The sequence below is a fragment of the Trachemys scripta genome, chromosome 5, assembly GCF_013100865.1.
Source record: "Trachemys scripta elegans isolate TJP31775 chromosome 5, CAS_Tse_1.0, whole genome shotgun sequence".
Classification (NCBI taxonomy): domain Eukaryota; kingdom Metazoa; phylum Chordata; order Testudines; family Emydidae; genus Trachemys; species Trachemys scripta.
In genome coordinates, this window is record NC_048302.1 from 57912253 (window position 1) to 57984341 (window position 72089).

At 39.6% G+C, this 72089-nt stretch overlaps 2 protein-coding genes and 1 non-coding gene across 6 annotated transcripts in view; all 3 read right to left on the bottom strand.

The window, feature by feature from the left end:
* Positions 1–24656: 24656 nt before the first annotated feature.
* Positions 24657–48546, bottom strand: TMEM154 (transmembrane protein 154). 3 transcript variants are annotated; one of them, XM_034771535.1, is made up of 6 exons: positions 48436–48546; positions 36184–36510; positions 33316–33343; positions 31616–31701; positions 29955–30015; positions 24657–24738 (listed from the first exon to the last, which is right to left on the bottom strand). In XM_034771535.1, exons 1-6 carry the CDS (start codon positions 48479–48481, stop codon positions 24723–24725), a joined length of 564 nt encoding a protein of 187 aa, XP_034627426.1. In that variant the 5' UTR covers positions 48482–48546; the 3' UTR covers positions 24657–24722. The 3 variants fall into 3 exon arrangements, 2 of the variants coding, with proteins under 2 accessions (XP_034627426.1, XP_034627425.1); XM_034771534.1 differs by lacking the exon at positions 48436–48546 and adding an exon at positions 43605–43803; XR_004645844.1 differs by lacking the exons at positions 24657–24738; positions 48436–48546 and adding an exon at positions 43605–43809 and having other exon boundaries at positions 30634–31701.
* LOC117878630 lies at positions 46203–46310 on the bottom strand. Its single transcript, XR_004646033.1, has one exon. It is a non-coding gene; the product is annotated as a U6 spliceosomal RNA (small nuclear RNA).
* A 16459-nt stretch (positions 48547–65005) lies between the features above and the next one.
* TIGD4 (tigger transposable element derived 4) overlaps positions 65006–72089 on the bottom strand; it is a 7869-nt gene continuing 785 nt past the window's right edge. For both annotated transcript variants that reach the window (XM_034771000.1, XM_034771001.1), the window contains exon 2: positions 65006–72089. This exon is cut by the window's right edge and continues 77 nt beyond it. In XM_034771000.1, coding sequence (XP_034626891.1) covers positions 69979–71520 — 1542 coding nt within the window. In that variant the 5' untranslated portion in view covers positions 71521–72089 and the 3' untranslated portion in view covers positions 65006–69978.

A 72089-nucleotide genomic window follows, 5' to 3' on the forward strand; every position in this document is an offset into this window, starting at 1 on the left:
ACTAAGACTCATCCAAGTATGAAAACGACATGAAAACAGGGGCATTCAGATGTTGTTAAAATTAAAGTTGTTGGGTTGTTTGTTTTTGTTTTTAATTGGAAGTGTGGCATACAACAGAGAAAACAACCGTGAGACACAGATAACAAGAAGAAAACAAGAATGTCGGGCAACAAATGTTCTGCCTGCTATCTTTTCAGTGCTTTGGAGCAAAGGGTAGGCTTAGAATTTGAAGTAGTGTGAGGAATGGTATAATATTCAATGTTGCTATTTTAAAATGTATTGAATTACTTTTCTGAACGCTTTCTGTTGCTCTTAAATTGTCAGAAAACCAGTCAATATCAGGGAATGTTAGGTCAAAGCTTTTGAAAAGTGACCATTTGTTTTTGGGTGTCCAATTTCAGACATTTTTGTATTTGATTTTTAAAGGTATCAGGCACCCACAACTCCCATGGATTTCACTTGGAGATGCAGCTGCCCTGCACTCCTGAAATACATAATGTGTCAGACGTGTCAAGGTGTCTCAGGTTGGACAACCCTAATCAGTGATCACTCTCAATTTTTTGGTGCCTTTGTTAATTCCATGCAAATTAATAGATAGTTGTAGTAAAATATTTGCTGCAATACTAAACAATGTAGGTAAAGGTCTTTAATAAATGTGTACCTTAAAAATATTTACAAATTCATTAAAGAGATGACTTAAAGTCTGACTTCAATGTAGCTACATTGATTTGCACCAGCTGAGTATCCGGTGTCTGCTCTTTAGCATCATCTTCTTGTCAGCTTGTCCATCTTCTCATGTGACTTTACTGTTCTTAGACTACCGACTCATGCACATTAGTAGGTGTCATGGTAACAGAGAAATAGCTGCATGTAACAGGTTAGAAAAAAACCCAGAACTCCTGAATGTTAGGCAATAGCCAGAAGGAATATTTCACTGAAGTAAAAAATAAAGGAGATGTTTTTAAGTGATTTGTGTGTAAGAAAAATTAAACAGAAAATAAACTGACAACTACCTTCAAAGCTGGAATGTATAACTCAGCATTACAGTTAGAAACCCTTGTTGTGGAACAGTAACACTCACTACAAATTAGCTTGGGACCAAATTCAGGCAGTCAGGCAGATTCTTCTGTGTATGGAGAGGAGTCCTGAGGCTGTTTCTAACTTACCTCAGCTTCAGTCACCTGCAGTGCCAGCCAGGATCTGGCAGAGCACCATATGCCTCATTCCCCCAATGTGCTGCCTACACAAAGTGCATGTGTGTGGTGGGACACAGGTGGGAGAGAAATGGGTGGTATAGAGCCAACTACATTGGCTTTGCACCATCCAAGTACTCCTGTGCCAGGAGGATCCTTCTGCTGCCCCTTAAGGGTGGTACAAAGCAGTGAGAACAGGGGCCAAGGATTGAGGCCCATATTTATGGGGTGATTGGATTCTTTTATATAAATGCAGCTTAGAGACCATAGAAGGGGGGAGTAAAATTAGTATTATTATGAATTTTTAGCAGATTAGAAGCTTGTTGCTGGAGGGATGAGTGAGGAAAGCGGGGTTTTGAAGAGAGATCTAGAAGAGGAAAGGGATGGTGTATGTTGTACAGGATCAGGGAGGACACCTGATGACTGTGTGTGCAGGGCAGGAGCACCATTGGAGAAGGCACAGGGGCATGTGTGACATGTGAGAGAGGGAACAAACCAGGAAGTAAATTGGTAGAGTATGAGGTGAAACAGAAGTATTGTAGGATGGGTAACCAGAGATGTAGGCGTGAGCAGAAATGGGCAGAACCTTGAAAGTGAGGATAAGGTGTATGAAACTTATGCGGAGTGCATACAGGTAGAGACTTGGAGAAAGTGGGTAATATGATGAAAGAGGTTGGTGAGGAAAATGAGGTTGGCGACAGTATTTTGGATAGACTGGAGGGAAGCAAAATTGAAAAGCCAGAGAGACAGTGGTTACAGTAGTCAAGTCACAAATTACTGTGGTCCAGTTTATTAATGGAAAGTGGGGGAAATACTTTTTTTTTTAAAAGAAGACCGTACACCTCCAACCAATATCTGATCTTTGTGGGCAAAGTCCTGGCCCCTTGGATGCAGATGGCTCTAAAATTGTGGAACAGACTTGGTTTCACTATGCTGGTGGATGCATCAAGCTGTGGAGAGGCTGCACAGGAAGACTTCGCTTGCCCTGCTGAGTGTTTCTCTCTGCAGTAATAGGGAGGGAGGTTTAGGGACAGAATGAATAGAGGTGTGAATCCATCACTGCAGGGAGTCACTGATTAAAACCTGTTGAGGAAGAGTGCAGGCACCCTTCTGCAGCTCTGAAACTGTAAGAGTAGGCACGGAATGGCTCTATTTGTGGCCTGGATGAGAGGAGTAGAGGAAACTACATTCCCCCATGAAGGTCAGCTGGGCAAAGCATGGCGCTATTACTCTTTGTACAGGGTAGATGACTTGGCTTCAGAATAGGAACAGCATCTGTCATACCTTTCAGATGTTCCTAATTTCAAGAAATGTCCTCCTTTTTCATCCCTACACTTCACACAGATATGATGTCCCTAACTTTTACTATTTATTAATTACATGAGAAATAAAGAATGAAACTGAGGTTATAGGGAAAGTTATTTACACAAGAGGACTCAGTCCCACCTCATTTTATGTTTCCTACACAAATATTTTTTGTGCCCTTCATTTGGGTCTTTGTCACACATTGTGCCCCAAATTGGGATCTTTTCAGGTTGAGAAAAATGGCTCTTGTAAACCTGCATCATTTAAAGACAATCAAGGGCTTAATGGAACTCCCACAGACTTCAGTGCAGAGATACCCACAGAGTTAAATGGAACTTTGATTGGATCCAAAAGCATCACTTTCCTCTTTCTAATATGTGAGTACACAGAAATGATCAGTAGATGCTTCAGATTACAGTGGCCTATTCAAGGTTGTGGGCTATTATATGGTGTACTGATTATAGCTATTCATTTATTAAATTAAAGAACTAGGTAGAGTCTCAAGCCAAGACACTTGAATCTGTGTCCAAACTTGCCCAGAATCTGAGGGAGAAGTACAGAGCTCCTGTACTGTTCTGGACACATTTCTATTAAATATTAACTTAAGTCTTAAGTGACTGATCTTGCTCTTCATGAAGTACAAAATTAATCTTTGTAAAGCAGAACTGTACAGAAAGAGACTTAATTTCTCCTACAAATGGGCCTGAGCTGCAAGTTTTGGATAAATACCTGAACTTTCCCAACATTCAGGGTGTATTCAGATAGAGTATTTTGGTTCATCGTAATATTTGCCTTTGCATTTGGCAATTTGGCTTTACATCAGAAAACACAGGAATCAGTCATTTCTAGACTGGTATCTTTCACAAACTGTCTATTTTTTCTAGCTACTACTGTAATATGTTTTGGAATCTCCCTGTAAAACTATTCATGTTACTGTAGAAATTGGGAAGAAATAGCAATGGCTATATGAAGTGTAACACTGTGTTTAATGTACGTCTGATTTACTATAGTTAACAAGTCTTTCATTTGTGTTTGAGTGTCTTCTAAAATAAACATTTCTTATGAACAATAGTTAAATATATTTATCTTTAATGAAACAATATAAAACCTCAGTTTTATGGCCATATTCTCTTAATTTTATTCCCAGCCAATTATTTTCCCTTAGCTATTCCCTTTATCTGTGTTAATTACACTGGTCTACAATTTTTGAGAAGTCGTCTGCTTCAGAGATAAAATGTGCTAGTTATTATGTATTTTGATGTGCTGAATTCAAATATGACAATTAAAACAACTGATTGGCTACTGTTTCTAAGATATTTAAATTTTTACATTTTATGTCTATGTATATTGTGTAGCTAGTAGAGTTTTAATCATAAATTGTAAACCTAGGTCTTTTCATGTGTTTATGGTTGCTTTACATGATAATATTTCACCTGTCCTGTTTATGTAACACTTTAAAAATCAGCAAAAGGGTTACATAAATAACATTTATTATGAAACAAAAGGCAAAAAACTATTCTGTACATAGTTTAGTCCTATTCAGTGTCTACTCGGCGCTTCTTGGCTTGTCTCTTGTATTCATTAAATGGAGCATCTCTTGTCACTGTCCAGCAATAGTCTGCAAGCATTGATGGGCTCCATTTGCCCTGATAGCGTTTCTCCATTGTTGCAATGTCCTGGTGAAATCGTTCGCTGTGCTCGTCGCTCACTGCTCTGCAGTTTGGTGGAAAAAAATCTAGATGAGAGTGCAAAAAATGTATCTTTAGTGACATGTTGCAACCAAGGCTTTTGTATGCCTTGAGGATGTTTTCCACCAACAACCTGTAGTTGTCTGCCTTGTTGTTTCCGAGAAAATTTATTGCCACTAACTGGAAGGCTTTCCATGCCGTCTTTTCCTTGCCACGCAGTGCATGGTCAAATGTATCATCTCGAAGACGTTCACGAATCTGAGGACCAACAAAGACACCTTCCTTTATCTTAGCTTCACTTAACCTTGGAAATTTTCCATGGAGGTACTTGAAAGCTGCTTGTATTTTGTCAATGGCCTTGACAAAGTTCTTCATCAGACCCAGCTTGATGTGTAAGGGTGGTAACAAAATCTTCCTTGATTCAACAAGTGGTGGATGCTGAACACTTTTCCTCCCAGGCTCCAGTGACTATTGGAGTGGCCAATCTTTCTTGATGTAGTGGGACTCTCTTGCACGACTATCCCATTCGCAGAGAAAACAGCAGTACTTTGTGTATCCAGTCTGCAGACCAAGCAAAAGAGCAACAACCTTCAAATCGCCTCAAAGCTGCCACTGATGTTGGTCATAGTTTATGTACCTCAAAAGTTGTTTCATGTTGTCATAGGTTTCCTTCATATGGACTGCATGACCAACTGGAATTGATGGCAAAACATTGCCATTATGCAGTAAAACAGCTTTAAGACTCGTCTTCGATGAATCAATGAACAGTCTCCACTCATCTGGATCGTGAACGACGTTGAGGGCTGCCATCACACCATCGATGTTGTTGCAGGCTACAAGATCACCTTCCATGAAGAAGAATGGGACAAGATCCTTTTGACGGTCACGGAACATGGAAACCCTAACATCACCTGCCAGGAGATTCCACTGCTGTAGTCTGGAGTCCAACAGCTCTGCCTTACTCTTGGGTAGTTCCAAATCCCTGACAAGGTCATTCAGTTCACCTTGTGTTATGAGATGTGGTTCAGAGGAGGAGGATGGGAGAAAATGTGGGTCCTGTGACATTGATGGTTCAGGACCAGAAGTTTCATCCTCTTCCTCTTCCTCGTCTGACTCAAGTGAGAATGATTCTGGTGCATCAGGAACCGGCAGTCCTTCTCCGTAGGGTACTGGGCGTATAGCTGATGGAATGTTTGCATAATGCACAGTCCACTTTTTCTTCTTTGACACACCTTTCCCAACTGGAGGCACCATGGAGAAGTAACAATTGCTGGTATGATCTGTTGGCTCTCTCCAAATCATTGGCACTGCAAAAGGCATAGATTTCCTTTTCCTGTTCAACCACTGGCAAAGATTTGTTGCACAAGTGTCGCAGCATATGTGAGGGGCCCACCTCTTGTCCTGATCTCCAATTTTGCAGCCAAAATAAAGGTGATAGGCTTTCTTAACCATAGTGGTTATACTGCGCTTTTGTGATGCAAAAGTCACTTCACCACAAACATAGCTGAAGTTATCTGCACTGTTCACACAAGTACGAGGCATCTCTGCTCACTTTGGCTAAACAGAAATGTGTCCCTTTGCAAAATCAAATCCTGACAAATAAGAGAGCACGACACTGTATGATTTCTAGAGCTGATATAGGGCAATTTGTTCAGCAGAGTGATGTAAACTTTGTTACAATTGCATCATCCATGACTTCTAGGAATAACATGATGCAATTCATATCATGTATGATGCAATGCCAGCTTCAGATTGCATCATTCATTGTTTTGCCTAAAAAGCAAGTACTGTCCAAACCCAGTCATAGATTTATTCATAGATCCAGTCAAAGATGTATTTTAGTCATTTCTGGTTTAAATTGAGATCCCTTCCCTTTATAACTCACTTGTCCTCCACCATTCCCAAGTCAAGGGTCGTATATACTGACCCAATAGCATATCTTGAAAACCAGAGCCAATCAACAATTTTAAGCATCATTTTCGTTCTCAGTGACCCTGAATTAGTAAAGTTTGACTACATTTATTTCAGAAGCATTTTGGCTGTAGAGCAGTGTTATTTGTATACTGTGACAGTCACAGTTCCACAGAGACAGCAATGCCTGCTGCACATTTCCTTATAGTATTGTCACTCAAACACTGCTTGTTACTTCTGCAAAATGATTTGCAGTTTAATGTCTCTCTTTTCCTTATATGCAGTGTGAAGAGAATATATTTAGCTCTTCGGATAGTCCCGGCTATGTTTGTTTATACTCAGAAGCCTGATTCTGTTATACAGCACCTGTGCTTCTCAAATTAATCCACTCACAAACGTGTCTCCCAATTTTTCTGTATGTATGGTGAAGTGCATAAAAACCACACTTCCTTACAAATGTTAACTATATTTTTTCTAATCAAAACAGCCATAGCTGTTATTAAAAAAAATCTCATAGCAATTCTGTAGATTTGGTTTTCCCATTCTTAAATAGTTTAAGACTTTCGCACAAAAATCCTTTATTTATTTTAATCATATTGTGTTAATTTTGTGAAACAATTCCACATACTAATAATTGCTTTGATCATTCAGGGACAAATCCTGCAGTCCTTACTCTGCCAACGCTCCCATTTACTTCAGTGGGTGTTTTACTGGACTGTAGGTTCATGAGGTTTTCTTTTTGTTTGTTTGTTTTTTCTTCAGTGCATAATAAAACAAAATCTGCAGGGATTTTATGTAAGAATCTATACAACAAGTTCTAGTTTGGACTGAAAACATATAAGGAGATGCACTCTCAGTGGTGGCTGGAACTCATGAAAATCACACAACCCTCTGGTTTGGTGAGAGTCAGAGCATCTTGTCTTTCTGTGTGAAAAAAATATTAAGTCAGAAAAGGCCCCTCCCTCTTTTTCTTGCTGAACATTTTCCTCAAACTATGACACTTAACAACAGTTTCATCCCTGTCTACTGTTCCCTTATGATTAGTGCTGCCATTAGAGATATGGTCCCCACAGCACGATGAGTCATCTCAGATTTTGACAACTGTAATAATTCCAGATGGTGAGAGTGTCACTGGCCCTAATTATCCTTCTAACCAGCATTCTGAACACATTGTCCCCTGATCCATTAGGAATAGACCAGCTTGTAGCCATCCAGATCTGGTTACATTTTGTTGTAAGGTTTGTTTTCTGTGGACAGAATATAAATTGTAAAAAAAACCCAACCACCTCCCCAAAAAAACCAAAGAAATCACAGAGCTGGTAGTTATTATAGCGAGAGAACAAATGTAACCATATCATAGGATTGTATTACACTGTTAAAAACATTTGCAGAAATACACAATGGAAAACTCAGTTTATGAAGGGAAAACATCTGTGATGCCTAATTTTTTGTTTTTGTTTTTGTTTTGAGGTTTTATGAATGGGAGACTTATACAGAATAAGGTATTTCAATAAAAAGCTTAAAGCTGCTTAAAACCGAATGGCTTCGCCAACTGAAAATAGATAACACTTTTTAAAGTGGCATTCCTCTTGACATTTCTAAACAGCTCTGAATATAGTTCACTGATTTGAAAGTATGCATCATAAAAATAGTGTTGGGAGAAGTACTATAATCATAATGGCCATCTAGAATGCTCATTTCACAAGATGCCTGTTTAAATCAACTGAGCACTCACTAAAAATATGATGCAGTGGCTTAATTCCATGTTATGACTGAATTTAGCTGTTAAATTAATATATGTTTGGGAAAGCCAGGTAAGGGGTCTTTTTGATAATATTCATTTTTATCTATGGCTCATTTTTTTTGTAGGTTTCTCCTTAGGACCATCCCATTTTTCCTGCAGTATTACACAGAGCATGCTGTATTCTGAAATAGAAGCTTTAAACAAAGCAAAAGTGAAGAAGATACCTAACTGTTTTAACCTGAGTAGTATGTATGCATCTTCCTTACAGAAAGAAAGAGAGTGAAAAGGGAACAAAAAATCAGTGTCATAAAGTTTATTAAAATTATCTGAACAGCTCTATGTAAACAGAAGTTGGTCCAGTAAAAATATTCTCTCACCCACCTAGTCTCTCAAATAATCTGAGGCACATAAATTATTTTCAGCAGCACATGTGCTGCCTAGCATACATTTGTTACACAAACACCACTCAACAGTGCTCAGGGGGACCAGAAAAGCCTCACAATAGTTCCATAAACTATCCAGATACATATTTATAATCAAGGAGATGTAATGCACTTTATTTTTAAAAATTTATATAGCAAAATAACACAGTGAAAACTAATGTACAAAATCAAAATGATTCCCAATAGAATTCTTCCTGCATAGAGAATAAACTAAATGGCTCTTGCTATGAGGAACCAGAGCTAGTTTTAATGCCATGCTTTCTGGATACTGATGACAGCAGCAAAAATATTCTCTTTGCTCCTCACATCAGATGGCATGGAACAAAAATGACGTATTTTTATAAGTGAGGCCCAGTGTATTCCATATTCATGGAAGCTTCCATTTATCACAGGATTTTAAGGCAGATCCTAAGCTGTCTCTCTCTCTCTCTCTCTCTCTATATATATATATATACACACACACACCATTATGTGTAGTATAAACCACATGCATGAGTCTGCAGACAGCTTGAAATGACAGTCCTGAGACATGTGCAATGTTCTACTCTTCTTAATTGCATGTTAACTCTGAAAGTGAATGATGACAGTTTAAATGCCACCTTTGCCTATTTCTGTGCTGATATCTTTAGCAGAAATAACCAGCTAATATGCTTAACTATAGAGCTGGGCAGGAACCAGATTTTCTGTTTCACAGGAAATATCATGATTTTCAAATGTTTTCCATTCTGAAATAGAATTTCTCACAAAATGAGTTTTAGAAAAAAAAGTTGATATGGGGTCAATTGAAATTTTTTTTCTTGATTAAAATCAAAATATTTTGCTCTGATTTTGACCTTTTTTAAAATTATATAAAAATGAATTTAATTTTGATATGAAAAATCAAAATTTTCAATCTGAAAATGTCAAAACAAGATGTTTAAACATTATCAAAACACTGTTTTGTGTTTTTCTAAATTAAATTTTGTTAAAATCTAGCTTTTTAAAAACATTTCAATTGACAGAAATGGCCTTTTTGTTTCATTGAAAAACCAGTTTGTCAAAGAATTTCCAACCAGCTGTACTTATCCATATTTATTGTGTGCTGGGGGTAATTGGTTGTTGCCAAGGGCTGGTGTAACAGGGTACAAGAGCACCCCCTAGCCCACACCCAAATGTAGCAGCCAATTAACCCTGACCTATTAGAGGGAGTAGGGAGTCAGGGCAATACAGAGGGCTGCTGGGAGGGGGACAGCTGGATGTGAACTGGGGCCTTGCCTTCAGGTCTGTACGTTGAGACTGTTGGTTGTAATTGCAGTCTTCGCTCGTTTTGTTTTGTTTGGACTCCTTATAAGTTCTCATAAAAGTGGCTCTGGGAAGATGGGACCACATTGACTGAAGCTCACCTGACTTTTATTCTGTAGGGTGTGAAATCAGTGCACTAGCCCACAAATGGCTAGGATAAAGAACTAGAAATTTAAGTCACCTCCCCCTAACCCTCTTCCCAAATGTCATGTTACATCCAATCCTGTCAACAGGTGGAGGGAAAGAGGTATTTCATTTCCATTGCCAAAATGCTATTGGGGCCTGAGACCTCAAGCTGCCATCTGGGTGCCCAAAGCCCCAACTACCCCGTGCCCACCTGCCAAAATATTCCCCTGCCCTCCTGACAGTTTCCAAAATACAGTTATGCATTGTCAGTACAAAAAATATGCACGGCATTGAAAATTTGGGAGCAGTGTAGAATAAGTGATATAATATCAAAATAAATGTCACAGGGTAGTATAGTGTTGTGTATTATTCATGTTCTTATGTCCTAAAATCCTCAATTTCTGAATTTACCTAAATCTGCTATAAAAATTCTAATTCATCCATCCTAGTGTATTCAAGAAACTAGGAGGCTTTGATGCAGAGGTTGAGTGCAGTTTGCCACACAGGATAAGGCCATGTTGATGTGGCCTCAGATCCTTTAATCTCCTAAGCAGTACATTTCAGATTAACTCTTAAACTTCATTGCCAGGGGAAGATGACTTCCTAAAGAGAGGATTACATATGTAATATTAATATAATATAGGATTTTATGTTAATAGAGTTAAAGTTTCTTGGTGGTATGTTGTCCCCTTGCAAGATGTTGGGTTGAGCAAAATTCAGACTTCTGAAAACCAGGAAATGCAGATTTAAGGTTACCCAGATTATATTTAGAACCAACAGTGAAGGAGATAGACATAAGGGAAGCTGATAGCTGTGTTTCTATCTTTTGTGGTGATTTTATTGTTCTGGCAACAAACAGGAACAAACAAAAGTGAGTCTCTGCCCAAACATTTAAAGGGACAGAACATCACATTTCTCCACCCAGCTTTAAACTACTTTCCAAATACATTATCATTTACAGGGCTAACATAAAGGCAAACTAAAAGTTGTGGGTGGACTAGCACAGACTCTCAAATTGCAAGGGATTATTCTGCCCTGGAATAGAAACTCATTAGCTAAACAAATTATAAATTCATATGCACATCTGGATTTGACATTCTTTTTGGATAATGCGGTGGTGTGACATTGTCCTGTACAACAGAAACAGTTGGTACCAGAGTTCCTTCCAACAAGTTATCAAAAGTAACTGAAATAAATAGGATGAAATTCAATAAGGACAAATGCAAAGTACTGCACTTAGGTAGAAACTATCAATTGCACACATACAAAATAGGAAATGACTGCCTAGGAAGGAGTACTGCAGAAAGGGATTTGGGGGTCATAGTGGATCACAAGCTAAATATGAGTCAACAGTGTAACACTGTTGCAAAAAAAGCAAACATCACTCTGGGATGTATTAGCAGGAGTATTGTAAGCAAGACACGAGAAGTAATTCTTCCGCTCTACTTCACACTGATTAGGCCGCAACTGGAGTATTGTGTCCAGTTCTGGGTGCCGTATTTCAGGAAAGATGTGGACAAATTAGAGAAAGTCCAGAGAAGAGCAACAAAAATGATTAAAGGTCTAGAAAACATGACCTGTGAGGGAAGATTGAAAAAATTGAGTTTGTTTAGTCTGGAGAAGAGAAGCCTGAGAAGGGGACATGATAACAGTTTTCAAGTACATAAAAGCTTGTTACAAGGAGGAGGGAGATAAATTGTTCTTCTTACCCTCTGAGGACAGGACAAGAAGCAATGGTCTTAAATTGCAGCAAGGGCAGTTTAAGTTGGACATTAGGAAAAACTTCCTAACAGTCAGAGTGGTTAAGCACTGAATAAATTGCCTAGGAAGGTTGTGGAATCTCCATCATTGGGGATTTTTAAGAGCAGGTTGGACAAACATCTGACAGGGATGGTCTAGATAATACTTAGTCCTGCCTTAAGTGCAGGGGACTGGACTAGATGACCTCTCAAGGTCCCTTCCAGTTCTATGATTCTATAAAATTAGGAGTTGTAACAGGAGGCAGCTTGATTGGAAAAACAGAAAATCTTACTGGAATAGCCCTAGACTCTGGTACTTGTTGAGGCTGCAACCTTTCCATATGTCTTTTCAATAAACTACCATCGGAGAGTTTCACCACAAACAAAACTGGTCCTGTGCATTTTACAACTCCAGGTACCCATTTCATTCCACATCTGTAGTTGTGAGTCCATGCTAAGTCTCCTGCTCGGAAAGAACAATGACAAGTTTCACTTTGCATAGCTTGGGATTTGGCGACACATGGGGCAACATTAGGACATAGCAGGTCCAAACAGATATGCAAAGATTGCTTCAAACAAAGACTTGCATGTGACTCCTGAGTACGTGGTGTGTTCCTATAGACAAGCAAGAAGTTGTCTGATTTCTGCTGGTGACTCAAAATAGAATAGTTTGTTCTTAAGGCATGCTTACATGTCTGTACAAAGTGTTCTGCTAGTCCATTTGTGGCAGGATGCTATGGAGCAGAACGAATGTGCTGAATTGTATTTCTAACTAAGAACCTCTGAAACTCTTCTGAACAGAATTGAAGTCTATTGTCACTCACCAACCCTAATGGTAGACCAGACTGGCTAAACAAGGTATGAAGATGTCCAATGATCTTGGTAGCTATAGTCGAAGTCATTCTGCAAACTTCTGGCCATTTTAAATGGTGTCAATGATGACCAAAAACATATAACCTTCTAATGGTTCAGCAAAGGCCACAGGGATATGTATCTGTGATCCAGGAAGCCCGTCAATGCCAATTTAAAGAGCACACACCATAACATAACTCTCATCAGTCCTGACACACTGATTGGCCCAATTTACTGTTGTCATAGTCTGTATCTAAAAGGTATTGTGCAGGTGTCATATGCAAACTGGTATCACTCTGGTCATCAATATTATTGCGTCATGTATGCACGAGTTGTGTATAAAGAATTATAGATGTGTGATGGAAATGTGTTTGTTTGGCAGACAGTGCCTAAGCCCGCCTGTCCAAGATAAAGGAATCTTGTTTCTGTGAGGGTCCAGTGAGAGGGACTGGACACTACAGGCAGCATAGTTTTGGGGAGACTTGGGACTAGATGGGCTGTTGGTGTCACCCTGCAAGGAATAAACAGGCTGATGGAGGCCAGCCTGAGGTCATTGTGCAGTGAGCATGCTGCCGGTGTCAGGGTTCTGGGTCAAAGCATCACAGCACAGAAGCATTCAAGGTTACAGAGCAGGCAGTGGCACAACCCTTTATTGGTCTGGGTGAAACCTCAAAGCATCAGTGTGCAAGGAATCTGTGGTCATGACCAAGAGTATAGATGAGCGGGGCCAGGATCATGCTGAATTTGTTGACACTTAGTACAGCACTTCACCTTCCTCTCCATGTCTTTATTCATTCCTGGCCAACAGACATGACTCGGGGCTATGGCCTTCATTTGTATAATACTAAAATGATGTTCATGAAGAGCTACCAGACTGTGAGAATCGAGTGATTTTGTTTTTGAATGATCACTTGTATTCTCCATTAGATACACTCCTGATTCACAGATAATTCAGGTTGATCTGACACAAATGTTGTAAACTGGGGATTCTTATGCTCCAACACTGTACTTGGTAATACCATTCTTTTCACAAGAGAAAGCACATCATCCTTAGTGGTTTCTTTGTTAATATCTGTGCTAGTGATGGGTAATCTATCAATCAAATTGACATAAAACACTGTGTCCAAAGTTTCTTTGTGCTGATGGAAGATTGGACATAGCAGACATAACAGTCCATCAGCATTGCCATGAAGAGTCTCTTTACAGAACTGAATAGTATAGGAATGAATTGAAAGTAGCAATGCCCATCACTGCATATGAGCAGCAGCCAATGATGGAATTCTATGTTTTGGTCCAAAAATTGAAATTCATGGGCAGTGATCCATCTGCAGAGTAAAATGTCTACTATACAGATAGGTGTTGAACTTCAGAATTCTGAAGATAATACTAAGCATCTCCCTTGATTTCTGCGTAGTTCTTCTCAGGGATTGTGAGTGTTTGTGAAGCAAAGGCAATTAGTTTCTCCATGCCCTCAGGAAAAATGTGGTAAAAAACTGTACCCATTCCATATCCTAGCATCACAAGCCAATTGCAATGGTAGTGAGGCATCCAAGTGCATAAGAACTCTGGGTGATGTCAATGGTTTCTCTACTACTCTAAATACTCAATCATGTTCTTTAGTCCGTTTTTTTTTCTTGTAGCAGTTCATGTAAAGGTTCCAATACTGTCATCAGATTAGGCAGAAATTTACCATAGCAGGTAAGCCGTCCTAAGAATGAGCATTACTGTGACATGTTCTTTGGTGGTGGTGCTTGAAGAATCACCTTTTCTTTCCCTGATAATTTCTTTAAGTCAGTGGTATTAATTATGTGTCCAAGATATTCAGCTGAAAATTTGAAAAACCCACACTTGTCTCAATGCACTCTCAGTCCATGGTCTTCCAAACATTGTAAAACCACATCCAAATTCCAAAGATTATCATCTTGATTATTTCCTGTAACAAGGATGTTATCCAAGTAGCACTGAACTCCATTCAGTCCCTTCAGGATCTCATCCATGGCTTTCTGGAACAGGGGAGATGCTGGTATAATTCTAAAAGGCAACCTTTTGTATCAAAATAAGCCTTTCTGCACATTGATTGTAAGATTTGTGAGATGCCGAATCAATCTCCATTTGCAGGTATTCATTGAGCAAATTCAATTTACTGAAACACTGTCCTCCACAAAGAGTAACAAGCAAATCTTCAGTGTAAGGTAGTGGATACTGGTCTGCACCTAAAGTTGGACTCAGTATCAATTTGAAATCTCTACAAATTTGCATGGAGCCATTCTTCTTGATCACTGGTATGATGGGTGTAGCTCACTCACTGTGTGAAACTGGTGACAAGACTCCAGTGTTCACTAAACAGTCCAAATCAGCTTCCACCAGGGGCTTCAGAGCATAAGGCATAACTCCGGGCTTACAGTATTTTGGCTGACTGTCAGATTTAACAGTGAGCTTCACTGACACGCTCCTCATCTGTCCAAGTTCTTTTTCAAAAATGTTGAAGTGTCTGTCCAGTATTTCTTGAAGGTTTCAAGGTGTTTTCAAGATTATTCTTGATCTTGGTCCACTGTACCATGAGCATTTCAAGTCAAGTGCTGCCAAATAATGATGGATAATTTCCTTCAGTGACATGAAAAGATAAAACAACCATCCATCTAGTTGAACTTTCATCTGGAGTATCCCTTTTTGGATTAACTTTTCTCTGGTATGTCTTCAAAATTATGGAAGTTTCTTCCAGAGGAACTTGTGACAAAGTCTAATGAGAGCTAGATGCAGTAATCAGTGAGATGGCAGCTCCAGTTCCAAGCTCCCTCAATCAAGAGTGTGACCCAGATGCCATCTCTTACTCCTGCTTTCGATAACACATGCTATGCTTGATCTTGATCAGTGCTCTTGTCTTTTTTTACATTTTGAATTCCCAATTTCCATCTTTTCTTAGGTTCAGTCTCCATAGATGTCTTCTAGGATGGATGGTTACTGTGTGTTGCTGGTTGTTGAACTGTGCAACAGGTTACAGCAATGTGTCCTTTCTCCTGGCACTTCCAGGAAATGACCTGGCATGCCCAACAGTCCTCCTCAGCATGCATAGTGTGTGCACAATGGCCACATGGAAATTCCTTACATTCCCATGACCCTCTGGTTTTGCTGATTCAGGTGGTGTATTCCTCAGTTCAGATTAAATTCCAGAGCCTTCTCTGCAGTTTCCATGGGAATAGCTACCTCAACAGTTTTATTGAATGTAAGCGCTGATTCAGTAACTTTTTCCACATCTGGTCATTGTGTAATCCAGAGACAAATCGTTCATGCAGAGCATCACTTAATGTTTTTTGGAACTGACAATGCTCTGTCTGACAAGTGACCTTAGAGCAACAACAAACTGTGCTACCAACTCACCTCTTCCCTGATGTTGCTGATAGAACCAATATTGTTCTGCTATCATTAATGGGGTAGGAGAGAAATGAAATAGTATCCTGTGAGTAAAGCCACATCTACATTTCAGCTGTGCTTCCCAGCTCGTGTAGATGTATCCATGCTCTTCTTCTTGAACTACCATGCTCAAAATAGCAGCACAGCCAGGGTAGCAAAGGGGTGGCTTGGATGAGCTGTCCTAGTATAAACCTACCTGGCCACCCCTGGGTAGGTACCCTGGGAACTAGTCCAAACCGCCATCACCCATGATACCCTGGCTACACTGATATTTTTAGTGTGCTAGCTTGAACAGAGCTAGCGCAGGTACATCTGTGTGATCCAGAAGTCACGTCTCCCAGTTCAAATGTAGACATAATCTTAGGGCAGTGGTTTTCAAACTTGGGTACACAAGCTCTCATCAGGGGTACAAGAGAAAAATCCTGTACTGGCAAACAACGCATTTTATTTAGTGGGACTTGGCAATCTAATCATAGATATATTATGACCCTGTATCAGACAGGAGTATGAAATAGGCTACATTATTTGGAAAGGGGTATGCGGCCTAAAAAGTTTGAAAAACACTGCCTTATGGTTAGGGAATTGAGAAAGGCCATAAAGTGGTTCTTAAATTGTGATATTCTGTCTGAGGAGTTGGTTCAAGTGTGGGACTATAAGCCCAGATCTGGAAACGTCTGACTTTTTTAGTGCATACTTCGCCGGCCCTTGGCACTATGTGCATACAGACAGATTGCTCCAAGAAGATGGAGGGAAGGTGGCATGGGCTATTTTTTTTTTTTTTTTTTGTCCTTTAATAGTGTTAACTGGAATCCTGTGGGGGAGAGTGAATGGCTTGTAAAAGGAGGTGAAGAGCTTGTACACTTCAGCAACTGTGGGGTTGACAGAGTAAGGATATGTGTGTTACCAGGGCTTATTGGGGCATTACTGAAAGAGGGCAGAGTTAAGGTTACATGGGCAAAGTTAACTTTGCATTTCCTGGTTTTCAGAAATGTGCATTTTGCTCAACTGAGTATTCTGTAAGGGGATACCATACCACCAAGCAACCTTAAATCTGCATTATTTGGGATGTGGGGCGGGGGCGGGTTGCAGTTGTTTCCTAGATTTTTTAACAGGAAAAGAGATGTTGGTAGGAGTTAGTAGTCATTTCGGTAGTTGTACCTATAATTAGCAAATCGAACCAGTTGCACTCTCCTTCCACCCCACTCATATATCAGCTGTGCCCCACCAGCCCTGTTTCAGCACATTTCTCCAGTAATGCCCCTAGCCCATTCACTGCATTCCCTCCCCCCTGCATGCCCCATCCCCACTAACGTATTCAGGCCTTCACACAGAAATCAGAGAACTCATCTCCCTGAAGCCTTTACGCCCTGGTATACACATTTTTCTATTGCCGTTACTCACCCCCTCCTATAACTCAATACATATGAAGTGCCTCCAGAAGTGGTTCTCAACCTATTTACCATTGTGGGCTGCATATGCAGCCCACAGTGTGTTATGTGGGCCACATCCAATACTACCTGTATGGCCCTGAGGATGTCACATGGGCTGTGTGTTGATAGGGGCTGCAGCTTGAGAACCATTGCCTGGAGCAAAGGACAACTATGTTACAGTGGAATGGTGTTCCAGGTCAGGGTTCAGAATGGTTGGTGGGTGAAATTTGAGGCAGGGCTGGTGAGAGAAATCAAAGACAGGGTTTCTGTTCCAAAATAGTGACAGTTTTATGTGTGAGGGAAAGATCCTGTGGGCCCTGTCCATTAGATGTATCCCATCTCTGAGAAACACTGAGCCCTGGTCTACACTGAGTAACATAGCTGAAGTCAACGTACTTAGATCGACTTACTGTGGTGTCTTCACTGCGGTCAGTCGACTGCTGCCACTCCCCGTTGACTCTGCCTGCACCTCTCGCGGCGCTGGAGTACAAGAGTCGACGGGAGAGGGCTCGGGGGTCGATTTATTGCGTCTAGACTAGACGCGATAAATCAATCCCTGCTGGATTGATCGCTGCTCGCTGGTCCGGCGGGTAGTGTAGACATACCCTGAGATGTCAGACCTTGTAATGTTTCTATACTCTACAGTACACATTTTTGGATCAGCCAGGAACCCTCTAATGTCTAATGTTCTGCCAACACTTAATTTTCATGCAGTATTGGAATGCCCTGGCAGAGCTGTGGGGTGCAGGAAGGGTGGGGTGCAGAGGTGGGGTACATTAGCAAATGTGTGGGATAGCAGTCAGGGTACAGTGGTGGGGCTGCAGGAGGGATCGGGTGCACTTGCAGGACTGGGGCTGCAGGAAGGTGGACTGGCAGAGCTGTCGACAATATGTGGGGTTGGGATGTACTGGCAGATCTCGGGGTAAAATGCCTCCCTTACCTGAGCTCCCATCCTCTCTCACATCCCCTACCATCCATCCCCACATATTCCCCTTCTCATAACTTCCTGCAGCCCCAAACCCTTCTCTCCATATCCCATTCCCTCCCCTTCCAGGAAACAGTCACGTGTCTTATTTTTCTTCTCAAATACTTTGATTACAGTGCCCCCAAAATAAAATTGCCCTCCAATACTGACAAATTGAAGCAACCTCCAGCCACTCAGTTAAAAACTCCTTTTGTCTCAAGTGTGGGCTTGTGATTAACTTATCCTTAGATAGGTTAATTGAAGGATGAGTTTTCAGCCACCAAGAGGTCTGATTCATCCAGTCATTAGTACTTCTCAGTTTAACAGTCCAAGGCAACAGAAGGAAATCAGGTTTTTTTGAGTATTGTAATTTGGGAACCTGTTGGTCCCAAATTTGGATTACTAATATCACCCCATGTCCCTATGAGGCACACTAGTTTTCAAAGCAATCCGATTAACTGTTCAGATTTTAGAGCTCTTACAGGAGTCATATTTCAATCATATAAAATGGCAGAAATTGAAATCTTCTAGCCATTTCTCTGTATTGGAGCACATAGAGTATAAAAAAAATGTACATTTTCTTAAATACCATTCTCAATTTGGGTCCACCAAACATTTACTGGGTGCCATGTGCTACCTTGGATATCTGAAAACTCCACAGATTAAGACCATTTTGATGCACAGCTTGTCAAAAATTAGCTTTCTAGCTCTCCATAAAACCTCACACCTAGAAGAATTTTTTTAAATGGCTAATTTTTGGTGGGTCTTATATCTCCAGAACCCCACATTCAAATGACTCAGAATACAGGTCACTACCCCGGCCCTGCTCCCTCATGAGGCACACCAAATCTCAAAGAAATCTGACTAACCATGTTGAATTTAGAGGACTTAGGCTGACCTTTAAACAGACATCATGACACAACCTTAACTATAATTGTGCTACTGTACCTGTAGGTGTGCGATACTTTTCTGTTTACATGATTATTGAGGCAGGCTGACAGATGCTATAAGGAGAATGCTGCTTGCATATCTCTCCATCCCCTATGAGAACTGAGAAGAGAGTGCTTCCCATCCACCATTTCCATGACATAGGAAATGACCAGGCCAGCGTGAGTATGCACTCTCAAAGTGGGTAACTAGGTATTCATACTCTTCTATCCATACTCCTCAGACTTGAGAGAAAAGAGAAAGCAAATGAACTAAAGTAAAACAACCTAAAAATAGATTTCAGGGGTCTCCACTCGATTCAAGGAACAGTAAGGAGCAAAGGAAATTCTTCTACACAGATTTTTAGGCAGGTAAGAGGAGGAATTCTTGTTCATCCATGTCTTCAGAGCTCTCATCTTGAGGTCTTGAATATTAAACTTAAAAAAACTAAATGGAGAGTGAGTCAAGCCTTTTGGAGGATCCCAAGACCACTTCCTTCCCCTCTAGTGAACCTGTTCCTGTAACAGTAATGGACAAAAGTACTGTCCTGTTTTGTTAATCTCTCTGAATTTCTAATTGGAAACTTTGCTTCCCCTTAAAAGACCTCAGCAGCTTGGTTGACCTCTGCAGTTTATCAGGTTAAAGACTCCCATTTTGATGGGTAAAAGGAATAGCTTCAGAAGTGTTTGATCATTAAAGAGATGAGCTCTCTGTTCAGATACAATAGAAAGGTAAAAAGTCAGCCAAGGAGGAATATTGTGGGTGAACTCCTGATCTCACTGAAGTCAGTGGGTATTTTGCCACTTACTTCAAGGGGATGAGAATTTCATATTGAGTGCGCATTATCTGGAATATCCAAATAGGACTGTAACTGGATCAACAATGAAAGAGGCGGCAGCATAAAGCAGGGTTTCACATTACAATGTAACAATTTTTGGTAAAGTGGAAGTGATGTTGAAGTATGTCAACAAGGATGAAAGGTTAGTGCACTAACCCATCATTATACTTGCTCTTCTAAATTTTGAATCCTTTATGAGGTTATGCTATATATGTGCCATGGGTGACTCTGCTCCTTTCTTTTTTGTCTGAGCAATCTACGTAAATAAATACTGTAAACATCCAAAGAATGTCATTGATAGTAGTTACAACCTGGGTGGATAAAAAGGGTGGGGAAAAGATAAAAAGTCTTCCCCAGTGAGAATACTTTTAAAACTCTTTTATTCAAAAGTGTTTTTAAAAAAATATGAAACTTTTATAAACAACTTAACAAAATTATATTCCCACTTTGAAATATTTATATTAAAAGATCACTTGAAATTTGCTGGCACAAACAGAGCATTTCCATATACGAAAGTGAATGGAAAATGGATTTTTCCGACCTTTCTCAGATTCTGCATTATAAAGTATTTTTGCCTATTTTATCCAATTTGCATTGCCCTCGTATCTGTCTATAGATATTTATGGATTGCTGAAGTGCAAATACACAGTAGCAAAAAATTCATCCTCTTAGATGCATTCAGGTAAATCAAAGAGATCCCTCGTTTTACAATCAAAATATTATGGTACCAATTCACTTTTAGTAGCTTATACTGAAGTAACCTCACAGAAGAATTATTTTTATTTCTCAGTTAATGATTCTCTGCTAATACATAGGCATTTCTAATCACTTGTAGGAAAAAGGTAGTTCTTAATTACACTCTTTATTTTATATATTTAATTTTCAATTACTACTTTTCTTTGAGTCAATAACTAACTTAATTTCCCCCATTTTGCTGGACAAATAAGCAGATTATATTATCCAATTTATATTGAATTGTATTGATCAGTGCCTACTAATGAGTGGAAGATAAAAATTAAAAAGGAGGCAACAATTCCAACAAGTAGGAAGAATGAAACTAGGAGACATTTTAGAATAACATTGTACTAATAATTGTTTTTAAAATACAATATTTTTTCTCAGTCTATGTTGAATGGCACAAAATGGTAGTGAATTAGGTCAAATCGGGTTAACAATCAGCATTATGTACAAAGAGGCCTAAATTGTGTTCTGATGCCAGTGGGATTTTGATGTTGATAGTCATGCAGCTAATCTAATAGCTGATGACCCCACTGATTAAGTTTTGCAAAACTTAGAGACTATTCATAAGGAAGGAAGAGAAGTCAATCATGGAGGAGCAGCAAACTGGCTTAGCAAAGAAAAAGGCAGAGCTGAAAGAAGTGGAGGAAGTCAGTTATGGTCCCTGAATTCTCTTCAGAAGTACTCATCAGTGAGACCATCTGAGGGGGTGGAAACAAATGCAGGAAAAGCAAATTTCTGCATGTCTGGATGGACGCTGCTGTGAGCAGGGCCGGCTCCAGGCACCAGCAAACCAAGCAGGTAGTTGGGGCGGCACATTTTCAGGGGCGGCATTCCAGCCAGCCTCTTTTTTTTTTTTAATTTTTTTTTTTTTTTTGGTGCTTGGGCGGCGAAAGCCGAGAGCCAGCCCTGGCAGCAGCAGCGTATCCTGCACCGGGGGCGCCCTGGGGCCACTGTGGTTCGTGTTGGGGAGCAGCGGCCACACCTTATGGCCGGGCGGGCTCTGAGCGTGGGACACTCGGGCTGGGGGCTGCCCCTCGGGGCACATGGAGCCGCCTGCAGGTGCCGCAGGGCGGCTGCCCCCCAGTGCCGCAGCCGGGGCTGGGCAAAGTGGCCAGAGCTGCCCAGGGACTGCGGCAGGGTGGCCAGGAGCAGCAGCAGCAGCGGGGCCATAGAGGGCGGGGCGCTGCTGTGCGGGGCCTGTGTCCCGCTCTCCGGGGCTCCGGTCCCTCTGGGGCTGCCCTGCCCCGGCTCCTCAGCCCCCTGCCAGGGCGGTCCCCCAGCTCTGTCCTCTCCAGTCCCAGCCAGTCCTGGAGGTGGGAGCCCCGGCTGGAGGGACCCTGGGCTGAGGCGCGGCCTGGGAGCCCCGCTGCTTACCCCGATCCTGCCAGTGCTGGACCGGCTGGAGGCAAGGGGGGAGTGGACGGAGTCAGCGCTGGTGGGGGGAAGCCCAGCACTGGGGCGGCAGGCGGTGCGGGTCGGGGGGGGAAGAGCCCAGTGCTGGGGCAGCAGGGGGTGCGGGTGTGGTGGAGGGGAGAGCCCAGGGCTGGAGTGGGGGGCAGCCAAAATTTTTTTTGCTTGGGGCGGCAAAAAACCTAGCGCCGGCCCTGGCTGTGAGAGAAATGAGCAATGAAAACTAATCTGAGGAAGAGGAACATGATGGCCATAGAGTTGTAAAAGGTGAGAGAAATTAAGAAAGGAAGGAACTGAGAGCAGATGAGCAATACAAAAAGTTGATGTAGTGAGCAATATTAAGTAAGTGGTGAGTTTGAGAGAAGGAACTCTGAGACTCAGACATGTGAGAATGGTGCTTAGAGAAAGCCAAGAAAGCAATCAAAGTGAGGCCTGATTCAAACTTTCTGAGGTCAGTGAGCAATGGATCAGGTTTGTGGTGAGTAGAGAAGTCAGTCCAAAACAGAAGGTCAAATGAAGAGTAAAGAAAGGAAGCTGGATAAGTTATCAGTAGGGAAGTTGAAGTCGCCTAGGTTTGAGATGAGGAATTGAGATGAGAGGAAAAGAGTGAGACAGATATTGATGACAGCCATATAAGGAAAGAATGGATGGCATGAGCTCAAACAGGAAGAAGGAGAAAGGGGTGAGTGACAGGAGCGTCATGGAATGGGTAAGACAGGAAATGTGGGGAGGAGAAGAAAGGGATTGATGGGAAATGAAGATGGTAGAACAGTCTAGTCAATGCTTGCCCTTGCTCTAAAAATGTTAGACTGGAACTGACTAACATAGAACTCTACAGTTCTTACAACTGTCAAAATACATCTTATACCACATTCTCTTCTAGAAATCATCCTACTTTTATGCTGTCTTCAGAATTACTCTTTGCAAGGAGTGAAAAATGCCAGAGTAACATCCAGTTTCTAGTTTACTAAGTTGCTAACAGAGTTGAGCAAATACTACAAAAAATGTTCCTGAGAATCAAATTGCTTCTGCTTAATTTGTCGTGTTTGTTGTTTTTGACAAATATTCTACTGAACAAATTTACTGTCAAGAGCATTTGGGAAATGTTGGAGAATTTTTGTGAAAAACTAAATTTGAACTCATGAACCTGATTCTCAAAGTTAAACTCATGCAGTCAGGAAAAATGAAGTCACCACAGCTCAATGGCTGAATACTTGCAATTAACTATTTGGGAACAATGTACAGACCAAATACTCTTTTGTAGAAATTGTTCATTTAAGCCAAGAATAAATTCAAGAAGGCAATCTGAGAATGTAAAGAGCAAAAATTCTTCAGTGCAAGTTACTCATACTGTTCAAGTTGCTTACACCCTAAAATGTTGGATGAGGGTTAGATGATATCCTCACTTAAAAAAAACCAAACCTGTGCATGGAAAAATATTTTTAAAGTAATTGTGCCCAAAACAAAATTGGGCACACGTCTCAAAAATATATTGCCCAGGTACAAAATAATATATTATAGAACGTAAATTTAGCTAGGACTTGAGGTTAATGTTTTAAATATAGGACAAAAATCTACATTAACTAACATTCAGTTCCACATGTTTGTTACATATTAAAAAAACCCATGGTCATAATTTTCAAAAAAGAGGCTAGTGATTTTTTGGGTTCCACGATATTTGGGTGCCCAACTTCTCACATCTGTAAGAGGCCTGATTTTAGAAAGTATTGAGCATCCACCTTTTAGCAATCCCTCCTTGAAGGTGTCTCAAGTTGGGTACCCAAAAATTGAGGCATCTGAATCAACTTGTTATTCTGAAAATCTTGGTCAGGCAGTTTCTGGTGCATATGTTCAGAATAGGTTGGTATCCAGTTGTTCGATATTCATCCTGCTTTTCACAGAAAGTACCTTAAACTGAAAATCCCTAGAGTTAATTATTATTAGAAAATACCCCTGAGTTGAGAGAAGAGCTGAGAGAACAGCTCAGACTATCTGGAGGACTAAGGTTCAATGGCTGAGAGGAAATCTTTAAATAAAACTTTCCACTTCTATAGCGCCTTTCTCCTGAGAATCTCAAAACATTTGACAAACCTTAGGTCCTACTTTAGGGCTGCAGTTGGCTTTAAGGAGCATCCTCCATGCTGTAGCTTTCAGCAGTTTAATTTTTTAGTGGACATCAAATCTCTTCTGGCAATCAAAGCCTTTTACTTCAGCAATGGAAATCCAACACAGATTATTCCACCATTACAAAAAAAGTAAATTATATACAAAAACAATACAAGATTATGAATTTAGCAGTCTGATTTAAACCCACTAACACAAGGAAATTGGGAGTTAAGGCTACAGTGATGCTTTATGGAGGAACTCAGGTATATGAGCAGTCATACATATCACAGCCACACACAGATAGAGGATAAGGTGGAACATGGACTGTTCTGAGGACCTTCAGAAATAGGACTGTTGTCGCTATATTAATGCTGAAATTTCATTGCAATGCAAGTTTAAATCAGATCCTTAATCTTACTGTAATGCATTTCTTTGTTTTTATTGGTGATGCCTCCATTACGAAGAATGCATGCAACAGGAAACAACAAAAGCATTTGCTTCTCTCGCTGTTTGAGACGAATTAAATTTACATCCAGTTCATCTAGTATCTGTGGGATAGGACTACGAGCCTTGTGCACAGCTTCCCTTTAACCAGTTCAGTGCTGTTTGGACTTCATGATTCGCAGTCACTGTATATGTATTAAAGAGAGAAACAACTTGTGTCACTATAATTTTCCAATGAAGTTTAGCTCATTATAGTTTTCCAATGAAGTTTACTCAGTGGTAGTGGTGGGACAGTGTATTGTAATGATGATCTTGTGGACTGAAAATAAACACAGGTTATAGATTCCATAAAATGAACATGTTTGTGTTACCAAGCAGTGTGAGCGGGGCTGGTTTGATTTCTCTCTCCTGTTTCCAGGCAAACCCTGACAAATCATATTTCCCCCGACACACTCACCCAGGGCCGGCTCCAGGCACCAGCTTAACAAGCAGGTGCTTGGGGCGGCCAGGGGAGAGGGGCAGCACCTGCGGTAATTCGGGGGCGGCAGGTCCCTCACTCCCTCTAGGAGCGAAGGACCTGCCGCTGAACTGCCGCCGCCGATCACAGCTTTTTTTTTTTGGTTGGGGCGGCAGAAATGCTGGAGCCAGCCCTGCACTCACCCCAGCTTCTGCACTATGGGAACCATATGGAATTAATTTTTTAAATCCATTCTTATATAAGCCAAATCGTTTCCTCCCCCGCCCCCACTTTTGTTCCTGTTGTTTCCACCTAAACAATTTACTCTCAGGTATTTTTCCAATAACCTGTTTTGTTTATGGTAACACAAAAAGATCTTTCTGTTACTTAGGATATGTCTACACTGCAAATGAAGTTGTGATTGCAGCATGGCTAGACCATACCTGTGCTAACTTGGATTCTAGCTAGCATGGGTAACAGCAGTATTGAAGGCGTAGTGGTGCAGAATTCAGCATAGGCTAGCAGCTCCCAAGTGTACTGTAATTTCCTGCCTTGTGTGCTGAAATCTATAACCTTAATGCTGGATTAACAGGATTTTTTTTAAATTTAATAATAGCTGTTTTACTTCATTTATTTGACTTTAATAACACACTTCCTCAAATGAGCTGTTAAAATAGTTCTATGTATTTTTCTTTCCTCTGTTCATGTGACCCAGGAGGCATTGTCAGCAAAACATTTCTGTTTGGTAAGATTCAATAATAGAGCTGGGTGGGGAACCAGATTTTTTCCTTTTCTTTCTTTTTTTTGTGGGGGGGGGGGTGAGAATTCCACGATTTTGATTTCTACTCCAAAATGGAACACAACCAGGGCCGGCTCAGACTTTTTTGCCGCCCCAAGTGGTGAAGGGGGGGAAAAAAAACGCGATCGGCGGCACTTCGGCGGCAGCTCAACCGCGCCACTTCATTCCTCGGCGGTAATTTGGCAACAGGTCCTTCGCTCCAAGAGGGACTGAGGGACTTGCCGCCGAAGACCTGGACGTGCCGCCCCTTCCCATTGGCCGCCCCAAGCACCTGCTTCATTCGCTGGTGCCTGGAGCCGGCCCTGATCACAATCAAAACATTTAGAAATTTCCCACAAATGAAAACTCTGAAAAAATGTAGTTTTGGGAGAATCTAAGAACTTAGTTCTGATTTCGACATTTTATATTTTAAAGTGTTTTTAATATAAAAACAATGAATTTTGTTTGAAAAAATTCTTTCAAAATGAAAAATTGAAATGGTTTGTTCCAAAAATGTTGAAATGGCTTTTTCAGCATGATCAAAAATGCTTCATTTAATTTTTTTCAAAACAAAATGTAGTTGAAATCACCGCATTTTTCAAAACATTTGGACTTTGATGAAAGTGGAATTTTCCTAAAACAACAAAAACCCTGACAAAAAAGATCACCATTTCTGTTCAAGAAGGTATTTAAAAATTGGCTAAGATTCCTTGCATTGTAGAATTATTTAACATTAAATTAAAAAAAAAAGTTACATAATTAAAAAAAAATCTGCCTAAATGAGCCTGTCTTCCTGAATTTGGAACTAAATTTAAAAGAATCAGTCATAACACTTTGCATTTCAACAATACCCCTCAACTGGGCATCAGGGTGTTTTACAAATATTAAAAAAACCTCAGATCATAATTAAGGAATGCTTTAATGAAAGTGCCTAACTTCCTGTTGACTTCAATGGGATGTAAGTACATGCTTATATGTGCTTAAGTGCTTTCCTGAATAGGGATGTTTTCCTGACTTAGGACCTAAGTCATAACAACACTGTGAAGTAGCAATATCCCCATTTTATAGATGGGGAAACGGAGGCAATGAGTGGCTCAAAGACAGCTTGCCCAAAATCACAGAGGAAATCTGGGGCCTAGTCAGGAAAGAACCCAACTCTCCTGACATGAAATGGGATTTGTCTACACTGCCCCACAGTTTGGACTAGAAGGGTGTGCATAAGAGTCCGCATCGAAGTGCTGTGCTGTAACTTCCCCATGTAGATTTGTGGCAATGAACTAAAACATTCCTCGTATAGTCCTTGTCAGAATTAGGAACATTTTAGTTTGTGCTTGCAGCATCACATGGGGGAGTTACAGTGCAGCACTGTGGCGAGCACTGTATTCACACTCTCCCCAGGCTGAACTGTGGGGCAGGGTAGACATAGCCTCAGATTCTAGTTTTTTTAGCTACAAGACCATCCTAATTTGATATTTTATTACCATAGTTCTAATCAAATTGGTAGGTCAAGCTGACACTTTTGAAAATGAACTCTTAAGAAAATGCCAATAGTAGTAATTCAATAGCTATGTAATTTCGGAGAACAAAATTAATACTAAGGAATGTTATGCCTTAAAAATGGCTTTTGCAGCAACACTTCTAGTATTGGTATTAGCAGGTGTTTAAGAAATTCTTGATCTTATTCTACTTCTTAATTCAAGTCTGGGCAAGCAAAGACCTTGATAAATCTAACTTTTGGAGAAAGGGTGTGTAGTTATCTTTACAATCCATGGCTTCTCAGTTCTGCTCCCTCCTTCTTTATCTGTCATCATGATGGGCTCGTACACAGGAAGGAACAGAGAAACAGGAGGGCTATTACATGCTTTTTCACAGTCTGATTGCTGGTGGTTGCATCTTGGACCCAGAATCTAAACTTTCACTTTTTAAAAGAGTAATTTCTCTTGTCTTTATAGTTGTAAAGGAAACTTCTTCAAATGCAAACAGAGGCAGTGGTATCTGCATGAGTCTGCAGACATCCTGGAACAACAGCTTTGAGAGAAATGTGAACTGCCTGAGTCAGCTCTGAAGCGAATGATGATGTATTGTCAATACAACTATTTCACTCATCAAGGCATGAAAGAAAGAGATCATCATATTAGAAAGATCTACATTCTCTACTATAAATGGCTTCTCATTTGGTGGATGGAGGGTAAACTGCAACTCTTTCCCCCACCCCCATCTGATCCCTGAGTGTGACCTGCTCATGGATCTGATCCTTTCCTTCTTATGACCCATCTCACACCATCTAAGCTTTTCTATTTTCTTCTCTTGAAAATATTTTTCAGAGACCAGATCACTTCCCGTCTCCACTGTCAATTTTCATCTTTTCATGCAGGATCGGATATATGAATTGAATGTGGAAGTAGAGTGCAGCAGAAACAAAGCTTAACCCTACAAGGTTCTATATATTATTTTAACTAAAGTTTATGGAAGCCCATTAGGGATGGGGTCTTACATGATCCTAAACAAGAATGGGTTTGGAACACAATCTTGGTGGGAGGTTTGATTGTAACTTCCTCAGCTGGGGAGGCAGGATCACACAGAAACACTACATTGGTGTGCATTTCAAGTCACCATGTAAACATTAACCAAACCACTTCTTCCTCTCTCCATATAACACACCATTTGCTCACGAGGCATGTGACTAATACAATTTATACCCACAAGCTTTTAAAAATGCCCTTTGAGACTAGTTGCTTGCACCCACATTATGATGAAGTAACCTTATTTTAGCTCATCATCTGCCATGATAATCTCCCTGGAATAGAGCTCTGGGAGAAGAAATCTCCAGGAGAATCTCTCCCTTCCTCCATTCCCTCCACACACACACCCCCGCCTCAGCATCTTGTTTGCAAGCATGGAATTTGCTTCCCCACCAAAGAGTTCTTGGGCTCCACCCCAAAGCTTCTGGATCCCCAGGAATCTGTGGAGGCTGAGAACACCCGTGAGGAGGCCTTGTGTGGCCTCATGGGCCCCAGTAGCCTTTCCCCAGCCGGTTTCTTGGCAACTCTTTTCTACTGGAACCACCCCATGGCATTTGGAACTACTGACATGGCATCTATGCGGAACTGTTTGTGCCTGTGTCATTGTTCATCATTATATATCTTAGAGAGATTAATTACTTCACTTACCACTAAAATGCAGCCACCTCTATGGTGGGAATGCAGGAACATGACAAGAAGTGAAGAATAGGAGCAATTGAAGCCAATAGGAGCAAATTGAAGAATAGGAGCAATTTTAGGTAGGCAGAACTGAATGGTCAGTTTTATTCAGGATACCAGAGTTCATGCCCTTACCCTTGTGAAAAATGCCAAGAAAAGTTTATTGTCTACCAAGTTATCATGATTTTCATTTTAAAATCTAATCTGAATGAAAGCAGCACAGTGTTTCCCTCCTCCCCTTAATTCCATGTAGGAGATTAACTCAATATTGACTTTGAGGGGAGAGTCTCACCTCCTGAAGCAACAAAACCATTTTTACTGCACTGCTGGCTTTCTTTTAAGGTCTGTCAAGCTATTGATCTGGCAGGTTTGACCCTACTTGGCTTGTGAGATTGGAAAAACTCAGAGCCCAGTATAGTATACTTGCTGCAGACAAATTAGTTATGTATTATCATCTCATAATAACTGATCTTAGTAACTAAATGCAATATATTATAATTGTTTACACAAGCCAAAAAGTGTGAGTCATTCTCAGTCAAGTAGAGCCACCTAGTGGTAAAAGATTAGACTAAATTTTCTTTTTCTTACGCTGACTGACCTTTCTTTTTGACAGCTCACAAACAACGGATTTTTCAACATGCTCATATTAACACCTTGGGAAATGGCAATTAAAATTTGATCAACTAACAAAATTCTGTTTGCTCCATCTCTCTCTGGCTGGCTGTCTCTCTCACACATAGGCTTTTGACTGTAGGGTTTTCTGCGGATGCAAAGCTACAAGTAGACACTTTTTTTAAGGTAAAAGAACATTGAGGCATTTGTCTGAAGAGAAATCAAAGTCCATAATAAATAATTAAATAAATCAACGTTAGAAGTAGACAAAGAAGAAAAACAGTAGGTCACATTTTCAAATTACTAATGTTGATAATGTTTCTTTGAGTAATACAATGGTAGAATTAAAAGTACCTTGTGAAGACATTTGATTCCTTTTCTTCTTCTTTTACAGTAGGTAAACATTCACCATCAGCTAAGAAGAGAAAAGATAACCACACTGTTACCTTTGGTAATTCTTTCAGACATTTCAAAATTGTGTTCACTTTCAGAGTAGTGACTGCAAACCAGAAAACTCCAGGGTACAAGTATAGTTCTTTTTATCTGTAATATTTGCACATTTATATGTTTTGTTTAATATAATTATCAGCTATTTTAAAGTGTCCTACCCTTGTGACTGTAGTGGAAGACCTAGTAACCTTTATGATATTTATTTCAGTTGTTTGTGTGTATATGTATGTATACACATAGAAAGTGCTTTTCCTCGTTCACATGCATCTTTGCAATAAACTCAGACTACAAGGGCTATTTATTAGCTATTCACAGTACAACTGTTTACAATCACATCTGTTATTTCACAAGATTAGTACAGCCAGCAGTTTGGGGTATTTTTGTATGTGGTGCTGCTGCTGAAGAAATACATGAAATGTTTGCTGACTTAAAAAAATTGTTAACATCTTTTTACAATAAATATTTCCCCATCTACTGTATTTAAAGCCATTGACATAGTATTGTTATTATTTAATGTTTATATTGTGGTAGTGTCTACAGACTAACAAGGTGAAAGGACCATCCTGTTAAACACTGTACAAACCTACAGGAAATGATAGGTGTCTACCAAAAGAGCTTACCATCTGAAAGACAAGATATAATAAGAGGATGAAGCAAACAAGCATTTTGGGGCCTGGGTCAAGGGATGGGCAACAAAAATATTAGAATATGTGCAATTCTTAGCCAGTCTGGAGCAGTAATCACAATGTGCCATCTGTGTAGCTGAAATCAGGTTGCAGTTAACTCTGTGCATTAAGGAAGAGATGAGTTTTGAGAACTGACTTGAAGGCGGCGTTTGAGAATTTTGACTGGGAGCTCTTCTCATGCACCAGGGACAGCCTGGGAGAAAGCACAGAGGTGCTTCAGGGAGAAGTGGATCACTGAGAAATTAATGGTGGAGGCTCACAGCTTGATAAGCAGTATTTCTGACAGATAAGGTGAATCTAAATGGTGAAGGGCATAAAAGGCAAAAAGAAGGAGCTTGTGTTTGATGCAGTAGAGGATAAGGAGCCAGTGGAAGGGATGCAAAGGGAGGTGATGTAGTCATAGTGATGAGCCAGGAAGATGATCCTGGCAGCAGTGTAATAAGTAAATAGTGCTATGGGCTATGAGTAAACAGTGATTTCTCTTAGAATGGCACAATATGCAGCACACTAGTGCAGTCACACTGAATACTGAGAGAGCCAGATCTTTTAAAGAGACAATTATGTACCCCTAAAAAGCAATTTTTATTTAAAAATATAAATACAGTATACGTGTTTAATAAAAGCTTCTACTGAAAACTGAAACCTTTATGGTACTATATCTATAGTATCCCATCATTTGATAAAAATAAGCATCCACCCAGCCTAAAATACTCCTGATATTTGCTTGTGCAACTATTCTAGTATTGTAGGCTTAAGATCAGGACTAAAAATGTTTTAGGAAAAGTAGCAACACAAATATAAAATAGCTCTGTGGTATTTTTTCTATTCATGGGGCTACCTCAGACACAGAGAGAGAAATGATTGGAGGGTTACCAGTACCATTTTTGTTCATGCTATTCATCCATTTATCGAGCTCTTCCATTTCTATTTCCATAACAGAGGGTGTGTCTTCTTCAAAAATAGGACTTGATCCAGGAAACAAAAGATGGGTTAGACAACGTGTTTCACTCAAATAGACATGTAACATAGCAGCATTATATCAATCTTGTATAATTCTGGGCCGTAATTGTGGGACACCAATGCTGTTCTAGTGAGTTTACTTTTTGAAGATGTGTCAGTTCAACAAGTAAGAAACAAATACCCATTTATTCCATTTGTGGGCCATGATTATCTTAACTACACACTGTAGATAGAAAATTAGAAAATAAAGGGTCTGATTCCACCCCATTGAAATCCATGGTGAAACTCCCATTGCTTCAATGGTAGCAAGATAGAGCCCTAAGTTAGAAATGCTATTTCAACCAGGAGGTTGGTTTCAGCAATGACCTAAAAAGAAAAGGTCATAACTGTACTAACTACATGTTACTGATTTTACTCTTTCCTTTACTGATCATTTTTAGAAACAGCCTCATGGTTGAAAGACTATTGCTAACTTTATTTTGTATTTTTAACGTGAATTAAAGCAGTGGTTCAGGGTCGGGATCCTGTTTTAATGGGGTCATCAGGGCTGGCTCAGACTTGCTGGGGCCTGGGGCTGAAGCTCGAGAGCTTCAGCCCTGGACAGCAGGGCTGAAGTTACACCTTGCCAACCTGAGACTGAAGCCCTTGGCCTTCTGCTTTGCCCCCCCACCCAGGGCAGCGGAGCTCAGGCGGATATAGGCTTCGGTCCCCACTCCTGAGGTTGTGTAGTAATTTTTGTTGTCAGGAGGGGGTCGTGGGGCAATGAAATTTGAGAACCCCTGAATTAAAGGGAATCTCTCCCCCCCTAAATCCATTTTAATAATTTTCAGCACTTACCATGAGGAAGGATCTCAGTAAAATAAATAAAAAGGTAACAACTATCAAATGGTTGAGAACTATTCTGCAGCCTGCTTGTTTTTATTGGACATGGGTTGTTCAGGTCACACAAGCTCCAGAGAATCTTTACATGCCATGTAATAATGAGCAAGCAAATTTGAAAAATAATTGAACATGACATAAAGCTTATTCTGGGCAGATAGAATTTATGGACAGAGCCAGGAAGCCTGTCCCTGTTACCCAAAGTATAGTTGTATCCTGTGATATCCACATTTAGAGTGAGAGAACCGATGGTGGCTTGTGCCCAAAACTAGTGGTGGGGCTGTAGACAGCAGGCTGGATCAAAGGCCTTATGGCACCTATGTCATACTCCACCTGTGTGGCTGAAATAATCCCAACAGAAGCCTGTATTCCCTGCTCGGTGCCATCTCCCTCTGCTACCTGCAGTCTATATTCTGAAGGATCAGAAGTCCCACAGTGACAGCCAGATGTACTATAATCACCAGAGGAGCCTGCAAATGTTAACAGGAGGTAATGCACCCTACAATATATCAACCACAAAATACAACAGTGGTAATTATTTGATGGGACTTGGGGTCCTTTAGCCTCCTCTAGGGTTAATGAATGAGAAAGGGTAAGAGTGTTGAAAGTACAAAATATAGACTCCTCAAGACGTGCAGGACATACAATAAGTTTAAAACCACAACAATAAGGCCCTAAAAATTAACATGGTCTACTTTAGGAAACAAGCTAGAACAATAAGCAATATCTATAAATGTTACCTTTTGACATTTTCACTTCCCAGTTCATCTGAAATAAAATAAGTTAAAAAGTTGAATGTATAGTTAACTTGTCTTTAACTAACTCTCCATTTTCTCTTAATGTGATATCCCAAATAGCTGGGAAAATTCTGCAGTAGGTTTATTTTAAACACGGAACAGTTTTCATATATAACTGGTTATCCTTTAGATTAAAACTAAAATTTACGTTTTCTTCCATTAACCACGTAGTCTGTAGTTTACGTAGGTGCTGATTGCTTTTAATCAGTCGTTTTCTCTAATGTACTAAAAGAAGCTGACCACCAGCCACTCTTGCTGGTTATTAATATACATGAAATGATGGGCGGGGAGGAGCACCAGATACAGGGGAGGACACGTGATCTCCCCACGTGACTCCCACCAGCCCAGGGCCCCCATGCTCTCCCCGTCCCCTCCCCACTGCACGTTACTGGGAGGGCGGGGGGACTCTATCCTCCTGCTGCGCCAACTCCCCCCTGGCATGTTTGGCTGCTCTCTCTAGCAGACAGGCCCTGGAGCCACTCCCAGATGTTGCCCAGCAGCTGTCTGGTAGAGAACTTGGCTGTGGCGGCAGCGGGCTGCTTCCCGCCTGGGCTTGGCTTCCAGGACAGCAGCTGACTGAGTCGGAGCCCCCCCACCCACCTCCCCCGCATGCTCTGTGCACAGCAGTAGCTAGCTATGAGAGAGCCTGGCTGGGGAGGGGGCAACGGCAGTCCGCTGTTTGCCCAAGCTCGACTTCTGGGGACAGGAGCCGACTGTGAGCATACCAGAGGGGTGGGAAGGTTCCGGCTTGCTGGGCCACTGTCCCCAGAAGCTGCACCTGGGTGGGGGCAGCCAGTTGCTGCCGCAGCCAGGCACTCTCCCAGTCAGCCACTGCACTGCACTGGGCAGCATCCCAGGCAGTGTGGCTGAACGAGTCTCTGGCCCCACCTCTCCCCACCCAAGCCAGCTGCTGGAGGGACACTTGACCCATGCCCCTCCCATGAGTCACCTTGCCCTGTTTGGCTTGAACAGAAATCAGTAACTGAGGTAAACCTAAGATATCAATCAGTGCAGTGGGAGTTAACATTCAGAATGTGAACAGGAGACTGCAAACACAGAGTTCCTAACAGATTCCAGGAAGGAAAGTGACATCCTGAAAAAGTAACAACTGGTATAAAAATTGGTGTATTGCAAGCTTTGAGACAGATCATGTGTAGTGTACCTATTTATGAATGAAGATCATAGGAGCTGGTTTCCACATTGGAGGAAAAGGTAAAGAAGCTTGAATGGTAGCTGAAATCTCAGAGTGCTAAATTACAGAGACCAAAGGGAACAATTGTCAGGGAAGCTGGATGAGACGCCACACGAGAGATGGAAAATGAAAAAGGACTGAGGGTAGGATGAGATATTAAGGAATACTAGAAACTGTAGGAAGAACAGAAGGGATATGTGCATATACAGATAGATATAAATACCAGAGAGAGAGAGAGAGAGAGAGAGAGAGAGCGAGTGCAAGCAAGCAGTCAGATGGTGTGGCATAGCAGGCCATTATACAGATAACTCATCTCTTCTGTACGGGCCTAAAATGCTTTAGGAGTCCCAGCATGTAATAAAAAGAATGAAGGGCTGGGTGTAATATCCACATTGTACAATTATTTTATGGTTTAAATCAGCTCATTTTAAATTCAGCCCAGCCAGAAGACACCAAAGCCTCCAACCCACTCCAGCGCATCCACCTTTTCTCTCTGTTTGCCAATGAGTCATGTCAGGAGCAGTGGATTGGCTGAGTCGAATGTCTACAAGGCTAAGACACCCAATGGATTGCTTCCAAGCAAAAGGAAAAAGTGAGCAGGAACCCAGAATTGTGCATTAGCAATCTTTAAGATCAAATTTCCAGTGGGCTCTGAAAATGTACCCATATAGTTACATGAACATCCCCAACACATATGAACAACCAGGCAGAAGCTTCATTACCCATTTGGTGTGTATCAGTGATGTACCTAATACTAATGCAGGGGCATTTTCAGAGGCACACTGAAAGTTTGGCCCTAAGTATCTATTTATGGTTTAATATTTGTAGGCTGACATACTTTTAGCAGCACAAAATATTCCAAAATATATCAGTACACCACCTTCAAAAGTTCCTACATCACTCTATATCTTTAAGGCCCTTCCTTTGTTCAGTTCCTATTGTTTCACACAGCGGAGTTATTGAGGTAGGGTGTATGTACCTTCCTGAAATTGCATCATCTTATTGCAGAATATAGTTACTCTGATCACATTATTCTTAAGCAGTTTACTTTGATCTGAACAAGTGGTTTCATAACAGCAATCGCACTACAGGGTCTCTGTGAAAGCTTCCCTTGAAGTGCTAAGATAAATTCCCTCTTATGAAGATTTTGCTTTTATTTTCAGTTAGTTTCTCCCCGTCAGTAATGAAAGAAGTAAATTGTTCATTAGAGAATTACCCTCAACAGTGAATTAGTAAGCATAAGAACAGAACAAGAAAAAAACATGCATGGTCAAATAGTTATCTCTTTGCCCTGAAATGTTACCAGAGGGCTGAGATGGCAGAGGATCTTATTATAGCCCATAGCTGTCATAGATGTGAGAGATAAGCAGAGGGTGCTAAGAAGCAGAACTAGACCAATTTACATGGGGTACACTGTACATACTGTGCTAAGAGTTAGTGAGGAAAACAAAACTCTAGAGTTTCATAATACATTCCATTTCTGCATATGAAAATTCAAGTATCGCTAAATAGAGAAATACATCATAAACATTGCATTCCATTTCCTGAAATCCTTTCCTGTTCATGTTCAATATTTTCTACCAAGATCCTTCTAAAACTTGAGAAGTCCTAAAATTTACCTTGCTTAGACTTTTTCCTTGTATGACGTATCACAAAGAAAATGATCAGCAGAATTAGTAGGACTAGTATCACCACAGGAATGCCAAACATTAAGGCAGGCTGTACATCTGCCATTTCTGGGGTGTTGTCATTATTCATATCATTTAACCCAGTACTTGCATTATTTCCTGTTTCAACATTTATCTCAATCTCTGTTGGTTTGATGGCAGGTTTCAGATCATGGTCACCTGCAGTTGTAAAATATTCTGCAGATGTCTCTGGTCTAGGTGTTACTTTGATATTCAATGCTGGTGAACCATCTCCTGAAGCTTCTTCATTTGCAGTGCCTGCCAAATATAGGTAAACATCTTAAGTTTTTCACTTTTTAATTGGATAATCAAAATAGATAGTGAGTCAAAGCATATGGCTTTAAAATTTCTTCTTCATTTCTCCTGTACCCATCCTGGTTTGTTTGTTTTTTTTAAACCACACTTGAATGTCTGCAGACTGACTGACCACAGTGATGGGCGTTTCATACATAACCACATTACCCTTGCCAATTTGTCAAGAAAACATATAATACAGACAAAATTCTGCTAGCTTGCTCTTCTTATAAACAGTAACATGTGTAACCCCATTCCCAGACAACCACATCCACCCGCTTGCTCTTGCGCAATATAAATTCTCTCACACACCACACAACCCCACCACACTGGCAGCCATTCCTCTTTTCTCCTGATTGAGTCCTAAACTCATCCTCCACCTACTCAATCAGCTTGGCTCACCCCGTTATCTCTGACTCATCAAATCTCTCCTCTGCCCTCCATAAAATTCACCATTTTCTCTGTTTCTCCATTGTTTTCTCCCCAGAGTCTCTCAACTGGCTTGGGGCAGGGAGAGGGAGGAGAAGGGGGCCGGAATAGGTCTGGCCCAGGAGAAGGCAAAGCCCATAGAAACTGCTGACTTTCACTCATCCTCCCCGTGGACTCTGCACTGGAAGAGCCAAGAACATGGAGAATTTAGTAGACACAACTGCAGTTCCTCCATCTCCACCTACTATGAGGCAGTGAGTAGAGCTCCTCCTACAGCCAGGCAGTATAGCACAAGTAGCAGCTAACAAGTTGGCTACCCTCATTTCAAATGTAATTGGGGTGGAGTTTTTTGTTTGTTTGTTCAAGTAAATGGGACTACAGTTGATAACATCGATCACTGTGATATGGGAAAACTTTCTGCCTGCGTTGGGTGAGCAGGATTATTCAAAGCTGCCTCAGATAGATTTTATTAACCGTTGTGGTGTTTAACACTCGAACAACTACAACAAGTTGTGGGCCCTATTGTGAGGCAAAACCTCCTGTTGATGTCAATGGAAGCTTTTGCCTGAGTGAAGGGTGCAGGAATGAGTCCTTTGTACATTTCCATGTATCAAGTCTTAAATAACTCTCAGCCTAAAATGAGCTGAAGTTGTGACTGCTCAGTGTTGTCTGCTATTTTAGATAGTGCCCTGTGTTCTGTGGCTTTCATTGTACTGAATATATGAGGGTAAGACTGTCTGGCTGTTTTAATAACATATTGGATCTGATTCTGTGATGTGCCAAACATCTTCCTACAAGGTGCTGATCCTCCTCAGCTTCCATTTAAGTAAATGAGAGCTAAAGATTCTCAGCCCCATGCTGGAGGCACTCAGGACCTTCACTGGACTGGGACCAATAGTATTTTACACGTGAATTGCTTTGTAAGCACATAAATCCTCATCCATCCTGTGAGAGGAGCAATTATATCAATTATACAAACGAGGAAATAAAGGGAGACAAGTGAAGTGGGTTGCCCAGGGGACACATAGTGAGTCAGTGAGAAAACCGGAATTAGAACTCGAGATCCCTATCTCATGCTTAATCCACTGGACCACATTGCTTCTCCTTACTGCTAGATCTTTGGAAGGAGATAAGTGTCTCTTGAGGCTGTATCCTAGGGAACAAGATTTCAAATTATTAAAATAATCTGAGTTTATTGCATTAAGTTATTGTAGTGATGATTTATCTATCTAGGTATTTATGCCATACTCATCATCTGAGTGCCTGGTCCTTTTATCCTTTACTAAAAATTATCATCAAAAAATGTTTAATATTAAAAATAGATCATCAGACTACTTCATTCAAAACATAGCAACAACTTTTAACTGATCTCCTTCAAAGCATTTTACAAAACATTAATTAGTAAAACTTAACTTCTTTATTTACTATTTCCCATCTTCATTCAACAACAAAACAGAATCTCTGCCTCTTTGGTAGGTAATACCCTTCATGTGACCTCTTACATGTATCCTCTTATTTTTGCATGCATTGATAACCCATTATATTCTTGGTTCTGCTTAAACCCTATCAAGAGGATCCACTGGCACAGGAGTTACTGTACTGCACTTCTATTCCTTGCAACCTGGTTCTTCCAGATTCTTCTTCCCAGAAATTGTTTCTAGTCACCACCAGTGTTTGCAGCAATTCCATTTGACAGTTAACATCATCATCTAGTCATGATGGGCCAACGCACCAGTATAGACATGTGTGTTGCAGACGCCTGCATGGCTAACCATAATACTGACATAACAGATAAACCAACTCAGTGTCACAGAACCATTTATCCACATTTGCTTAATTATCCCTCCTCTTGTCATTCTTCTCTTGAAATCTGTCAGCTTCCTCTGCTTAACATACTGATAGCAACAAGCCCACTGCTAAAAATAGTACAAATGGGAAGGCGGGGGGAATAGTTTAGGTTTCTGTTATTTCCAGAGCAAATACTTTATAAAAGCTTTTCAAACGTCTGAAGCATGATGTACACTTGAAAGCAAGAACAAATAGTAACATCTCATTAACCACAATCCTAAACTTTCAGCTGGAATATATTTTTCATTTGATGTTCCAGAGAGACTGTTCCAATGTCTCTTCTGTTCTTTATTTGCCATGTTCAAGCTATAAAGCAGATTTCAGATCACTTGTCTCTCTATTAAATAAAATTCCCCTTTCCAGTCTCCAGCCAAAGATAATTTCAGATAACAGAGGGTGACCTTGTTAACGTGTATATTTGTTCACTTCCCATAATTCCAAAGACAAAACAGCATCTAGCCCCACTTTCTTTTTCCTAAGTGATTTAATTTGGGAGAATTAAATACATCCTTCAGCAGTTCAGTAGCCAGTTATACAATGCTGCTTCCAGCATGTTGTTGTTACCTCCTGTGTTTTAACTGCTGCATTTAGAAATTATGTTTTAACTGCCGCCAGGATTTAAAGCATGACTGAGGTCTCAAGTGATAGATGATGACTGTGATGACCTCACTGGTCATCATCATACAGTCACTGCATAGTGTAGCATAGCTCCACCCAGTGGAAGGAGGAGTTACAGATCAGAGTTGAAATGCACTGATGGCACTAAGCATGGGAGCTATCACAGAACATGCCTTCATTTTTGGGGACTCAAACGAGTGCTTTTAGTCCCTTTCTTTGGGACAGATTCTGACAGCCTCACTCTCAGCGAGTAGCACCTTAATCCACAAATAGTAATGTGACGCCTCACAGAATACGATATTACAGAGCATGAGTAAGAGTATCAGGATTGGACCCTTTATAATTGATTAAGATTCAACAGCCGCTCAAAAGTTGCTTTAAATTTCACAATAGGGCTTTTATCACAACTGGTTGGGCTCGCGAATGAATTAAGTTGTTCATTCAAATTTTGAAAAGGAGAAGCAGTATCGTTTGCAGACATGTACACTACAGCATACAGTCTTGCTTAGCATCTTCTCCTCTTTAAAGCAGCTGGTGAGAAACTGGTGAATCTTGCTTGTCTCTTTCTCTTGACTGGCCGTACAGACTAAACCACATTTCTCTACACAACAAAAGCAAGAATGATATTTTTGTTGCCACATCTGAACACAATGCTTGCTGCATTTCCTGCTCTGAGTGGTTTGCCTTCTTGACGAAGTAGGCAGGTAAACAAGATTTCTCTTTTTAATTTGAAGGGGAGGACAAAACAAAAACCATGCAGACAGCTTCCTCTTTCTAAAGAATATAAATACATCCTATTATAAAATTGCCAGAGCAGACCTAGATTGTTCTGATAAAACAAGTCCCGGGAGGGGAATGTTTTAAAATTACATCTTTGTACCTAAGCACAAAATAAAAGGAAAAAAAAAAGATTTCAATTGATGGAATAATCAGGTTTTTTCTTTTAAAGGGAATTTTGGTTTCTCCAAACTTTGCTATAAAATACAAATAGTCCATGTGAAAAAATACTCAATTTAAGGCTAAAAAAACAGAGTTAAAATACTATATCTACTGAAAAAAACATTTGTGCAAACTGGAGAGCCCCATAACTGTGTTTGTTAATACACCCTATACTCATAACATTCTTTTAAAAATTTCTCCAGGTGGCATTATTTATGGAGTACAGGCAGGATTTTTGTTTTCCATTGGACTTTTTAATTAACAAACACAGTGGAAAGGGGTGGGGGGCCCTTCAGTTTGCCCAAGTGTTTCTTTCTACATAATAACTTTTCTCTACATCATTTCAACTCTCTTTTATCGGATTTCATGTAACTGTTGATCTAGGGAGTGTTGCTCCTTGAAATGGGCAAGGCTTGCCCAGGTAACATGTTGAAACATGCCTCAGATATGATATGTAGGAATCCTTAAAACAACTGAAGACCAGCTTGATTAATAGATATGCTGTCCTAGAGGGGTAAAACAGCCACATGTTTGTGGGGGTAAATCAATAGAAAAAATCCTGTAGAAAATGGGTGTTTACAAAAAGTCTTGTCCAGATAGGTGTGAACCAGGAGGGAAATATACTTAAGTTTATTTCTAGATGATGGAACAACTTCATCCCTGGTATAGCCAGCTTAACTGACATTTCTACTGCCCGTCCTGCAAATTCAGACCAGCATCTAGGAGTCAAGCTGGGATCATTCATCATCAACAGTAATAAAGGTTCTGCAGACCAAATTATGCACTTAGTTACACCTGTTTAACCTTTCAGTTTTGCCTCAATGTCATCTTGTGCAATTCCATTGCATTCACGAATTTGTGATGTGAATCTTCTCACCTCAAGAGGACCTCTGTGTTTAAGACCAAATGAGCTGAAGCTTTTATCATACCAGCAATCATAAGATACCTTCACGAACACTGCACAGGGGTCACTGACTAGAATTTGATATACAATTTAACTGATGTGTAAGAAGGATTCTCTTTCTCTGAGATAGCTCGCTAGTGCAGGAGTAAACAGCAGTAACAACTTGTTTGTGAATCAAATGGGAATATCTGGCTAAATACACACACAGAGTTAATCGGTTGAGTAAAAAGGTACCATTTTTACATGGCCACTTTTCAGAGACTTGCACTTTGATGTATCTTTAAAAAGAGATGATGCAGCAATGTAGCAGTTGCTGCACCAGGCCAGACAGAAGGATCCTAGCAAACCCTCATTTCTTGCTTTATCACTTTGCTAGAAAATTTAACATGCACATTTTTGGTCTCAAAATATGTTAGAGGGAGACAGCTTCATAGTGACTAAAAAGAAATCTGATTTTACTTCCATTTTTAGCAATTATACTAAGCTTCCTCATAGATTTTAAAAAAGTTTTTATGTCTACAAACACTGATGTGGGTTCAGATCCATTTTTAAATTCATTATTATTATGAGGAGGAAAAGAGGTCAAGAACAAGAATCCCCCAGTGGTCCTAGCTATGTATGTGACTTCACCTAAGAGATCTTTTCAGCAAACTATAGGGTGTCTGTAAATGCTGTTCGTACAATCTACAGCACATTTGGCTCTTGAACTGAGAAGTCCTCTTGAATTATGGCTAAAGTGATAATAGCATGGGCACACAACACAAATTCTATCACCTCTTAGCTCTTGACATCCTCTGCATGAAGCACTATTGAATACTATTATCTGGCTGAACAAGGTTCTTGTGGCATAGCTCAGTAAGTAAGGAAGCCTTTTCTGTAACTTCCTAAATGTTCATTCAACATAGTACAAAGAGACATGGAACACTCCAGGGAATACCAGCACAGCTTTTACAACCTTGATCTACATTATAAAGCTGGCTGTGGTAAGGGGATTGGTTACAATACAGTTTTCCCCAGAGATAGTTACAGCTTTGTCTTCTTTTAGCTGTAATTCAACTTGTGGGATTTTGACTTTGTAAGACTCTAATATAGTTTGGAAATGTTATTTATAACATAATCCTATCCACACTGCAAGACCTAATTGTGCTTTCACCATCTTTAAGGCCTACTATGTTGTAAATGGTTCCCAAACACATAGGTGAGGCCTTAGAGAGACCACCTGAGAGCTCTAGTCCTTCATTATTACTAGACCAAATTTAGAAAGAGACTTCTTGTTCTGCATAATTTCCCTGATAATTATGGACAGGGATTTTTTTCTAATAACTTGGGTTATAATCGTCCTTAGCATGGTTGTGACACAATTTTTATTCCATCTACACAGGCAAGACCAAGCTATGTTATAATTCAGTCATGGCACTTGTGTGTATAGACATTACCCTTAACCACGGTAAGGTTTGTAGTATAGACAGGGACTATTGCCCAGACTTACAGCATGGCTATAATCGTTTTTTTTTTTTAATCCATTTTCACCATGGTCATTAAAGCCATAATTAAAGTGGGATAGCAATAACAGAGTGACTATCCTTTCTCCCCATTTTGTGCAGAACTGTTACTTGATACAGCAATTTGAGGGCAGCTAATAATACCACTGTATATTAAAGGATTTCAACAGTGGTTTGTTTCACACCCAAAGGCACATAAGTAAAACAATTTGTAAGTTTTCTTTAAAACAGCTACCAACATTGTTCAGTTACTGCCTCTATTTCTTGTGCAAAATACAAATGAAACAATTGTACACGTAATAGTTTAATGATTTTTTTGTTCAAAGTTTAACTACTCAAGCCTGCAATACATAATATTTTTAAACAGTATGAACCATCCCTAGATTATTATTTTGCTTAACAAAAGTTGTCCGTTATGGCTGTTTGAATGTACTGTAATCAGAGTACATTTTTTTGGTCCATTAAATGCCGTTATGAAGGACATAACTTTTACAGGCAAAATACACCAAATGATGGAAATCATAACAGAAAATAATGATGGATGTTAACCAAACCCCTGTATCTAAAAACACCTGAGATTTAAGGATGTTTGGATCCAAATGTTGCCGGTGAAGCTGATCTCTATTAAACACACACACACACAGAGATGCAAGTAGCAAAGTTAAATAAAGCTAAAACAAACAGTGCAAGTTTTCATAAACCTCCTACGTGAGATCAGGTTTTCAGGGTGTTACCCTGTAACAGAGTTCTATCGCTGTAGGCATAAAACATGTCTGCATAGTTCTACTTCAGAATGTGAAAGACACTTTATTACTTACCATATCTGGGAGATCCTGCCGTGAGAAACAGGACAAAAAACAGCATGAAGTTTTGTTTCTGTATGATACATTTTTTGTGATTAGGCATGATTCTCAATTTTAGTTTCTCCCTGTTTTACAGGAACAAGTACGTTTCCTGTTTCCTGCTCATGTGTATGTGAGTTAAATTTCTTAAGATGTGCTGTATTTGATTGCTTTTAGGAAGTGATGTAATTCAGTTTGGGCCTGTCAAACAAGCAAGGATTGCAAAAGAGGAGAAAAAAATTTGCTCTTCAAGCTCTGATTCAACTGAATCACCTATGTAATTGGCCATTCTCAAGACCTATGCCTATAGCATAGTGACTGTTCTTTTATATTCAATGTCATGGTGATGAACATGGTATAAACACCTAGATAGTTAGGCCCCTAGCACAAAATAAGATGATTCTGTATCTGTATGGAGGACTCCACATTTCTCACTGTTGGTGTGCTACATAGAGGAATGTAGGGTCAGATTTTCAGAAAAGTCCATGGACTTCTGCCCCCAAACTCTGATGCACAAGCACAGGTAGTGGGACATGCAGAAGTACCCTATACACTTTTGAAAAACCAGATTCTAAATGCTTTAAACCATTGCTAAAAGAGCAGGATGAGTGGTTGCCCATGGCAGCAGTTAGCTAAGCATTTTAGTCCATTTTTAACCAGGAAAGGGGGAAGACTAAACTCACCATGCAGATTCAGCTTACCTGGAAAGTGCTTGAATACTATGGCACTGATGGCTCAAGACAACCTTAAGAAAGACAGGCAGACATTTGACAGTTTACCTTGGACAGCAAAATCCCTGAAGGCAGTCCAGGTCAAGAATGTCGGAGAACAATGCTTCAAAATGTAAGGTAATTTCTCCTGCCTGGATTTGGTTTGAACATCAGCAAAGATGGCTAATTGTGAGAATGCCTATAACTAAATATGGTGAAGGTGGAGGTGCAAGTGATTCCTGAGCAACAGTGCCACTCTTTCCCTACCAGAACAGCCATACAAGAAATATATTTGGAAGCAGAAACCGAATAGGACACACATTTTACAGGACGCTTCTGAAGCAAGGAAGGTAGTAACTGAGTAGCAGTTTCTTCAGCTCCCTCTACTTCCCCAACAATAGGAGGCTCTCACTACCTTCCTCTCACAATCATGAGGGATCTGCTATCCACCTCCCCTTCCTATGTGAGGCTCCACTGTCCCTTCTCTATTCCCCAAGCAAATGTAACTTTGGCTGCTAGAGCTCACACCATCTGCCCCTTTAGAATGATGTGTCCACCGCATCATTTCTGCTAGTTACAGTTCCTTTGTGGTTTTTTGTCACTTGCCTCACTATAGACAATACACAAAGGGTGACAACACTATTTCACTTATTGCATGTCTTTAAAACTGGTTATAGTGAGTGGAGGGATATGTTTATTTGGGAAAAAAGATGCATCCTCTCTTTTATAATTCCAGTGATGGGCCTAATCTGGGCTCAAGCCACAAAGTTTGTATTTTGATCACAAATCTCCCCAGATTAGATAGTGTTTGGATCCACAATTTTGTTTTTCCTTATTGTAGGGATAAGAGATAGTCCTAGATTTAAAAACCATCCTTCCCTGAGTCTAGGATTGTCTGGATCCAGGATTTGTATTCTGGATCAACTTGAATGTAAATCACATTAAATTACTTGCATAGCATTCTTCAGCAGTAAACCAGGTGAGCAGGAGGGAGAAAGGTGCGCACCCAGCCGTCAGCGTAGCAACTTCACTGTACTGCAAAGTTAATCTGAGTCAAAGTTTGGTGGCTGACAAATAATTAGTAAGCACATAACAGTGAGCCATGCATTCTGATTGGGGGAAGCCTGGAAGGAGACTAATCTTTTGCTCTGCTGTTGCAGCTATTAATTTTTCTTAACACATTCCTGCTTTTATAGATCACCAGTCATGGTTTATCAGCTATTAAGTCTGAGAAATAGGTCAGTGCTTCATTTAGTGACCAGATCGTTAATGGATTTACAATGCTTATATAAATCTGTTAACTAACAATTGAGCCAGTTGTTTATTATTGGTTATGTAGATTTGTGCACTTTACACAACAGTGAAAAATGAAAAGCAAAATTAAAAGGAAACTGTGCAACTTGAGGAATGAAGGAGGGGCTTTCAGTTACAAAAGTAATTTAAAATTAATTAAAATATTTTGAGGATCCTGTTTAAGCCTCTAACCTATGACTTCCTCAGGACTCAGGGTTGTTTAACACCATGTCATCTAACCCTATGCTGAGAATAGCCTTCGTTGTTTCCAAATAACCAGCCATGCTAATGCTGACCTACCATAGACAGATCTTGTGAGGTGTTATTTGTTAATGTTTGCATAGGGCTTTGGCATTTTCCAATGAAAGGAGATATAGAAGTGCAAATTAATAACAGTATTTAATTTATAGTTATATAATAATTACTAGAGATGACCATAATAATTTTGGTTGGGTCATATCCTGCTCCGCACTGCACAGATGTGCTAGGTATGGAAGAAAGCAGCATGGCATAAGTCTGTTCCTATTTACATAGTGTATCATTGTTCCAAGAGGCATGGCCAGGCCTACAACTAGCTAATGTGCTGCTTTTTTTCCTCCGTGTCATCCTTGCGCCGAGGCCATGCTAATCTTCTCTGTATCGTTCCAATGTTAGTATATGTGCTGCCGATACTGAGGACATCAGTGGCTGCTAGCAGTATGACAATGCTCCTTCTCCTAGTTATACCTGGAAATGCTTCACCCCCAACCCATTGTATCTTGTGCTAACCAATTTCAGGCCAGATATGCAGCTGGCACCACTCCCCTCCCCCAGCACAGCCACAATTGTTAAAGCCAGGATTTCACCCTATATAAGAGATGAGCCTACATTTCCCAATTGCTCCGAGATTCTATAGCTGTATCCACATTGCTAAAATTGAGACCAACTGGTACATCTCTCCACTGGTGGTAGAAACAACGGAGGCTATTCTCAGCACAGGGTTAGATGACATGGTGTTAAACAACCCTGAGTCCTGTCTAAACCACAGCCTCCACTGGAAATGAATTACACACCCAATTTTTCCAAATGCAGGGAGGACCATTTGTTAGGGCAGGTATTCTGCTGTTAGATTTACAGATAATACCGTCTAAAGCCTGAAAAGCCTTAGCTCATTTGGTCTGACAAATTGAATTTTGCAGGACAATTCCCTATGTTTTCAATAATGTCTTGTCTTATCTGCTTTATATAGCTCCAGGGAAAGGGCTTCGAGCACTTGCAGTCTATTCTAAGGACTAATTACTTGAAGAATGCTTTTATTTTTGTCCAATCTAAACTTTTTAGTTTTCAGCAATTGTTTCTTGTCATAACTTCTTATATCATTGTCCTCTTTCTTCAATTATATTATTTCCTTGATGACATTTAGCTATTCTCCCCCCCCCACGCATTCTCATTCTTCACCCCCTTCCCAGCTCATTGTTTTCTACATCCCTAGACCTGTATGGGTAGCAGAACATTTCCACTTGTTATCTCTTCCTCTGTCTGCTTGGCCCTTTTGCCCCATTGTAGCCCCAAATCAGTTACTCATCTCTAACTAACACATGCACATTTGCTATTTCTGATCCTTATAATTGTCCTTAGTTCATTATTTATGAATATATTTCTGATACAGTGCAATTTCCCTTCTTTTTCCCATTCCCAATCCTCCTTATATATACACACACTACAGCAGGGGTAGGCAACCTATGGCACGCGTGCCGAAGGCGGCACGCAAGCTGATTTTCAGTGGCACTCACACTGCCCGGGCCCTGGCCACAGGTCTGGGGGGCTCTGCATTTTAATTTAATTTTAAATGAAGCTTCTTAAACATTTTAAAAACCTTATTTACTTTACATGCAACAATAGTTTATTATAGACTTATAGAAAGAGACCTTCTAAAAACGTTAAATGTATTACTGGCACGCGAAACCTTAAATTAGAGTGAATAAATGAAGACTCGGCACACCACTTCTGAAAGGTTGCTGACCCCTGCACTATAGCCTCTCACTAGAATTCCAGTTATCTATTTTAAACCATTTTAGACAAATATTCAGTTAGTGACCCACTTCCCAAAACCACCACCAATTGTTATGTATCCAATTAATGGATTTGTATGGCAAATTAAAGTTCAGGAAATTTGACCTGGTGCTACACAACAGTTTGATTTCAGAAACTAGAACAATATAAAAATCAACATGGCACACATTAAATGGATTAAAAACTGGCTGACTGATGTAATTTTATGGGGGAGGGAGATCATCACAGAGTGGGTGTGTTTCTAGTGGGGTTCCACAGAGATTAGTTCTTGGCCCAACAATATTTAACATTTTTATCAGTGACTGGGAAGAGACCATCAAATCATAACAGATACAGTTTGCGGATGACACAAAGATTAGAGGGAGAGGCAAATAATGAAGAGGACAGGTTACTGATACAGAATGATCTGGATTGCTTGGGAATCTTGGGGCAAGCAAACAATATGAGTTTTAATATGGCTAAATGTGCACATACACATATAGGAACAAAGAATTCAGGCCATTCTTACCAGATGGGGGACTCTATCCTGGGAGGCATTGATTCCGAAAAAGACTTGGGGGTCATAGTGGATAATCAGTTCATCCTCATGAGAACTGTGATTTAACCCCCTCCAAAACACTTCCAGTATGCCCCATCTACTGTACCAAAACACATCTAACCCAAACTCTTCAATCTTCCTCTTTAGCTTGGTTCTTGTCAGCTTGCACTATAATGAAGAAAATAAAACAGGTACTGGCAATCTCACAACTAACCTGTACAAAGAGTTTGAGAGCTGAGGTAGGAGCAGTCACAGATCATAATTACAACAGCAGCAGACTATATGTAGTCTCCGAAATCTTGGTATAGTCAATGGCACCAGTAGTACTTGTTTGGAAGAGAAAAAGATCTTATCACAGGTTTACAATGAGAAAAATAAAAGTTCCTTGTTTATCTTGTGTGTATGTGGTTCAGCTAAATCTGTCTGTGCATGATCAGGCAATGTCTGCCACCTGGTTTCATAGATTTTAAGGCCATAGGGGACCACTACTATGATCACCTAGTTAGAATACTGAATAATACAACTTTTTATTCAGACATTTTATTTTCTCACCGAGACTACAGGATATTGTCAGAGTGACATTTCCAGAAATATAAACTAACATGTGTCAGCACTTTGCTGAACCGGGACTCCAGTTTTTTAAATCTTGACCAAGGTCTCCAATAGAGAGAGAATACAGTGTGTATGATCCCTCCATGGGAGGCTGCATTTGAACACAACTGCTTCTGAAGCTTGGGGGTGGAGGAAGATAGTGGGGGAAATTCTATTCTTCAAGTCAAGGTGCAATAGACAGAAATCAAGGTATAGCAAATGCAACTTACATAAAATTGCAATACAATGTAAAGAGCAAACTGGAACATAAGAATTACTCCTTAATAAACTGAAAACTTGAGAAAGGATATACTGAATACCAGGTTATACAGCAGAACCATCATCTGTCTTTACCATTTTTAATGCCAAACTTTGTATCCATCACAACCACTGTAGCTTAGACTGAACAAAACCTTTTATTAATATGGGGTCTGATTCTGCAACTCTTAGGGCCTGTCTTCACTTCAAAGTTAACTGAAGTCATAACTTGAGTTAAGGGTTTTTGTGTGTGGATGGGACTCATGTTAGGTGCTACACTCAAGTGTAGTGGCACTTTTAATTCAAGTTGGCTAGCCCATAAGGAGGTATAGGTTAAAGCTTAAGTTAACACAATTGATCTGTGGGTAACATGACCACTCTGTAGTGTGGACTCAGGCTAGCTCCATTTGAGTGCTGCTAAACCTCCAGTGTCTTCCTATAGTTCCCTGCATGTGCCCAAAGGACAGACAAGTTATCTCACAATTCACTGGGAAAGAATTCATAGAATAGCTCACATACTGCAGTGCAAAGAACCATGGGATGTGCCCCCAGAAATCTTAGTGCCACATATGAATAACTGCAGTGCCGGTATGGACAAAGGAGCTTGAATGTTATTTCTCAGCATGGCTGCTCTCACTCCAGCTAGCTAACTTGAGAAGAGTAACTTGAATGTAGATAACTGAAGTTAACTCTGCATTTAGGACATACCCTTATAATCAATATTATTTATTTATGCAATCAGACCCTTTGAAGTTCATGGAATACTAATGTAAGTAAATGCTATTGAAGATAAATAAGTGTTGCAGAATCAAGACTATAATCTAATTTCTTGTAGAAAAGCTTTAGCGCTTTGACTTCAATGAAAATTTTGCCAGAATAAGATGTACACGATTAGCTCTTTGCAGGATAAATTGAATCTATTCTGATAGTGTGAAACTGAAAAATTCTCCAGGAACTAGATTTATATTGTATTGTCTTGCATCTGAAGAAGTGAGGTTCTTACCCACGAAAGCTTATGCTCCTAATACTTCTGTTAGTCTCAAAGGTGCCACAGGACCCTCTGTTGCTTTTTATAGATTTATATTGTCTCTCAAACTAAAGTCATCAATAAAAAATAGCACAGCATGAAGCACAATGGGGCCCTGATCCGAGCCTTTGAGTGAAATTAAAATATTGATATTAAATAACCAAACTCAAAGTAGACAACAAAGCATGGCACCATTAAGAAGAATTTGCACAACTGGCCCTATACATTCCTGAGCCTTTGCTTTTTGTTGTACATCAGACAAAAGTGATTGCATAACCATGGCTGAAATATCTTGGATGCTAGAACATAAGAACAGCCTTACTGGGTCAGACCAAAGGTCCATCTAACCCAGAATCCTGTTTTCCGACAGTGGCCAATGCCAAGTGCCCCATCATCAAGTGATCCATCCCCTGTCCCCCATTCCTAGCTTCTAACAGTAACAGAATGAAAACACAAAATTTCAGTTGAAAAAGTCTAGATGTTTTCACTTTTGTGCCTGCTCAACAAAATGAAAAATAGTTACAAAAAAAAAAAAAAAAAAAAAAAAAAAAAGGACTTCTGAAGCACGAAAACCCATCTGAACCTAAAAATAAAGAACCACAAATTGTATAGTTAACTAATGGAGAAATAAATATATATCCTGTTGTCAGACAGAGAGAAGAATCAGACAGATGATACATAAAGCCCTTTTAAAATGGTTAAATTAGGCTGTCTAGTTTCATTCTGAGAAACATTAAAATACAGTACAATGCAACTTGTGTTACTTTTGCAGTTAATATTAACCCATTGAGGATAAACACACAAAACATGCTTATCTCCCAAAACTGTTCACAACTAAGTAAAAAATATTAGTTGCAACAGAACTCAAGATGCAATCTAAATTTAAAGAGAGCGAAGCTTAGAAAGTTAAAATTAAAAAGACTGGGTGGGGCAGTTTATATCCTCCTTCCTCTTTTTAATTAACAGCACTCTACCTTCCATTTTATTTACTCTTTTCTTCAACCTGCCCTTCCCTAGTTTGATGTCCCATTCCTTATGGAGTAGATTTTGTCTGACAAGCAGGATAAAGGTTGTTGAGGACTTTCTGATAACACAGAAAGAGAAAACTATTATGTGGCACACTCACTACACTTTACTAATCACAAGTCCTAAGGCAAATACCTACCTCACCCTTCACAATTCTATTACCATCTCCAACATCTGAGGCAACCGGACACAAAGTGAATGGCAAAGGTCACATAGACTTAAGTGGCACACAATCAGTTAACACCAAGCAACAGTGTATGTTGAAGTCCACATCCATGACAGAACTCTGAATCAAGCAGCTGGAAGACATGTTATTAGAGAGAGACCCTGACCACACTGTGCTTGTGTTTGAAACCATTTTTACACTAGTATAAACTAATACAATTCTAACGATATGGCTAGTGCCCACATTTATCATTATTACAAACTGTTCCAACTATTTTAAGAAACTACAGTCTACCTAGCATGGTTGTTAAAAAGAAACAGCTTAACTATAACAGACAGGAAAGAAGTGACATAACTCTACTGGCAACAAATAGGTTAAAAACAGTTGTCAAAGATGTTTCTGGTATACTTTAAAGGTCTGCCAGCAGTACAAATATATAGGGCCCTACCAAATTCATGGTCCATTTTGGTCAATTTCATGATCATAGGATTTTAAAAATTGTAGATTTCATGATTTCAGCTATTTAAATCAGAAATTTCACAGTATTGTAATCGTAGGTGTCCTGACCCAAAACGGAGTTGGTGCCAGCACTGCCTTCAGAGCTGGGCAGCTGGAGAGTGGCAGTTGCTGGCTGGGAGCCCAGCTCTGACGATAGAGCTGCTGCCAGCAGCAGCACAGAAGTAAGGATGGCATGGTATGGTATTGCCACCTTACTTGTGCGCTGCTGCTGGTGGGGCACTGCCTTCAGAGCTGAGTGCCTGGCCAACAGCTGCCAATCTCCAGCTGCCCAGCTCTGATGGCAGCAGTGCACAAGTAAGGGTGGCAATACTGTGACCCCCCCACCCCGCAACTCCCTTTTGGGTCAGGACCCGCAATTTGAGAAATGCTGGTCTCCCCTGTGAAATCTGTATAGTATAGGTAAGACCCTACCAAATTCATGGCCTGAAAAATGCATCATGGACTGTGAAATCTGGCTTCCCCCTGTGAAATCTCATCTTGTGTGTGCTTTTACCCTTTACTAAGCATTTTTCATGGCCGTGAATTTGGTAGAGCCCTACAAATATTCGGTGAACCTTCAGGATTAAACAAAGACTGTGAATGGCTATCCAACTACAGAAGCAGTTTCTCCTCCCTTAGTGTTCACACCTCAACTGCTAGCAGAGCACCTCACCCTCCCTGATTGAACTAACCTCATTATCTCCATACTGATTTATACCTGCCTCTGGAAATTTCCATTACTTGCATCTGAAGAAGTGAGGTTCTTACCCACAAAAGCTTATGCTCCCAATACTTCTGTTAGTCTAAAAGGTGCCACAGGACCCTCTGTTGCTTTTTACAGATTCAGACTAACACGGCTACCCCTCTGATACTTGACATCATGCAAGGCACTGCATTTAGCCATACGGAATGGAAATCTATCAACCTCATAAAGAAACTTGCACAAATACAGACAGATATCATCTTCCTTTCCAAATGCAAACATCATACCAAATGGACTGAAGGTGAAAAATCCATTGCTATCTACATACTGCACAGACCACAGTGAGAGATTATGCCATACCTATCAAAGAAACTGAGGAACCACCTGATCAGCATCCTATACAGCAAACAGAAAAACATCAAGAAAGAGCTCTCCAACCTGGAGACATTTCATAAATAACCAACCCTCCACACAAATGGACTTTACTAAAATAAGACAGGAGATCTACATTACACACTTCACCTCTCTATAAAGAAAAAAGGACCGTAAGCTGTCTAAAATCCTACCTGCCACATGGGGCCACAACAGGGTACCCCTAACTCACCCAGCAATATCGTCAATTTATCCAGTTACACACTCAACCCAGCAGAAGAGTTTGTCCTATCTCGGGGACTCTCTTTTTGCCCCAGCACCCTCACGAACATGATACAGTTCTGCAGTGATCTGGAAGCCTACTTTCGCCGCCTCCGACTCAAAGAATACTTTCAGGATAACACTGTACAGCGCACTGATGCACAGATACCCTCCCACCAACAACACAGGAAGAAGAACTCCACATGGACTCCTCCTGAGGGTCGAAATGACAGTCTGGACCTATACATAGAATGCTTCCGCCGACGTGCACAGGCAGAAATTGTGGAAAAACAACATCGCTTGCCTCATAACCTAAGTCATGCAGAACGCAATGCCATCCACAGCCTCAGAAACCACCCTGACATTATCATCAAAGAGGCTGATAAAGGAGGTGCTGTTGTCATCATGAACAGGTCTGACTACCAGAAGGAGGCAGCCAGACCACTCTCCAATACCAAATTCTACAGGTCACTTTCCTCAGATCCCACTGAGGAATACACTAAGAAACTGCACCATCTACTCAGAACACTCCCTACACTAACACAGGAACAAATCAACATACCCTTAGAGCCCCGACTGGGGTTATTCTATCTACTACCCAAGATCCACAAACCTGGAAATCCTGGACGCCCCATCATCGCAGGCATTGGCACTCTCACTGAAGGACTGTCTGGATATGTGGACTCCCTACTCAGACCCTACACCACCAGCACTCCCAGCTATCTCCGTGACACCACTGATTTCCTGAGAAAACTACAATGTATTGGTGATCTTCCAGAAAACACCATCCTAGCCACCATGGATGTAGAGGCTCTCTACACAAACATCCCCCACACAGATGGAATACAAGCTATCAGGAACAGTATCCTTGATGATGACACAGCACAACTTGTTGCTGAGCTCTGTGACTTTATCCTCACGCACAATTATTTCAAATTTGGTGACAATATATACCTCCAGATCAGTGGCACTGCTATTGTGGGGCCATGCGGGTGCCCATATGCCAACATTTTTATGGTTGACCTGGAACAACGCTTCCTCAGCTGTCGTCCACTCACGCCCCTTCTCTACCTACGCTACATTGATGACATCTTCATCATCTGGACCCATGGGAAGGAGACCCTGGAAGAATTCCACCATGATTTCAACAGCTTCCACCCCACCATCAACCTCGGCCTGGACCAATCTACACGGGAGGTCCACTTCCTAGACACCACAGTACAAATAAGCGATGGCCACGTTAACATCACCCTATACTGAAAACCCACCGACCGCTATGCCTACCTTCATGCCTCCAGCTTCCATCCCGGACACACCACACGATCCATCATCTACAGCCAAGTGTTGAGGTACAACCGCATCTGCTCCAATCCCTCAGACAGAGACCAAACACCTACAAGATCTTCACCAAGCATTCTCAAAACTATGATACCCACACAAGGAAATAAAGAAACAAATCAACAGAGCCAGACGTGTACCCAGAAACCTCCTGCTACAAGACAGGCCCAAAAAAGAAACCAACAGAACTCCACCGGCCATCACCTACAGTCCTCAGCTTAAACCTCTCCAACACATCATCAGTGATCTACAACCCATCCTGGACAATGATCCCTCGCTTTCACAGACCTTGGGAGGCAGGCCAGCCCTCGCCCACAGACAACCCACCAACCTTAAGCATATTCTCACCAGCAATCACACACCGCACCATAACAACTCTAACTCAGGAACCAACCCATGCAACAAACCTCGATGCCAACTCTGCCCACATATATACACCAGCAACACCATCACAGGACCTAACCAGATCAGCTACAACATCACCGGCTCATTCACCTGCATGTCAACCAATGTTATATATGCCATCATGTGCCAGCAATGCCTCTCTGCTATGTACATTGGCCAAACTGGACAGTCACTACGCAAGAGGATAAATGGACACAAGTCAGATATCAGGAATGGCAATATACAAAAACCTGTAGGAGAACACTTCAACCTCCCTGGCCACACAATAGCAGATGTAAAGGTAGCCATCTTACAGCAAAAAAACTTCAGCACCAGACTCCAAAGAGAAACTGCTGAGCTCCAGTTCATTTGCAAATTTGACACCATCAGATCAGGATTAAACAAAGACTGTGAATGGCTATCTAACTACAGAAGCAGTTTCTCCTCCCTTGGTGTTCACACCTCAACTGCTAGCAGAGCACCTCACCCTCCCTGATTGAACTAACCTCGTTATCTCCATACTGATTTATACCGGCCTCTGGACATTTCCATTACTTGCATCTGAAGAAGTGAGGTGCTCTGCTAGCAGTTGAGGTGTGAACACCAAGGGAGGAGAAACTGCTTCTGTAGTTGGATAGCCATTCACAGTCTTTGTTTAATCCTGATCTGATGGTGTCAAATTTGCAAATGAACTGGAGCTCAGCAGTTACCCACGAAAGCTTATGCTCCCAATACTTCTGTTAGTCTTAAAGGTGCCACAGGACCCTCTGTTGCTTTTTACAGATTCAGACTAACACGGCTACCCCTCTGATACTTGATTGGTGAACCTTGTTACATATAGAGAAAGTAGGACCTTAACTTTATTCTGAAATGGGGTAAAAACCTTGGACATCTTCAAAAGTAGTATGGGGTTGCAATTAGAAGAAACATTTGTTTGTGGGAGGGACTCAGGGAGGAGGAAGGAGCTAGGGAATATTGGAGTGTCTCAGGAAGTGAGATAAGGCTAGAAACTTACCAGAGGCCACAGCAGGTATGTCTACACAGCAATTAATAACCTGCAGCTGGCCCAAGCCAGCTGACTTTGTCTAAGGGGCTCTGGTTAGGGGCTGTTTAATTGTGATGTAGGTGTTCAGGCTTGGGCTGCAACCTGAGCTCTGGGACCCTCCCACCTCACACAGTTCTAGAGCTGAGTTACAGCCTGAGCCCAAATGTCTACACCACAATTAAACAGCCTCTGAGCCCAGTCCAGGTGAGCCAGTCAGCTGGCATGGGCCAGCCCTGGGGTTTGAACTGCAGTTTAGACATACCCAGAGAGGAAGAAAGGAATGGAATCAATATTAGGAATAGGAAGAAGGTGGATCCTTATTTAATTTAATCTAAATGATATGGGTTCAGATCAGGGTATGTAATAAGATTCAAGGCTCTTATTTTTTTCTAACCAATTTGCCCATCCTGATTTTCAATCCCCAGAGTAGAAGCCTCTAGCAATGTAACAGCAACACTAGGCTACAAGTACCATCTCTGCATATCTTAGTGTTACTTGTCCTTGAATTTTAGCTTGGTGTATGCTGCATCCTTGAGGATGAATTTTCTGTTGGGATTTGGAATGTCATTAGAACCATACTAATGAATCTATGGCCTCCTAGGAGATCATAACTATCATTATGCTGCACATCATGGCCACTTGGTACTTTACCATAACAAGTGGTTTATAACTCAGATCTTCCTGCTAAAATGCACTGGGGTCCATATGATTTGAATGAAACGAGAGGCTACTTTTATTGTTAACAGTTTTGGTGCTTATGACACACAGTTAATCCATGCTAGTTCCACCCAGTAGAGGCCAATGATATACACACATTAGCCCAGTCATTCTCAGGGGTTTGCCCTGAACTTTTTCTAATGCTCTGGAGAATGAAGGATTCAGAGCCCAAACAGTGGCTACTAGAAAGTAAGGTTGTCTGACTCATTCTCTTAGAAAGAGGTTAGCAGAATAAAAAATTCCACAAACCAATTCATTGCAATATTATTGTTAGCCTCACTGAATACTAACAGCTGAATCTGTGACAAGCTTCAGAACTGTGGCAGACATGTTTGCAATTATACACGAAAAGCCTTTGGCTAACGTGGAGGAATGGATCCCTCTTCATTTTCAATAAAATTGCATTGCATTGCCTGACTCCTTAAGAGGATTCTGTACTCTTGCACACCATTGATTCAGTATAACTAGGGCCCTACCAAATTCATGGCCATGAAAAACGCGTCACGCACTGTGAAATCTGACCTCTGCTGTGAAATCAGGTCTTTTGTGTACTTTCACCCCTATACTATACAGATTTCACAGTGGAGACCAGTGTTACTGTTACTCAAACTGGGGGTCCTGACCCAAAAGATGGGTCGTGGGGGGGATTGCAAGGTTATTGTAAGGGGGTCATGATATTGCCACCTTTACTTCTGTGCTGCCTTCAGAGTTGGGTGGCCAGAAAGTGGCAGCTGCTGACCAGCAGCAGCGCAGAAGGAAGGGTGGCAATACCATATCATGCCATCCTTACTTCTGCACTGCTGCTGCCGCTGCCCTTAACCAATGTTTTATATTGTGATGTTCCTTGATGGCCCATCTGATTTTCATAGTCCTTCTGGATGGACGGCGGGATGATCCCTGTGCCTAGGTTCACAAGTTCAGAGCAAACATTTTCAAAGTTATAAAGTAAAACTTACATATTTTCTTGTCATGTCACTATTCCAGGCTATAAGTGATATTAATGCATACAGCACCTTACAAGCATCCCATAGAGTCCAAACACTAAATATTATTAGAAGACTAATACCTATTATGAGCAAAACTAGCATACAGGTGAACTGGTCTGGTCTCGAGCTATGGATTTGTTAGCTCTTACCTAATGCCTAAGAGAGGCATCGAGAGCTGGCATCATGCCTGTCAGCATCACATTTTGATACGCTACAAAATCTTAAAACAGACAGAGATAAACTGTTTCCATGTTGTCTTATAGCATGAATGTTGTTCTGAAATATATTCTCTTCTGGAGGCTTATTTAGTTGGGCTAACAATCTCACACTATTGAATTACCTTTTTTTTAAGTGGTCTCCAATATGTAAAAGGCCAACATTGGCTAAAGACAGATTTCTAAAACAATGAAGTGTTTTCATTTGAGCGTAGAGCCTTGTCATTATTTGTTCACTTTGGAAACATATCCTTCTTTATTATGTGACGGACAATAGTTACAAACAATACCTTGTTCTGAACCAGCGTGTTTTTAGTACACAAAAGCATCCCACTCAGCTGCGACCTTCCAGGACTACTAATACTGAAATCCACACAAGCTTAGGTCCATCTTTACATGAGAACACTGGGCTAAGATTTATGTGGTGCAAACAACTCCAAGCACAACTTCAGGTGGTGTTTTTCAGGAAAGCCTGTAGGTTCAGATAAAGCCCAAAGCGTCAGAGTCTTTCCAGTTTTTAGGTGGCAGACACTTTTACATTTGAATTTTATAACTTCACAAAGCACATTCATTCATTAATTTACAAGCAACCTAAGATTTTTATAATGCAATTTGGAAATCAAATTTCAGCCATTTCTGATAATTTTTATGATACTACTACCTTGAAGGCTAATGACAAAGATTGAAATAGAATGAGTCCATCTTAAAGAGTAGTTGGGTCAGATTCCTTATCTGTAATATGTGAAAAATAACATTCACCCCTTAGCAGAGTTATACTGAGGATCCAAAGGTTAAATGCTTGTTTGTCTCTCTGAAAATCATTGTGGAAGTGCTAAATAATAGTATTAAGATCATGTCTTAATGCCTGAAGTATGTGCTTAAAGCACATCTTTAGGTGCTTTACTGAAAAGGAATGCTTTCCTAAGTCAGGGCTTTAAGTTATGAAATCAAGCATAACATTCAAAGTTATCTGTGCCATTTTAATTCAACTCCTATGTGTATTATGATACAGTCTTTAATTACATGATCACACACTACTTTTTCCAAAAGACTTCTGCCTCAGTTAACCCTATGGAACTACTTGAATGCTTAAATTTAAATACAATTAAGTCTTTGCAGGATTGGGGCCTTACTTTGGAGGCATTCCCCTCGCTTTCAAAGGGATTACACATGGGTAAGGTACTGCTCAGTTTAAGTAACAGTAGAAGAATTATAGAACCAGATTTTTAGGTGTCTAAATACCTTTAAAAATCTGACCCTTAATATCTAATTTATTTATAGTTGTAACCCTGTTTGCCTATGTAGTATAGTGCAGTACTTAATATGGAATTGGCTGTAGGCAAAGAAAAAAAAGTTGAGCTGTTTTGAATTCAGGATTGTAGATGGGAGGATCAAGTGAGAAATACCATGATCTAAAAAAGAACCGAGAAACATTTAAGCAATATTATTTTGGGACATCTAAGCTAATCTTCAGCTACTTAAGGTGTGGCTGGAAAACCATACTGCTCACATAACAGTTTGGACAGGATATTGCTTTTTTGCAGGACAGCTAGGGTTCCTGAGAGAATGTGATTTTAAAAGATGTTACTACTTGAGAAAATTAGACCTTTATAAGGTCAATGACACTAATGGTGAAAAATAGAGATAACATGTATTTAAAACAAAAACCCACATTTTCTTATATGTGCAACTGACAGCATCAAGCTCACTAGAAATGGAGTTTGAAAAATCTAATTTAGTTTCCACAGGCACCACCTATATTTTTTCTTTACTTTGTTTATTTCAGGGTAGATGTGATTTAAATCACTAGTCAGGAAGACTCGATTTAATCATGGATTTCTACATAAAAGTGCATTCTTGTTGGTTGTTATAACCTTAATACATATTCTTCATAACTCAGATAGATGTAGGTTTCATTTTTAGAAGATACACACTATACATTTTTAAACTGTTTTACTTTGAAAACTTTTCAGATTAATTTTACCACTATATCAGAAAACGAATGATTGTTTAAGTTATTTCATTTACCAAAGGTAACTGAAGCAGATATTTATGAAGTCATTGGGAGGTGAAGTATCTCCAATTCAACCAGTTAATCATTAATATTTGGAGGATTTTCTTACCATGCTGTATTAGGAGGAGAACATCACCAGACAGGCATTTAAATTGTTTTATTTAACTAAAACAACGTTATGTATTCTGGATTTTTTTCTTCAATAGCAAACATATAATATTTTAACAAAACAAGCATATGAATTTTTGAATTTAAACATTTAAGTTTCTTAAAATCAGGTTTGTTTGTTAAAAATGTTTTTTAACTAAAATAGTTAAATGAAATATTAAAAACAAACAAAACAAAAACCTAAATCAACTATATCAGCCAGGTCAACATGGGAAACTTAAAATATTGGCTTCTGCAGCTAACTCAGTCGTCCTCACCTTCATTTTCCTGTTTGTTCATAATCTGGAAAAGAAGAACAAACTTTCCTGCTTTTTCAGGTCCCAAACTATTTCTCAATTTGGAATGAATTAGTCCAAAGGAAGAAAATATTCTTTCTAAACCCGCAGAAGAAGCTACTGCTGTTAAAAGTGAGATTATCACTTCAACAGTCTCTGAATCCAAGTGCTTATATGACTTCCACCAGTTCACTGGTGTGACTTTCTTTAAAACATCATCATCCACGAAAGCTTATGCTTCAATACATCTGTTAGTCTATAAGGTGCCACAGGACTCTTTATTGCTTTTTTACAGATCCAGACTAACACGGCTACCCCTCTGATACATGATGTGACTGAAACACTATCATTGGCAGATAACTCTGAAACTATAGAAAATGACAGTGATCTTGAAGGGGGATAGTCTTCAGAATCCTGTATGTTGAGGATGGATTCTCACACAAAATAAGTGAATGCAGTTATTTAATTATTATTACCATGCTGCTCATTTAGTATTACTCATTGCATTCCCTGACACTCAGTACTACTTTAAAGGTGAAATTGTAAAAGGAAGATCTGCCCATTTCAGCTATTTATTTTTTATCACAACTGCATCTAAAATGATAGTACTATAGAGTAACAACTATATTTTTTGCTCAAACATATGAATTCAAGACTAGTTCAGAAGGAAGACAGGCAGCCCTTAAGAAAGAAGTATGAAATAGAAAAGTTTACCACCCTGAAAATCCTGCATGTTCAGACATGTTCCTTCCATCATCTTCAACGCAGTTGCCTCTGGGAAGGAACACGTTTCATGATGTTGTTTCATTTGGGCAACCAGGCCTTGCATTTCTTTGTTGCACTGTTTGTATTTTGCATGCATGCCTGTCTTACCCACAGGTAAAGGAACTTCATTAAAATATTCCCAAACTGGGTCTCTTTTATGGCCTGCTGCCATGATACGTTTTCCCTTCTAGTGAGAGAATGGTATGGTAGAACTCAAATCAATGAAGGCTACACTCAGAAAGACCTCAAGACTTCTGGAATATGCTGCTCAAACAGTTTCACTTTGTTTCTACTTCCTGTCCCTCCCTTCTCACATTTATCTCCAGACTTCTTCTACTTGTCCAGATTTATTCCACCCCCAACAATCTTCTATTCATTGAACTTTTTGAAACTTTGCACTTGTACAGAGAGGTAAAGGATTGACCTCTGTGTACACAAATTAGCCATGGGATAATAGGGTTAAGGTCTGTTATTTCTCACCTCTATTATTTATTTATTTAAAAAACATTTTTGTTATTAACAAGCATGTTATCTCTGGAGACAAATCCACAGTTTGAGAACTGCAAAACTAAGTATCTCTGATGGTATCTTCTAGACTGAGCATTGAGTCCCCTTGGGTAGATAGAAAGAGTAACCTAAATAATCTATACAGAAGCCCCTGGAGCCCCAAAAATTGGGTCCCTAATCCATGAATTATTGGAACTCATTTACAAAACTTTTCTTAAATATTACATGAATATATTCTCATACTGTAGAATTAGAATTTATAATCCCTATTCCATGAGGAGATATCTTTGAGCTATAATTTATCTTAATTAAAACTCTCTAGTTTTTTTCCTCAAAAAACATTTTATGAAATAAAATCCAATTTAAATAAAAAAAATCCATTAAAAAAAAATCTTTGATTTTTATCCACCCTGGTTCATTTCATTCACATGCAACAACAGATATACCCAAATCAATTTTACTATTTAGTAAGTTTCTAATCAGTTTCAATTTTATTATTTCTTTAATAGAAACATTTCTGTTTTTATTATGGGGCAATGTCAAAATATTTTGTTTTGTTACACACAAAACAGATCTTGGAACTAAACTGACTTGACAATGACCCTTTAAAATGGGTCTCCTGTAAGAACACAGTAGAGACAGTATCCTGCTCTTTCAACAGTTTCATCCACAGATATTACATTTGTTAACTGGATAGGTAAATGTAATGCCTATATGGCAAGGCAAGAGTACAAACCTAATGTGATAGCTATCTAAAATTTGTATTCCCTTCCCTTGGGATCAATATGACTGGATTTCCTTTTTTTTTTTTTTTTTTTTAAGCACTAGAACAAGTTATCAAGGGAGGTTGTGGAATCATTGTCACTGGAAGTTTTTAAGAACAGGTTAGACAAATACCTGATGGTGATCGTCTAGTATAATTGATCCTGCCTCAGTGGGATGGACTAGATCACCTCTTGAGGTCCCTTCCAGTCCTACATTTCTCTGATTCTATAAAGCCCTAAATAAATCCATTTCAAAGATAACCAGAAGCTGTGCATCGTTTCACTGTATTGACGGTGTATAAAAACAACTGCACATAGATACCATGTACACAGATAGTTTATTTAAATAAACTGTAGGTCAGGTCTATTTCCTCCTGTGACATCACTGTTCAGCTCTTACCAAGAACTTGACAAACTCCAATAAAATGAGGGTAGCCAAAAGCTATTTCTAATGTGTTTAAGAAAAAACTAGGGCTGTCACTCGATTAAAAAATTTAAGCGCAGTTAATCACACTGTTAAATAATAAAAGAATACCATTTATTTAAATATTTTGGATGTTTTCTATATTTTCAAATATATTGATTTCAATTACAACATGGAATACAAAGTGTACAGTGCTCACTTTGTAATCAAAAATAAATATAACTATTTGCACTGAAAAAATAAATAATATTTTTCAATTCACCTAATATAAGTACTATAGTGCAATCTCTTTATCATGAAAGTTGAACTTACAAATGTGGAATTATGTACAAAAAGCTGCATTCAAAAATAAAACAATGTAAAATTTTAGAACCTGCATGTCCACTCAGTCCTATTTCAACCAATTGCTCAAACAAGTTTGGTTAAAATTTGCAGGAGATAATGCTGCACACTTCTTGTTTACAATGTCACCTGAAAGTGAGAACAGGCGTTTGCATGGCCCTGTTGTAGCCAGCACCACAAGATATTTACGTGCCAGATGCGCTAAAGATTTACATGTCCCTTCATGCTTCAACCACCATTCCAGAGGACATGCATCCATGCGATGATGGGTTCTGCTTGATAACTATCCAAAGCAGTGTGAACAGACGCATGTTCATTTTCATCATCTGAATCAGATGCTACCAGCAGGTTAATTTTCTTTTTTGGTGGGTCCAGATTCTGTAGTTTACGTATCTGAGTGTTGCTCTTTTTAAGTCTCCTAAAAGCATGCGCCACACCTTATCCCTCTCAGATTTTGGACTGCACTTCAGATTCTTAAACCTTGGGTTGAGTGCTGTAGCTATTTTTAGAAATCTCACATTGGTACCTTCTTTGGGTTTTGTCAAATCTGCTGTAAAAATGTTCTTAAAACGAACATGTGCCAAATGAACAGGAGACATACAATTCTCCCCCAAGAAGTTCAGTCACAAATGTAATTAACAGATTTTTTTTAACGAGCATCCTCAGCATGTCCTCTGGAATGGTGGCCAAAGCATGAAGGGGCATACGGATGTTTAGCATATCCAGCACGTAAATACCTTGCAACGCCGGCTATAAAAGTGCCATGCGAACGCCTGTTCTCACTTTCAGGTGACACTGTAAACAACAAGCAGGCAGCATTATCTCCTGCAAATTTTAATTAAACTTGTTTGTCTCAGCAATTGGCTGAAGTAGAATTGAGTGGACTTGTAGGCTCTAAAGTTTTATATTGTTTTATTTTTGAATGCAATTATTTTTGGTACACAATTCTACATTTGTAAGTTCAACTTTCATGATAAAGAGATTGCACTATAGTACATGTATTAAGTGACCTGAAAAATATTTCATTTTTTTTACAGTGCAAATACTTGTAATCAAAAATAAATATAAAGTGAGCACTGTACACTTTGTATTCTGTGTTGTAATTGAAATCAATATATTTGAAAATATAGAAAACATCCAAAAATATTCAATACATTTCAATTGCTATTCTATTGTTTAACAGTACAATTTATCATGATTAATTTTTTTGAGTTAATCACGTGAGTCAACTGCCATTGACAGCCCTAGAAAAAAACAAATCAACAATGCCACAACCCTTCTGGGCTAAATTCATATATAATTAGGAGCAAAATAGGTATTTTCTGGTTGTGAATTAGAACAGCAGAGTCAAAGGGACCATTTGTGGGGATGGGGAAGCCTGGTGCCCAAGGCTTTATCTACATTAGGTAAATCAATTAGCAGAATATCAATAGATTTAACACAAATGAGCAAACACTGATTATGTTACTATGTTCCCCAACGCTGACAATGTGCAAGAGTCTTGGGTGCAATTTCTAATTTTGGGGGGTTTTGAAGCCTGAGTAGGGAGTATTGCAGATACAGCATATTCAATCCCAGCATAGGGAATGTCTTCCTTCCAGGGCCGGTGCTACCATTAAGGCAAACTAGGCGGTTGCCTAGGACACCAAGATTTGGGGGTGCCAAAAAGCGGTGCCCCCAATTTTTTTTTAATTGCGTTCCTGGGCTGGGCTGCTGCGCGGTCGCTGCTCCACTTCTCCCACCTCCCAGGCTTGCGGCGCCAAACAGCTGATTGGCGCCGCAAGCCTTGGAGGGGAGGAGAATTAGAGCGGGGGCAGCGTGCTTGGGGAGGAGGCAGAGCAGAGGTGAGCTGTGGTGGGGAGCTGCCGCACAGCTCCTTGGGGGGCACCTCAAGGCAGGAGAGGGAGCTGCCGCAGGGTTGGGGGGGGGTCGCAAGGTGGAAGTTTCGCCTAGGGTGCAAAACTTCCTTACACCAGCCCTACTTCCTTCACTCATTCCTTAAAGCCTATCTATAAAATTTCCCAATATATAGTAATCCCCACTGTACTACTACTGGTTCTGCTGAATTTTAAACATGGTTTAGGTTTAATTAATATGGTGGATCAGTGGTTGCACCAAAGGTGTTTTTTTCTCTTCACAGGTAGAATAGGACCCTAGGTGGGTGGTGGGGAAGAGAAAGAGTGCCTCGCTCAATTCAATAGTGAGCACGCCAGCAACCTGGGAAGAGGCATTTGCAGACTCTGGATGAATCTCCATGGAGTTCTCAGGCAGGAGTGTTGGCTCTAACATAGGACAAGAAGTTTTAATTGTAAAGGTTCTGTGTGAGAGAGAATGGTGAGGTTCTGACAAAACTTATACAAAAAAGTTCTAGGAAAACTGGCAAAAAAAAGTTTCTCACTTTGTGTGATAAATCACCATGGTCTTCCATGTCATTTTCAAGTGTCCTTAGTACTGTCGGGTTTGTGCTTCCCCAATCAGTGTATTATTATTGGAGTGGGCTATATATCACATTTCAGTGTAACAAAACCACAAGGAATCTCATAAATGTGTATTCAGTTATATATTTTAGTGGTTGTTACAATTTAAGCTAATTTACAGTTGAGACCATTACTAATCACAGCTACAAATTTAGTGAGGTTTTGGTGTAAAATATAGGTTACTTGAACCTCCTTTTTCAGTGCCCCAGAAACAGGGAAACTGTATCCACATCTCTTAAATCTATACTTGCATATAACTGATGTTTTCTACTGTACACAAAAGGACTAACAATGTATAGTATTTTTCAACTAAAAACATATTGAACAAAATTTTGCACCTTTAAAAATGTGGTTCTCAAGACTTATATAAATACTAATATGTAATAAAACCCAGTACTACTGATCTATTACTTCCAGCTTACCTAGCTGTCAGAATATTACATCTCTCTGGTACATGGGAACATATGGTTACATTTCTCAAACAAGCTGCTGCCCTCTCTTTTGTTGATCTCTGGATGCATAGGAAATTTTTCCAAGTAATTTTCCGTAAGCACTAGGAGTCTAGATATTGACAGCCTCATGTCAGGTGAGGAGCATCCTCAAGTCCCAGCAACTTCAAAGGGAGTTGTGCATGCTTAGAACCTCTCAGAACCTTGCAGAATTATGCCACAAGAATAAAATCCCCCAGTGGGTTATTTTTACTAAAATTTTCTAAGGCAGATGTTGTCTTACAAAGTAAATTTAACTTGAAACACACACTTTAAACAGTGACCTTTATGCTGGAGAAGGCTTTCAAGTATATCAAACATACCTTTACATTTTTTATTTTTCTGGCCCTGTTTGCAAGTTATTGAAATTATGTTCTTAAGATGGCTCCTTTTTCCTTCTTACCTGATCTACCAGTGAGAATATGATACTGACTCTGACAGACCTGATTTGAATAAAAAAAAATAAAAATAAAAAGTGCAATCTCACTGTACAAAATTATTAACTCACTGAAGGCTAAAGCAAGAGGATGACTATGGAGGAATAAGTGTACAAATATATAAAATAATAGCCTAACAAATAGAATGACGTCAAGCAAACTGCCTTTTATATAAATGTTCATAATTTCAAACATTTTTCAGTTTGAAGCCACAATTCCTTTCATCCTCTCCCCTTTTTAAAATGAATAATCTTTGTGTGCTTGGCAGATTTACATTAAGCAATTAAAAAATATTCATAAATGAGTATGTGGACTAAAGTTAAAAATATATTTACATATTCAAATTCCTTTCCCACCATTACCACTCAAGACTTGAAGAATATTTTCCCTCTGAAACAGTTGATCATATTACAACCACTTGAAACAACAACAGCTGAACCCGTTTTAAGTTTCAACACAGAATCTCAAATTATTTTAAAGTTCTGCTACTAGTCTGCTGCTAGACAGTGCATTCTCACTTTTGTACTGGCTAGTGTTCTGAGAGCAAGAGTAAAATTTTCAAAAACACCTGACTTAAAAGTTTGAGTCTTGTTTTCAAAAGTGACTTAGGAAATTGGACTTAAAATACCTAATTGACTTAAGAGCCTAAGTCCCATTTTCAAAAGTGGCTTTCTAAGACACTTTTGAAAACAAGACAAACTTTTAAGTCAGTCAGGTGCTTTTGAAAATTTTACTCAAGTTTAATGTGGTTAGCTGCAAAAATAGTTCAATGCAAGAGTTCTATAGCTGGCCTCAACATGAAAAAAAAAAAAGAGGTTTGAAAATACTGAGTTCTCAAGTGTATAATATCAAAAATACGGAATCTTGAGAGGTTTTTTTTTTTTTTAAATGAAAGATCTACAATTCACTTTCAATGTCTAAAGTCAAAGTAATAACTTATTTCTTGCTCCTGCCTAGTTTTGTTACATGAATAAACTCAGACTTTTCAAGCCCCTGAATTTCTGGTATTTCCCATGGTCACACATTGCCCCTGCACAAAATAGCAAAAAAAAAAAAAATCTTAATTATAATTATAAGATCTACTAGGATACTATTCTGCATAAAATTATTTCAGTAAAACATTATTATAGTGCCTATTGCTGTCCATTATCTTTGCTTGTTTAGTTGTTCAGAGACCTGCTTATTTCAGTTTCTCCTGATCTTCTAAATCTGTTTCCAAAGATTCCAACTATTTCACAAGACCTTGGGTTAAAAAAAAAAAAATTCTGTTGTGTTCATGCCCCCTTTACATCGCTCACTTATTACATCAGGCAATAAAGATAATTCATCTTCACTATTTAGGGTGCAAGCCTACTCCATTTAGTTAATTCAAGTTTTGCCATTGACTTAGAAGGAAGCAAGGTCAGGTTCCTTAGCCAGGCAATTTAAGCATGTGGTCCCTGCACCCATCTGCAGACCCACTGACACCCACTGTCACGGCTGTAGGGTCTGCTAGGTAGATTGGCTTGCAGGATCAGGGCCACTGGGATTTTGCTTTAATTGGAGCCACACTAAGGTAAACATATGTCAACAAAGTATTTGACAAGCTTCAAATCATAATAATATTAAAGGAAAATTAGTCACAGGTTTTATGGTATTTAACCTTTCATTTTCTGTAGCTTTAAAATAGCCTTAGCTTGTATAAGAAGTAATGTTTTCTAAACATTGGGAGAGCATTTAGTGACTGACACAATCTATCCTTCCAATTTACAATCCACAAAAATCTATATTCTTCCAACAGCATTCTAAGAGGACGATGGAGTGGGATGCGTTTTCTACATAATCTATAAATCTCTGGGTCAGATGTTGACTGTATTTGTCATTCAGAAAAGGAGACCAATTTTTTTTTTTATAGAACTGTTAGTCGTTTTGAAACAAGAAACCAAAAAGTAGATAATTAATATCGTTGTAGACAACAATTCTCCTGAAAGATTCATGCAATTTAGCCATAGGAAATTTGTCACATGAAAAGGAACATCATGATTCGTAAGATAACACTTTGATACATCTCTGCTACCAGAAAACATTGTATTTACAATTGGATACAGTATCCTGTAAATGTAAAATAAATATAGTCTCACTCGAACTATTAATTTCCAAACAGAACATTAAAATAACCAAGAATTTTAAAAAACATGGAGTAAGGTTTAGATACTAGCTCCAACAATAGATTCTATAACACTTAGAGGTTTTCTAAAGTACTCCTATAAAATATAGTATTTTCTCAAAAATCAGAAAAACTTTAAAGTTATTGACTTTTAAAAAACTAATATTTTGGTAAAGAAATATCTACAATATGCTTAAAAATGAACATTTGTTTTTGTTTTAAGTTTTACAAATGCTAGACCTCATCTACTGTGGGATTTTAGCCTCTCATGTAGCTGCACTCTGACATGCCTCTACTCTAGGCTCAGTTTAGGAGTGCAGTGTAATTTACCATGTTATAAATTGCACCAATTCAAACCACATGTACATTATGAGCTTTCACTGGTGCATAAAATCCTAGTATAGATAAAGCTTCTATATTATGTATTTCACAAATACAAGTTTAAGTACTTTACTTGGTTTATATCAATACTGTTACTGAGTGCAGTAAATACAAGAGTTTTGTGAGATTTATAATGCAGATACTGCATAATCTAATCCTAAATTGTTCTATTTACCACAGAAAAATATAGTAGTAGTATAGACGGGTCTATATCAAACCCAAATTTCAGATATCTAAAGGCTGAAATAGAGTTAAGTGGGTCTCCATTTTGAACTCTGATGTACAACCCATCAAATAGTGTCAAGTTTGTTTTTGTTTAAACTTTGGTGCATGGTTGTGCTATTCATATAGATCCAGGTCAAACATATCTTCTAAAAATAAAACAAGCACCAATTTTCCACTGTTTCCCATTTAAAAAACAAATTCTGATATCTACATATCATCACTAGGATTCTTTAACAGGAAGAAAGTTCTACATTAAAAAAACTTTAGTTCGCTAAGAGCTCAAACTTTTTTTGGGAGGGGGGGTTTTAAAACAGAGTAAAAGTCCTAAGGCTTAATCTTATAAATCGTTATTGAAATACTATACAAACTTCCACTAACTTCAGTGGGACTATTCATGGGGGGAGGGACGGCGGAAAATCAATAAAAAAAGGGAACAAACTGCCAGTTCAATATTCGCCTACATTTATCAACTGGAAAATCATTTTTACTTTTCTTGTACCTTCCACAGTTATCAAGTTAAAAGGCCCAAGAATACACAAAGGTTGGTTACTCCTCTCCCCATCCAATTTTAGTTTATCATCCCCTTATCCTTGGAAGTCCTCAGTTCAGAGCTCTATTATTTTAAAATTTTATTCATCATACCTAGATATATGTTTGCAAAGCAAACCACAGAACCATGCTGCAGGTTTTTATTTGATTTTTAACTGGCTAAATAACTAGTTTTTCCATTTAAATGCTTTCATACTTGGATAAACCCTCATTTAGATGCTACATGCTGAACAAAATTATCTAGATCTGCTAGGGAATTATGAAGAAACTCATTCATGTCTTGACCTCTGAGAAACCTTCGAAGAGTATCTAAAGCAGTCAGAGCCTCATTTTTTGATGGCAAAGGCTGTTCAATTCCTGGAGATCCATCACCTTCATCTTCCTCTTCATCATAAACAAAGAACTCAGTTTTAACTGAAGTGCTTTCTTTGGTCCGTATCATTTCATTATTTGTGGGCATTTCACATGTTACCAAGTCATCATCCAAAGCTGCATATTCCTCCAAAGATAAACCTTCTGGAAACTCTACCCCAGCTGCCAATGCATGTGCAATCAAATCTAAACCACTTTCAATCTCCCTGTCTGTGTCACCATTTTCCCCCGCTTGTGATTTGAATCCTGCTTCTTTGTAACTTTTAACAACAGTCTCTGGAGTTACATTCCTCCAGCACAGGTGCAACATATCAACTGCATCAAGTAGAGTCAATGTAAATTCTTTACTACCTTCTACACAGTCTACAAATCTCTTGATAAGACGATGCCTGTATTTGATTTTCAGACTTCTTATAACTCCCTGTTTCATAGCTATAAATTTGGATGATAAGCATGGAGGAAAGAATACCAGTTCAATAGACTTTAGATTCTTTACCTCTGGGTGAGCCGGGAAAGAGTCAACAAAAAATACTACTCGCCGCTGCTGTGCTTGAAATCTCTCATCAAGTTTACGCATCCATTGTTCAAACACTTCTGAGGTCATCCATGCCATATCGTTTGCCTCATAATCCACAGGCAGTGACTTTATATCTTTAAAGCAGTGCGGATTTTTATTTTTGCCAATAACAAGCAAAGGAAGTTTCTCAGAGCCATCCATATTTGTACCAACCACTACAGTTATTCTCTCTCTGCTTAGCTTGCCAACAGAACAAGTTTCCCCTTTAAATGCAAAAGTATTATTAGGTAACATCCGATAAAACAATCCAGTCTCCTTTACATTAAACACATTTTTTGGCTGATAATCATTTAAATAATAAGGAAGAACATTTTGGTACCAAACAGTTAAAGTATCTGCTGTAGTAGCCACAGGTTCCATAGACTGAGATCTGAATACTAAACCATATCTTGATTTAAAACGATCAAGCCAGCCGTTACTGCACTTAAAATCACAATGTCCAAGTTTCTGAGCAAAATCATTAGCTTTGAAACGCAACATTGGGCCATTTACTGGTACATTCAAGCACTGAGCAATTCTGTACCACTTCATTAATGCCTCTTCCAGATCTGTATAAAAAGCTGTTCTTAGTCTTTTTCTTTTAGGATCAAATCGTAAGGACTCAAAGGCTTCTAGAACCTTATCTTTATTCTTCATAATTGAAGACAATGAATTTTTCTTTATGCCATATTTTGCTGCAATATCTGCTTTTTTCTTGCCACTTTCCACAGCACTTATTATGTCAATTTTTTCCTCAATGGATAAACTTTTCTTCTTCCTTATTACAGGTAAAGATGAGGGATCCACTGAAGTCTCTGCCATGATATCCTGCACTCTTTTACAAACAAGCACACACAAACAAACACTCTTTCTAGTCCTGTCTGATATCAGCTTCTTTAATTGGATTAGTTTTCAAGTATATATACTGATGTCACAGTCATCACATTGTGAATGCTGATGTGATAAAGTCACTGGTATCTTCCTGGATACTATCAGTACATTAATAGCAATTTAGCCTCTCTTACTTCTTTGAATGTCTTTATCTAGAAAGAGTAGTCTAAAAACTAAGTTAGTATTTATACAAATTAACAATGATTACAAGTTCCTTTCAGGTTCATTCTGGGAAATTGCCCTCACGCCTCCCACCCCAAAAAGACTGAAAAAGTAAGGGTGGGGAAAGGATGACTTCATTGACATAGATATAAAAACCTTTCAGTCCCACTGATTTATTTCTGGTGCGTTATAATCCTTGACCACACCTAGGAACTAATTCAAAGAAGAGAACATAGTCATTTTTTTTTAATTAAGAAAGTGGCCTCCAGTGCCCTTTCCTGTATGGATAAACAATATTTTTTTAATGGATGCTGAGCTGTCTGGTGTTCCTTTTGTGC

What these genes read in the sequence shown, in the direction of transcription:
- TMEM154 (XM_034771534.1), bottom strand. Translation starts at nt 43,692, where the DNA reads ATGCCTAATCACAAAAAATGTATCATACAGAAACAAAACTTCATGCTG. An exon ending in AAGGAAAAAGTCTAAGCAAG is followed by an intron (nt 33,344 to 36,183) that starts GTAAATTTTAGG and finishes ATTTTATTTCAG; the next exon opens with ATGAACTGGGAAGTGAAAAT. An exon ending in GAATAGCATGAACAAAAATG is followed by an intron (nt 30,016 to 31,615) that starts GTACTGGTAACC and finishes TTCTCTTCTTAG; the next exon opens with CTGATGGTGAATGTTTACCT.